The following is a 72,089-nucleotide window of genomic DNA, read 5'->3' as shown; positions in this document are numbered from 1 at the left end:
TTTTAAGAACTGTTTTATTTGGGATTTGTTGCATGAAGTCCTTTCCACTTTTCTGGAGACTTTCTATCGAAGCCTTTTAGTGTGACACTTGTCTGTCCCTAACCTCAAATTTGCGATAGTCTGATTTTGTGTTTGGATTGTGATGGTGCATGGCATTTGGGTCATGGGGGAATTAAGGCTCAAGCGAGGTAGCTTCCTCAAGGACCTGGGTGTTTATGTAGATGGTGTTGCATGGTTTTCGTTGCATCACCATCCACACCTAGATTGCAAATTGATAACAATTGCCCCTTCCTTCATGTCGAGAATTCTCGCAGCACTTGATAGCCTGGATCATGAATTTTTGGGTAAAATCTAAGCCTACTAGTTCAAAAAAAATTCATTCTTGTGGCTCTTTTATTGGTATCAGTCTTAGGCAGTTAGTTGTTGTCTCTAGGGCCTAAATACAAGTCTTGTGGAGCCAAAGCCATCATTTAAATATTTATTAGGCTCGAAGGCCACCTATTGCTTCTTTGTCTTCTAGTTTCTTTTCTCTATCTTGACCTTCTCTGCTCGGGCTTCCCTTCAGTCCCTGGACTAGTCTGTTGCTAAGCCTTCCTTATCTCTAGTCCTTCCTCTTTGATATCTAGTTCTTTGTCCCTTGCACCTACTTCAACTTTCTCTTCAACATCATGCCTCGGCACTTCATGTGTAGTCATTGAGGCAGGGGAGGTTGTGGACCTCAAGGAAGAACTCATGCCCAGGTTGAGGTATAGGAAGTTGCTTCCATATACAATTTGGCTACCCCCTATAAAATTTGTGCTAAAATACACCGTCTTGATTTTATCCGTAGTTGATCATCAATCATTTTTTAATTCTGGTATCCTTGATGAGGTTAGCCAATGGGTTCCTAACCCTAGACACATCAGTGGAAAATGGAAACAATACCTCAATTCTATCACCCTACATTAGCAGCTTAAGACCCTACTGGGCAGAATTCGGAAAGAAAAGAAAGAGGATTAGTACAACATCTTTACTCCCTTGAATGATATTAAGCGCGTACAAAGGTATCAATGTTTGTGCTTAGAGAGCATGGATGCCATAATTTCTCACTTGGAAAGTCACCTTTAGTGTGATGAAAAACCACTAGCTCCTCTAGGCTCTAGTGCCAAAGATCCTGCCCCTTTCACATTGTCAGATTCATAATTTTTATGATGTATGCTTGTAGCCTTTATATATGCAGATATGTAGTAGATAGGCATGCTTATGTCCAACAGTTGATGCATTTTGCTCAAACATTATCGCCATCCCTTGGTAGATTGAGACAGATTATGAGTGTCCTAGTTGAACTACGAACGTCTGGAGTTGTCAGAGTTTTTTACATCTTTAGGAAATACAAAATGAATTTACATAATAATAATAATAATAACAACAACAACAGAGAAATAAGAAAATTGAAAATATTCACCGCAAAAGTGAAATAGGAAAGCCTTTCATTTTCTCTAATTACACAATAAAATATAAAAAAACCCTTTTCTTTTTCATTTAAAAATTAAGCACTCTCCAACCTAGTATGGAATAGATGTTGTAATGTTCTGCCATGTTATGTAAACAAAAATAATAAAAAATAAAGTACAAAATGAAAACAAAAATAACCATAAGTTAAAATAAAAATAATGTATTGAGCCATGGTATTACCGTGCTATTATCATATTATTGACCCATGGTATTCATGGGGAATATAACCTATTGAAAGGCAGAAATACTCTTTAAAGACTAGCCTAAATCCATCTTAACACATATCTACCAAGCACTCAAAAGGATCAAATCTGTTTTCACTCTAAAAGAAGTTTGCACCTTAAGATATTTGATGTCTCTCACCACTTAGAAGATCCATAGTGAAAATGAATTAAATTGTTGTTGGAAATATTCACACCAATTAAAATCATAAAATTTTCGGCTTTCTTTAACCACACTAAATTATTCAAACACGTTTACAAAAATCCTGATGTGATTTCTACCGAAAAGTTATACTTTTTCCTCTCTATTCTCATTATACTTCCCCTTCTAATAATTAAACTCTTCATTTATAATTAAATGTGAAAACATTTATAAACATAAAAATTATAATGAAAATAAATTTATTTTAAAAAATATATTCTTAAAAATAATATACAAATATAATTAAATCAACCTAAAACTTATAATGAAAATAAATTTATTTAAAAAAATATAGCCTTTTAAACAATATACAAATATAATTAAATAGAGGGAAAAACAAAAAAGAAAGAGAAAGAAGCAGCTATTACATGGTTAACATGTGACAGTGTCCAATCACTTGCAAAGGACGTCGGAAAGGTACGTTGCAAGAACCACAACCATCATTTTAAGAGACCACCTACCTTTAAAAATATCGATATTGTGTCCATAAAATCATGTGGAATCTTTGTAAAAACTAAAATATGAATCCAATCTCTAACGACATTAGTCAGAAAACTAAAATATGAAGAGAAACCAGCCAACTCTGTTATGCACATTGAGATCAGGTCGCAATCAAAAGAAACGAATGGTCTATTCAATTGGACGGCTCCACTACCAAATTACATAAAGAATTGGGTCCCAACTAAAGGATTCTTATCAACTCAGTTACGCAGTCTTCCAAACGCTTTTTTCGAACAGGAACGGAGGGATGGGAATGGTCAATAATGCTGTGACTGGAGGAAGAGGAAATTGGCAGGAAACTTCATGCTTCCATGTTCAGATTAAAGTATATTGCCACTTGATTTGCTCAAGGAAATAAGAAGCTCAGTAATCAACCAGATATCAGAGCTGTTTTGCTTTCAATTGTCTGCCCAACTATTGAGGTCTTGATACACAGACAAGAGTAGCAAAGACGTAGCTGGTAAATTCTGTGCATTCCTTAATCATTCAGACGCAAATATTGAGGCTCAGCGCACTTTCTCAATCTCTACAAAATATATTCTATCTTGCTTCTTTTTTATTCTGTATCTAATGGCAGACTTTACCCCATCCTGTGACGGTACATCCTTAGCATCCACCTCCACGGCCCCCTCCCATGGCAATCACAACTATTATATGTATGATGCCTTTCTGAACAGACAGGAGAGGAAGTACTTATGGATTCCATTTTATTTTTCGTTTTGAGAGGACACCGCCATCACTTCCATCATCCACTTCCATCATCCTTATAGCAGGAGTGAGAAGGGATATTTTGCAAAGGAATTCAAGAAATCCAAGCCTCTTATATTTGATGGAGAGATGTAAAGATCAGAAGATGCAAAAGCATGGCTACTTAGAATGAAGATGTTCTTCAGATTATATGATTATTCAAAGAACGTGAAAGCCAAGATAACTACCTTCATTTTAAAAGTAGAAGAAAATATATGGTGGGAAGATGTGAAGAATCTCGGAGGCATTAGAGAAGAGGAGATAATTTGGGATGAGTTCGAGAGACTCTTAAAGAAGAAGTACTTTTCTGAAAGGTATTATGATGATAGGGCCAAGGAGTTCTATGAGTTAAAGATGGGTTCTATGACAGATGATGTGTACAAAATCAGGTTCCTAGAGTTGGTTAGGTATGTGCCTTATCCTAAGGATGAAAAAGTAAAGATTCAAAGGTTCATTAGTGGGCTGCTAGTAGCATTCAAACACTGGATTGAGTTTGATGACCCTCGATCATTGGAGGAAGCCATTAAAAAATTGAATCACTATTATGAGCAGTGAAAGTGCAAGTCAGATCTGAATCGTGATTGGAAATGTAACAAGGAGACTAAAGGAAAATGACTTAAGAAGTGGGGAAGACATAAATATGAAGGTAACAAGGAGATTGTGGTACCTTATAAGAAGTTTAATGTAGTGGATAGAGGAAATGGGTCTTAGCCTGAGGAGAAAAACAAAGGTGATGGTATGAAGACTTTGCGGTGTTGGACTTATGGTGGAGAAAAACACAATACATATTTCCCATCACATCAGGGTGGAAGGCCTCATATTTAGAGTGCTCAGGAGGCACATACAGTTAGAGATGTTGGTAAGAATATTCCTCGGGTTTGTTCAGCATTGAATAATAAGAAGGTAGATCACTGGGCATCCATTATTGAGATGGAAGGTAAGATTAATGATAAATTTGTTTCTGTTATAAAACCAGCTCAAGAAAAGATAGAAAAGATAGATCAACACCTTAGAATTTAGCCTCTTCGAGGGGGCAACCTCCTTTACATTACATAAATGAACAATTCTTGGATCATACAAATGAAAAAACCTCCTTTCTATATATAGAAGTCTAAGGGGTCATAATATAATCAGAGCCGACATAACAATAATAATGTAAGGGCACAATAATAACAATAGTGGGCTTCTATGGGGCACAATAATAATAATATGGGCACTACAGGGTACATCAATATAATAAGGGGGGTGTACTAATAATAATAAGGGGTTACACTAGTAGTATAGGAGCCTAACATGCCCCTCTCCTTCAAAAATTTTTGTCCTCAACGCTTGAGTAGTTCTTGATGCTTCTGTATAAACTTCTTGTCCTCTGATGTGGAATCTTCAGCGGGTAAGTTCTTCCACTTGATGAGATACTCTGAAATTGATTGATTTCGTAGCTGTCGGGTTCTTGTTTCTGTAACTACTCCAGGTTCCAATATGATTTTTCCTTCCTCTTCAATTTCTGACAATATTGTTTGAATTGGGATCTTTTGCAACTTTTGAATAAGTGGCCATACTTCTTCGTCCTTCTTCCATTCATCCCTTGCTTTGTTTATCCAATCTGGTTGGATAATATAAATAGCACAAAACAATGCTTCCACATCCTCATCCTTTCTTGAGAGTGCATCTTGAAGTGTCTGTTGTTTCATTTGATTTTGCACCAAAGTGGCGTTATCCTTTAAAAGTTGGAGAACTTGTTGTTAATGCTGGATGTGATATTGCTTGAACCTTTTTCTTCTTAATATGTCCTTCTATCTTTAGAGTTTGAGGAGTGGTAATTTCTTTGAATCCTTTACAAGATATGGTCGGATTCATTTCTTGATTCTCGATGTGATCTTTCACTTCTTGAACATTTTTCCTCTTGATATGTCCTTCTATCATGATAGTTTGAGGAGTGGTAATTCCTCCCAATGCTTTACAAGATATGGTCTGATTCATTTCTTCTATCTCTGGGGTTGGGTCCTGGCGTATATCCTCTTCTTTTGATGTTTCTTGATCCTTTTCTTCCTCCTCTTCATACTCTATGTAAAATAATTTCTTCTCAGCACACTTATGACCTTTAGTGCATTTGCTATCACAATTGTAACAAAGCCCTTTTTCTCTTTTTTCTTTCAATTGTTGTGGTGTAACCCTTGTAGGTTGTGGAAGGCTAGGAGAAACAACACTTCCATCTTTATAGCTGTGAGGGGTAGACTTCCTTGTTGCCATAATTTTACTTTCCACTATGTCACAAAGCCCTTTTACTCTTTCCAATTGTTGTGGTGTTGCTCTAAAGAAGGTGTCGCTCTTTGTATCCTCATAATGTGCTATCATTTCCTCCGTGGGAATTGACCACGTAACAAGTTGTTTACGAGAACAAAGCCCTTTATACCATAAAAATTGATCTGGTTCTAAATATGAAGATGCAATACATACCTTTTGTAACAGTGGTACACCATGTAGATCAAAATATTGCTCCATCTGAAGTATCCAATTTATTGGATCCTTGCCATCGAACTTCCTCATCTTTCTTTTTCTTGATTTTAGGAGCTCGATCTTGAAACGACTGTAACTCTTTAATTTCAAATCTTTAATTTCTGAAATTGTTACTTGCAGTAGCCCTCTGTTTCCTCTTTCCAGTGCCACCAATCTGATCCCAATTGGATTCTCCAAGGAAGAGTTATGCCAAATCTCCCACAACGACCTGATTATAGACTAGTTCAGTAGAGCGAAATTGTACGACATGCCACGAGTCCCTGTTTCAACCTTTGGCTCTGAAAAATATATACAAGAAACCACCATCCGTCCTCTTTCTGTACCTTCTTACGAAATTTCAATCTGATGCTCAGAGAGAAAGTTATGAAGATTTTCCCCAGGTCACCTGTTTGGAAAGTAATTCAGGAGTCTACAAAAAGACCAAGTTCCTCAGATCATATCTCCACAAATATTGCGCAAAAAGCTCTGCAATTTGGACCCAAGGTTCAGCGCGATTTCTTCTCAAATGGGTTTTTTTTTTAGCTTCTGAAACGTCGTAGAAAAAAGGTTATAGCGAAAATTCCACGATGACCTGTTTGGAGTAGCAAAACCCTAGAATCCAAAGCTCTGATACCAAATGTTATGAAACCAGCTCAAGAAAAAATAGATCAACGCCTTAGAATTTAGCCTCTTCGAGGGGGAAACCTCCTTTACATTACATAAATAAACAATTCTTGGATCATACAAATGAAAAGACCTCATTTCTATATATAGGAGTCTAAGGGGTCATAATATAATCAGAGCCGACATAACAATAATAATGTAAGGGCGCAATAATAACAATAGTGGGCTTCTATGGGGCACAATAATAACAATATGGGCACTACATGGGTACATCAATATAATAAGAGGGGTGTACTAATAATAATAAAGAGTTACACTAGTAGTATAGGGGCCTAACAGTTTCTATGTTGATTGATCCTATATCCAACTATTGTTATATTAGTCCTGAACTAGTGGATAAGTGTTGCTTGAATAAAAAAGTGCATGCAAAATATTGGTTGGTGTAGTTGGATATAAGGGTCAAAATAAGAGTTCATCATTAGGTGAAATCTTGCACATTTGAGCTTAATGGTATGCATACATCAACACATCTAAATGTTCTTGCTTTGGGTGCATATAATATACTTTTTGACATGGACTGGTTATTCATTCAAAGGGCTAAAGTGGAATACTATGACAAGGCTATTGAGTGTCTAGATGAAGACAGGGAAAGAAGAATCTTGTAGGGTGTTGACATTCTTTGGATTTGCATCTGAATGCCGAAATGGATCTTGAATGGTAGTCTTATAGACTTAAGCTTATCGAGGAAGGGATTACTTTAAATGAAAGGATCAATTTTCTTTCATGGGGTGGCCAAGTTGCTAGAGGCAAGATAGAAGTCAAAGAAATTTACTCTTTCATTTCGAGTTCTCCATCTCCCATTTCCTTTGATGAATGGACTGTGTCCATGGAAATGGGATGCTCCCTTGAAGATCAAATTTTTCTCCTCGTTAACCCTTTTTTTACCACATCTTAACTTGGGACAAATTGAAGAAAAGGGGCCTACACAACCCGGGCAGATGCCATTTTTTCTATTCTTCCATCGAATACATTATACGCTTGTTCCTGGACTGTCCCTTTGCAAAGGCCATTTGGGAAAATGTGACAACATTACTGAAGATTAGGGTTGGATTGAACCAGTCTTCCATTATTTAGTGTCTTATGTTTTTGTCCTTGAATCGAAGACCATATAGGGTGCTCCCCATGTATGTTATTTGGGGGATATGGCAGTCTAGGAATGACACAATCTTCGACAATAGGCACCCTAACTGCCTTTCTACCATAGTTAAGATTGTTGGTTACTTTCTTGAGATAGACCCCTAGGTTCCTAGGTCTCCTCAAGGCACTATTTGACTTTTAGATATGGGGACTTACTTCCCTATTGAATTCTTCGATGGTGCTTCTACTGGGGGATGATGTGATTGCATATCTCTCATTGAGCTTTGTCCCAACAAGGTTTTTCGATTCTATTGGAATGGGGATGATGGCACTAACTGGAGGGCATAGATTGTGGCACTATGGAGTTTACTCCAAAGCGTTGTCTGGTTAGCCATTGATTCCATTAGGATTATCGGAGATGCCAAAATGGTCATTGGCTGATTGCATGAGAGGAGCTCTAGATGTTCCTCTACTTCATCACTGGACGGCTAATATTGATGGCCTCCGCTCTTCCTTCTCTTATTTATCTTTCCTCCATGTGTACAAAGAACAAAACATGGAGGTTGATGGCTTATCCAAGCATGAGCTAGAATGTATCCCTTCCTTTATGTTTTACAAACTATGCACTAATGGATCCATTTATTTCTATGGGTCGTTTGAGCTATGAATGTTTTTCTATAATCTGTCTGGTTCCTCGATTATTGTTGTGACTCAGTATGGCCTTTGGTGAGGATTATGTTTTTCATGATCCATTAATTTTCTCAAGGCAATTTGTTTTTTTGTTCCTTTGTTTATTTTGGTAGGCTTTCTCCCCTTCCTTTGGGCGAATTTTGATTTTGATTCCCTGCTGATGAAGTATGTAAGATCTCAAGTTATCAATAAAGTTTCTTTGTTTTTTCATATATATATATATATATATATATAGAGTAGATCAATTTTAACTCTAGATTTATCAATGATTGAGAGGATCAAATTTCCTTAAGTGTGAACATTTTCTCAAATTTTAAGAACTATTTTATTTGGGATTTGTTGCATGAAGTCCTTGCCACTTTTCTGGAGACTTTCTATCGAAGCCTTTCAGCGTGACACTTGTCTGTCCCTAACCTCTGATTTGCGATAGTCTGGTTTTGTGTTTTGACAGTGATGGTGCATGACATCTGGGACATGGGGGAATTAAGGCTCAAGCGAGGTAACTTCCTCATGGACCTAGGTGTTTATGTAAATGTTGTTGCATGGTTGTCGTTGCATTGCCTTCCCTACCTAGATTACAAATTGATAACAATTGCCCCTTTTCCTTCATGTCAGGAATTCTCGCAACACTTGATAGCCTCGACCATGAATTTTGGGGTAAAATCTAAGCCCACTAGTTCAAAAAAAATCATTCTGGCGGCTCTTTTACTGGTATTAGCCTTAGGCGGTTAGTTGTTGCCTCTAGGGCCTAGATACAAGTCTTGTGGAGCCAAAGCCATCATTTAAATATTTATTAGAATCGAAGGCCACCTATTGCTTCTTTATCTTCTAGTTTCTTTTCTCTATCTTGACCTTCTCTGCTCGGGCTTCCCTTTAGTCCCTTGGCTAGTCTATTGCTAAGCCTTCCGTACCTCTAGTCCTTCCTCTTTGATATCCAGTTCTTTGTCCCCTGCACCTACTTCAACTTTCTCCTCGACATCATGCCTCAGCACTACATGTGCAGTCGTTGAGGTAGGGGAGGTTATGGACCTCAAGGAAGAACTCATGCCTAGGTTGAGGTATAGGAAGTTGCTTCCATATACAATTTGGCTACCCCCTATAAAATTTGTGCTAAAATACACCGTCTTGAGTTTATCCGTAGTTGATCATAAATCATTTTTTAATTATGATATCCTTGACGAGGTTAGCCAATGGGTTCCTAACCCTAGACACATCAGTGGAAAATGGAAACAATACCTGAATTCTATCACCCTACATTAGCAGCTTAAGACGTTACTGGGCAGAATTCTGAAAGAAAAGAAAGAGGATTAGTACAACATCTTTACTCCCTTGAATGATATTAAGCGCGTACAAAGGTATCAATTTTCGTGCTTAGAGAGCATGGATGCCATAATTTCTCACTTGGAGAGTCACCTTTAGTGTGATGAAAAACCACTAGCTCCTCTAGGTTCCAGTGCCAAAGATCCTGCCCCTTTCACATTGTCAGATTCATAATTTTTATGATGTATGCTTGTAGCCTTTATATATGCAGATATGTAGTAGACATGCATGCTTATTTCCAACAGTGGATGCATTTTTCTCAAACATTATCACCAATAGGTAGTAAACAAATATGATTTCCCTTGGTAGATTGAGACAAATTATGGGTGTCCTAATTGAACTAAAAACATCTGCATTGTAAGAGTTTTTTACATCTTTAGGAAATACAAAATGAATAATAATAATAATAATAATAATAACAGAGAAATAAGAAAATTGAAAATATTCCCTGCAAAAGTGAAATAGGAAAGCCTTTCATTTTCTCTAATTACACAATAAAATATAAAAATATTTTTTCTTTTTCATTTAAAAATTATGCACTCTCCAACCCAGTATGGAAGAGATGTTGTAATGTTCTTCCACGTTATGTAAACAAAAATAAAGTACAAAATGAAAACAAAAATAACCATAAGTTAAAATAAAAATAATGTATTAAGCCATGGTATTACCGTGCTATTATCATAGTATTGACCCATGGTATTCATGGGGAATATAACCTACTCGAAGGCGGAAATACTCTTTAAAGACTAGCCTAAATCCATCTTAATACATATCTACCAAGCACTCAAAATGATCAAATCTATTTTCACTCTAAAAGAAGTTTGCACCTTAAGAGATTTGATGTCTCTCAACACTTAGAAAATCCATAATTAAAATGAATTAAATTGTTCTTGGAAATATTCACACCAACTAAAATCATAAAATTTTCTACTTTCTTTAACTACATTAAATTATTCAAAACACGTTTACAAAATTCCTGATATGATTTCTAGCAAAAAGTTATACTTTTTCCTCTCTATTTTCATTATACCTTTCCCTCTCTATTCTTAAAAAAATTCCTATTTTTTATAAAACCAATATTTTTTTATAAAACCAACTTCTTTATTATGGTTTTATTAATCATTTTAAAAAAAATTACACAACCACGCTTATTCACTTACATTCTCTATCTCACATACTATAATCGATACTTTTAATACCTTAACAACACCTTCATAAAAAAAATTAGTTACGAAGATAAGAAAATTTCAATTTGAAAATATTCGCAGCAAAAGTGAAATAGGAAAGCCTTCCATTTTCTCTAATTATATAATAAAATATAAACCATCCTTTTCTTAAATATTATTACTTGGAAATATTCACACCAATTAAGATCACAAAGTTTTCATTTTTTAATATATGATAAAATATAAACGTACTTTATATTCTCCATTTAATTTAATATTATTAAACTAGTTTTTTTTAATTGACTCGAAGTCTTTCTTTTACCTTTATGATTTTCATTCTTTCTTGACTTTTATGGTTGTAATTTAATTTTTTAATTTTGACCTCGATATCTTCAATTTATCGACTTTTGTATTTCTAATTTCTTGTTTTTATGGCTTTTAAATTTATGCCCTTTTTGAACGTTTTGATAAGCATTTCTAATTTAAAATTTTGATTTTCAATTATTAAGTTAAAAAATATATAAAATGTAATTATTTAAAATATATTTTTTTTATATTTAGATTTTAGAATATGTTTTAATTTTTTTTGGTTAAGAATTTATTTTCTTTATAAGTGAGGAAACATATTAATGACCCAAGTTTCAGAGTACCTTTTAGGGACCATTAGCAGGTAATTACATGTGGTATAATTTTCTTTGAATAACAATGATGAGTCACCATGTATTAACAAATAGCAATTAAAATGGTTGTCGCCATTGCTGATTTCAAAACTACCTTGAAAAACCACCAGAGCACTCGAATTATATAGGTTAAACAACTTAAATTGAATTTTTTTTAAATCTTTCCCAGATAGGGCACTCAAATTATATAGATTAAACAACTTAAATTCGAGTTTTTAAAAATCTTTGCCGGATAATGATTAAAATAAATCAGAAAAATTCTTTAAAAAAATGTCATTTTGTTTATAAGTTAGACTACACCATAAACTAGCATTTGCACAAGATGTTGCAAAGGAAACGCCGTAAAGCATAAATTGAAGAACACAAATACAACAAAAGAATAATTTGATAAAGAATAAAAATATATTGAACGCTCAAATCAATGCCCCATTAATTGGAACCACTTAGTAGACATATCTATCACATTAGGATTATACACAATGATCAAGAAATTTCCCATATATTAACAACACCTTCCACAACAACCTTTTGTCACATCCACATTTTAAACAATGCCTTGGAACGTGATTGGAATCTCCCATATTGAACTTGAAAGGGATCTGTTTCAACACCATAGTCCATCAAAGGTCTGTCTTCTAGTTGATCATCATGGTCATACACAAAATCAAGAATCTTAATCTGTCCCTTCCTAATGTAATCCCAGATAAATTCTAGACGATTTACATACTTCAGTTTCCAGTATAAACTGCATAACACATCAAAAACTGCATGAGCACATCTGCAACAATTAGTTCTAATGAATTATTTGAATCAAAATGCAAACTCAGCTTAATACTCACCCTGCACTCAAGAAGAAACAGCCAAGGGTTGCAAAAAACAGTCTTGACTGAAGCCCTGGATGTAGGAAATACACCACCTGAAGCCTTTCCTTAAAAGCCGGAGGAAGTTCTTCATAGATCAACCACAAAGTAGACACGCCGGGGCAGTTTTCACTCCTTTGAACAGAGGTATGAATTAGAAAGTGAACTAATATCAAATTGCTTCATATGTTCTCATAACAGTGAGGTCAAATAGTCTTCACATAATCTCTGTAGCATTAGGACTGACATGGTTTGATCAATAGATAAATACCTCTAAAGGCATCCCTACCAAGTTCAAGGGCACAGTCTGCCAAGCATTTTCTGCTGCTCTCTCGTCCTTGCACTGTTGTCAATGCTTCTGGAATAGAAGAAATAATTCAAAATTCATCCTCAAATTTTGAAAAAACCATTATTAATCAAATGCACCTAAAAGACCATAACAAAATACCATTATTAATCAAATGCTCCTAAGAGACCATAACAAAATCCATGTAGCTGATGGTTGAATTTACTTTTGCACCATTTCGAACAGTCATATTGGCAGTCCCTGTTTCTCTCAATTGTTGTGCAATGAGGGATCTAACTTTGCTGCCACCTAACCATGGATGCAGAGGATCTAATCAAGATAAATGCTCAGATTCTTCATTTTACTACCTAATACCCACTACTCACAAATCTACCACCGAATTTTCCAGACTGAGGCCTTCTCTCAAGAACACAGTCTCCTGTCAAGGGAAGTCACTTGGAAAGGGATCACTCACATTTCCATACAGAAGGAAAAGTAATAAAATACAATGTTGTACAACAAATGGCCATAATTGATGAATAAATTTTGCACAGTGCCTAGGAGGTCCATCTCAAGGAGTATTGAGAATCAGACAATCCAATGGAAAGCATGTCATAAACTTGAAAGGGATATGTTTCAACACCATAGTCCATCAAAGGTCTGTCTTCCAGTTGATCATCATGGTCATACACAAAATCAAGAATCTCAATCTGTCCCTTCCTAATGTAATCCCAGATAAATTCTAGACGATTTACATACTTCAGTTTCCAATATAAACTGCATGAACACATCTGCAACAATTAGTTCTAATGAATTATTTGAATCAAAATGCAAACTCAGCTTAATACTCGCCCTGCACTCAAGAAGAAACAGCCAAGGGTTGCAAAAAACAGTCTTGACTGAAGCCCTGGAAGTAGGAAATACACCACCTGAAGCCTTTCCTTAAAATCCGGAGGAAGTTCTTCATAGATCAACCACAAAGTAGACATGTCGGGGCAGTTTTCACTCCTTTGAACAGAGGTATGAATTAGAAAGTGAACTAATATCAAATTGCTTCATATGTTCTCATAACAGTGAGGTCAAATAGTCTTCACATAATCTCTGTAGCATTAGGACTGACATGGTTTGATCAATAGATAAATACCTCTAAAGGCATCCCTGCCAAGTTCAAGGGCACAGTCTGCCAAGCATTTTCTGCTGCTCTCTCGTCCTTGCACTGTTGTCAATGCTTCTGGAATAGAAGAAATAATTCAAAATTCATCCTCAAATTTTGAAAAAACCATTATTAATCAAATGCACCTAAAAGACCATAACAAAATACCATTATTAATCAAATGCTCCTAAGAGACCATAACAAAATCCATGTAGTTGATGGTTGAATTTACTTTTGCACCATTTCGAACAGTGATATTGGCAGGCCCTATTTCTCTCGATTGTTGTGCAATGAGGGATCTAACTTTGCTGCCACCTAACCATGGATGCAGAGGATCTAATCAAGATAAATGCTCAGATTCTTCATTTTACTACCCAATACCCACTACTCACAAATCTACCACCGAATTTTCCAGACTAAGGCCTTCTCTCAAGAACACAGTCTCCTGTCAAGGGAAGTCACTTGGAAAGGGATCACTCACATTTGCATACAGAAGGAAAAGCAAGAAAATACAATGTTGTACAACAAATGGCCATAATTGATGGATAAAGTTTGCACAGTGCCTAGGAGGCCCATCTCAAGGAGTATCGAGAATCAGACGATCCAATGGCAGGCATGTCATAAACTTGAAAGGGATCTGTTTCAACACCATAGTCCATCAAAGGTCTGTCTTCCAGTTGATCATCATGGTCATACACAAAATCAGGAATCTCAATCTGTCCCTTCCTAATGTAATCCCAGATAAATTCTAGACGATTTACATACTTCAGTTTCCAGTATAAACTGCATAACACATCAAAAACTGCATGAGCACATCTGCAACAATTAGTTCTAATGAATTATTTGAATCAAAATGCAAACTCAGCTTAATACTCACCCTGCACTCAAGAAGAAACGGCCAAGGGTTGCAAAAAACAATCTTGACTGAAGCCCTGGATGTAGGAAATACACCACCTGAAGCCTTTCCTTAAAAGCCAAAGGAAGTTCTTCATAGATCAACCATCACACTTGCTAGCAATCATCATTACTTTGCAAGCTTATGTTTCGTGAAAAATTTCAATTTATGTTCCTTGATTTGTTATAAGCCAAGTTATTAGCCTGCTGAATATTGGAGTTGACTCTGCATATTGGGTCAGTAGCCCATGCATTGCTTTCTTTTTACTTATGCAAGAATTCCAATCTGGCATTGAGCATGCTGGATTTTTAGATATTCATGATATTTGAGGTAAAATTCATGGTGCTTGACAGGACCCAATTGATGCATATGAAAGTTGGTTTCTACTTTGATAGCATCTGCATCATGGGTTGCATATGTTGTATGTTCTGTTAGTTGTCTTTCTGCATTTCTCTCATGGATATTTCTTAGGCACTTCCTTGAGGTACTGTAATGGATGTATTTGACTCTATGCATTCTCAGCTTTTTGGGTCATCAATGGGCACTTATTATTTCTTGAATTCATTCTATCCTGAGTTAGGCAGTTTGACACTACATGAGAGGATTATGACTTCTGTGCAGGTACCACATCCGTTGTACAAGGTAAAGAAAGGTTCCCTGGTGCCACACACCGATCCTCTGTGTACTGCTGTGCCGGCAGGGAGTGGCCACAAAAGACCTTCCTCTCAACAGTGTGATTATGATGTTAACTATGCCGATCAAGGATCTTCCTTGGGAGTCCTTGTTAGAGACAGTGTTCGGACCTTGCTCACCAATAGAACTGTGTTGACAACTAATTCCGTTTTTGGGTATGTGTTGCTTCTTTTAATTGATCTGTTTGTGTTAGGTAGAATTCATTTGTTTCAAACAACTTCTAAGACTCTGAAAATTACTAAATTATGGAATCTAATAACATACCTTACTGCTTGTCATGGGCATAAAAATAAATCGAGGTGACCAGTCATGTTAATTTATTTATTTTTTTGTGTAAGAGATAGGTGTGGATATGACCAACAGGGATCTTTGGCAGAGTACCCTGCACGCACGGATGGTGTTTTGGGCCTTAGCAGTGGTATGGCAACTCTTCCATCTCAATGATCAAGAATGTGATAGGTCACTGTATTTCAGTAGAGGGACAAGATGAGGGATATATGTTCTTTGGTGATGATCTCGTACCCACCTCAGCCATGACATGGGTTCCCATGCTTGGCAAGCCATCCATGTAAGATCAAACTAAATCCACTTTTTCTGCTCTCCGTCTTTTCAATTTAAAGTTCAGCATAATCAATTAGAATATTTTTCGACATATTTCCTAAAAATAACCCTCAACACATTAAAATTTCATCAATGTAATAGGCACCAAATCATAGTTCATCACATACCAGAATTCACGTTTAATTTCAGCCTCAAAGAACATAGTATAAATACACTTCTTAGTCTCACTGAGCTGCTAATCTTGAATACTCTGATTCATCAGAGCCTTCTTGTTTTGAATTTATTTGTGCTGATTATTTAATTGACCCAAAATTTGTGTAAATTGTATGAACTCCCGATTTCTCTCCTTTCACGTGATTCAGTACAAGAACGATGGAGAATCTGGATAAGGTTATTCATCTACAGCCTCGAATAACGGATGGGACAAAATTCCTCCAGATCCCCACCATGGTCATTTTAGGTTTCAGAATATTCACAATGTTGTTCTTCATCTTCATTTTGTGTTCCATTTTATAGACAAGCGGTCCTCTAGAGTTTTCAACTTGCTCAGACACATCTGCGGTTAATTCCTGTAATTCTGGTTTCTATACCCTGAAATACAACACCAAAACCATTATCATTCTTCTTCACTTAGGAATTTCGTGTTCCTCCAAATTGACTATACTCTCTGACAAGTATATTTCCCTCATAAAGCTAGTTTGCTATCTACTTACAGTAGCATCCTGCATTTTAGACTTGGTCAAATCAGGAATCTCAATCTGTCCCTTCCTAATGTAATCCCAGATAAATTCTAGATGATTTACATACTTCAATTTCCAGTATAAACTGCATAACACAACAAAAACTGCACGAGCAAATCTGCAGCAATTAGTTCTAATGAATTATTTGAATCAAAATGCAAACTCAGCTTAATACTCACCCTGCACTCAATAAGAAACATCCAAGGGTTGCAAAAACAGTATTGACTGAAGCCCTGGATGTAGGAAATACACCACCTAAAGCCTTTCCTTAAAAGCCGGAGGAAGTTCTTCATAGATCAACTATCACACTTGCTAGCAATCATCATTACTTTGCAAGCTTATGTTCTGTGAATAATTTCAATTTATGTTCCCTAATTTGTTATAAGCCAAGTTATTAGCTTGCTGAATATTGGAGTTGACTCTGCATATTGGGTCAGTAGCCCATGCGTTGCTTTCTTTTTATTTATGCAAGCATTCCAATCTGTCATTGAGCATGCTGGATTTCTAGATATTCATGGTATTTGAGGTAAAATTCATGGTGATTGACAGGACCCAATTGATGCATATGAAAGTTGGTTTCTACTTTGATAGCATCTACATCATGGGTTGCATATGTTGTATGTTCTGGTAGTTGTCTTTCTGCATTTCTCTCTTGGATATTTCTTAGGCACTTCCTTGAGGTACTGTAATGGATGTATTTGACTCTATGCATTCTCAGCTTTTTGGGTCATCAGTGGGCACTTATTATTTCTTGAATTCATTCTATCTTGGGTTCGGCAGTTTGAGACTACATGAGAGGATTATGACTTCTGTGCAGGTACCACATCCGTTGTACAAGCTAAAGAAAGGCTCCCTGGTGCCAGACACCGATCCTCTGTGTGCTGCTGTGCCGGAAGGTAATGGCCACAAAAGACCTTCCTCTCAACAGTGTGATTATGATGTTAACTATGCCGATCAATGATCTTCCTTGTGAGTCCTTGTTAGAGACAGTGTTCGGACCTTGCTCACCAATGGAACTGTGTTGACAACTAATTCCGTTTTTGGGTATGTGTTGCTTCTTTTAATCGGTCTGTTTGTGTCAGGTAGAATTCATTTGTTTCAAACAACTTCTAAGACTCTGAAAATTACTAAATTATGGAATCTAATAACAGACCTTACTGCTTGTCATGGGCATAAAAATAAATCGAGGTGACCAGTCATGTTAATTTATTTATTTTTTTGTGTGAGAGATAGGTGTGGATATGACCAACAGGGATCTTTGGCAGAGTCCCCTGCACGCACGGATGGTGTTTTGGGCCTTGGCAGTGGTATGGCAAGTCTTCCATCTCAATGGGCAAAGCAAGGCCTTATCAAGAATGTGATAGGTCACTGTATTTCAGGAGAGGGACAAGATGGGGGATATATGTTCTTTGGTGATGATCTCGTACCCACCTCAGCCATGACATGGGTTCCCATGCTTGGCAAGCCATCCACGTAACATCAAATTAAATCCACTTTTTCTGCTCTCCGTCTTTTCAATTTAAAGTTCAGCATAATCAATTAGAATATTTTTCAACATATTTCCTAAAAATAACCCTCAACACATAAAAATTTCATCAATGTAATAGGCACCAAATCATAGTTCATCACATACTAGAATTCACGTTTAATTTCAGCCTCAAAGAACATACTATAAATACAATTCTTAGTCTCACTGAGCTGTTATTCTTGAATACTCTAATTCATTAGAGCCTTCTTGTTTTGAATTCATTTGTGTTGATTATTTAATTGACCCAGAATTTGTGTAAATTGTATGAACTCCCGATTTCTCTCCTTTCACATGCTTCAGTACAAGAACGATGGAGAATCTGGATAAGGTTATTCATCTACAGCCTTGAATAACGGATGGGACAAAATTCCTCCAGATCCCCACCATGGTCATTTTAGGTTTCAAAATATTCAAAATGTTGTTCTTCATCTTCATTTTGTGTTCCATTTTACAGACAAACGGTCCTCTAGAGTTTTCAACTTGCTCAGACACATCTGCGGTTAATTCCTGTAATTCTGGTTTCTATACCCTGAAATACAGCACCAAAACCATTATCCTTCTTCTTCGCTTAGGAAGTTCGTGTTCCTCCAAATTGACTATACTCTCTGACAAGTATATTTCCCTCATAAAGCTAGTTTGCTATCTACTTACAGTAGCATCCTGCATTTTAGACTTGGTAAAATCAGGAATCTCAATCTGTCCCTTCCTAATGTAATCCCAGATAAATTCTAGACGATTTACATACTTCAGTTTCCAGTATAAATTGCATAACACATCAAAAACTGCACAAGCACATCTGCAACAATTAGTTCTAATGAATTATTTGAATCAAAATGCAAACTCAGCTTAATACTCACCCTGCACTCAAGAAGAAACGGCCAAGGGTTGCAAAAAACAGTCTTGATTGATGCACTGGATGTAGCAAATACACCACCTGAAGCCTTTCCTTAAAAGCCGGAGGAAGTTCTTCATAGATCAACCATCACACTTGCTAGCAATCATCATTACTTTGCCAAGCTTATGTTCCGTGAATAATTTCAATTTATGTTCCCTGATTTGTTATAAGCCAAGTTATTAGCCTGCTGAATATTGGAGTTGACTCTGCATATTGGGTCAGTAGCCCATGCGTTGCTTTCTTTTTATTTATGCATGCATTCCAATCTGGCATTGAGCATGCTGGATTTCTAGATATTCATGGTATTTGAGGTAGAATTCATGGTGCTTGACAGGACCCAATTGATGCATATGAAAGTTGGTTTCTACTTTGATAGCATCTGCATCATGGGTTGCATATGTTGTATGTTCTGTTAGTTGTCTTTCTGCATTTCTCTCTTGGATATGTCTTAGGTACTTCCTTGAGGTACTGTAATGGATGTATTTGACTCTATGCATTCTCAACTTTTTGGGTCATCAGTGGGCACTTATTATTTCTTGAATTCATTCTATCTTGGGTTCGGCAGTTTGAGACTACATGAGAGGATTATGACTTCTGTGCAGGTACCACATCCGTTGTACAAGCTAAAGAAAGGCTCCCTGGTGCCACACACCGATCCTCTGTGTGCTGCTGTGCAGGCAGGGAGTGGCCACAAAAGACCTTCCTCTCAACAGTGTGATTATGATGTTAACTATGCCGATCAAGGATCTTCCTTGGGAGTCCTTGTTAGAGACAGTGTCCAAACCTTGCTCACCAATGGAACTGTGTTGACAACTAATTCCGTTTTTGGGTATGTATTGCTTCTTTTAATCGGTCTATTTGTGTCAGGTAGAATTCATTTGTTTCAAACAACTTCTAAGACTCTGAAAATTACTAAATTATGGAATCTAATAACAGACCTTACTGCTTGTCATGGGCATAAAAATAAATCAGGGTGACCAATCATGTTAATTTATTTATTTTTTTGTGTGAGAGATAGGTGTGGATATGACCAACAGGGATCTTTGGCAGAGTCCCCTGCACGCACGGATGGTGTTTTGTTGCTTGGCAGTGGTATGGCAAGTCTTCCATCTCAATGATCAAGAATGTGATAGGTCATTGTATTTCAGGAGAGGGACAAGATGGTGGATACATGTTCTTTGGTGATGATCTCGTACCCACCTCAGCCATGACATGGGTTCCCATGCTTGGCAAGCCATCCACGTAAGATCAAATTAAATCCACTTTTTCTGCTCTCCGTCTTTTCAATTTAAAGTTCAGCATAATCAATTAGAATATTTTTCGACATATTTCCTAAAAATAACCCTCAACACATAAAAATTTCATCAATGTAATAGGCACCAAATCATAGTTCATCACATACCAGAATTCACATTTAATTTCAGCCTCAAAGAACATAGTATAAATACACTTCTTAGTCTCACTGAGCTGCTAATCTTGAGTACTTTGATTCATTAGAGCCTTCTTGTTTTGAACTCATTTCCGCTGATTATTTAATTGACCTAGAATTTGTGTAAATTGTATGAACTCCCGATTTCTCTCCTTTCACATGCTTCAGTACAAGAACGATGGAGAATCTGGATAAGGTTATTCATCTACAGCCTTGAATAATGGATGGGACAAAATTCCTCCAGATCCCCACCATGGTCACTTTAGGTTTCAGAATATTCACAATGTTGTTCTTCATCTTCATTTTGTGTTCCATTTCACAGACAAACAGTCCTCTAGAGTTTTCAACTTGCTCAGACACATCTGCGGTTAATTTCTGTAATTCTGGTTTCTATACCCTGAAATACAGCACCAAAACCATTATCCTTCTTCGCTTAGGAAGTTCGTGTTCCTCCAAATTGACTATACTCTCTAACAAGTATATTTCCCTCATAAAGCTAGTTTTCTATCTACTTACAGTAGCATCCTGCATTTTAGACTTGGCCAATAATTCATAGGGACACTGCGTTAACCTCTTTCTCAATGATTACTGGCGCTCCATATTTGTAAGCCGCTTGCTTTCAGATAAAAAAGAAAAAAGAAAAACACTGAACATAAATTTACAGGAATGGAGGATGTATATCACTTCACATCGTTGCATGAAAATTTTAAAATCAAATCAATTCCCCATTTATTGAGCCAATCTTATTTGTAACCAATAATCAGAGGGATAGACACAAAGAATTTTAAGATAAATATACTATGCGTTACTTGTGTTGCCTCATCATTCAATTGCTGGAACTCTGCACTCGCCGTACATTACTTCAACCTATTTAAACCCTCTTCCATATGTCTATATATATATATATATACACAAAAGCTAATATGGATCTACGATTCTATACTATTTTAACTTGCAGAGTTGTAACCTGTAGAATTGAGATAAAAACGAACATCAACAATTCATATAGAGCAACCAACCTAGAGCTGAGGGGTTTGCCATGGCAGAATTAGCACTACCAATTTTGTTGAGTTTACTGAGGCCATTCTCAGGGCGAGGGCCTGTGAGAGTACTGTTACACTGCTTATCCAACAACCCCATTGCTCTTATTTCTCCCTCTATGTAAACAGATAGGGTTATTCAGAGTTAGTGATACGCAAACCCCAGCAACCGAAATGGGAGGTATCGCTTACTTGAAATTTAATAGCATCATGATGGAGGATTACAAAACCTTAGCACTTCTATTGATTCTGGAATTGTCCACTAGGTCAACTGAAACTCCTGCCCCTGCCTCTGCCATTGGCCCTGCTGCATTCTCTGTTACTGGCTGTCTTAATGAAAGTAGCCATGCCGCTAGATCTAATAAATCTTCGTCTGTCACTAGTAGTGCTTAAAGAAGGGCTGCTGCTGGAACCCAGTAAACAGCTCCAAGTCCTGAGTAAACAAGGTCTCAGAATGTGTTGCCTGGTAGTCTCCACCTCTCAGAGAACAAAAACACACCAAACAGATGACAATGGACAAGACAACCATGCAGATTATGGGGAAATAGATTGAATTCGGCGAGAGGATGAGTACAACGTCGGATTTTCTGATGCCAAGGCCGGCTAAACCAGCGGCAAGTGACTTTACGCTCTGCCATAGTTGGGGAAATGTGGTGGTTTCCCCAGTGGCAGAGTCGATGAGGGCTATGCGGCCATTGTGGCGAAGCGAGGAGACGTAGGTGGGGAGATCCAGGAATTCGTCTTGGGAAAAATCCACTGGTTTTCGATTGCTATAGTACGTCTCGTTGGAGCTACAATATCCATTGTGGGGATCGATCTGGACACCCATTGCTCTATGAAATAACTTTGTTCACTTCAGCTTCCTAGTGCAGGCTCATTCCAAACCCTGCAACGGTTGCGGTGACGTGAGGTTATCGTGAATAGTTACAACCACTCAACTACCTTCCCTTAATCGAACGATTAACAATCCTCTAATCGTCTAACACATAATCTAACGGCACACAGGGATGACAGGTAGATTTTAGGGAAGTTCATTTCAAAGATAAACGCCTTACAACGTAATTATCTAGTGGGTAATTACATGTGGTGTGGTTTTCTTTGAATAACATTGATGAGTCAACCTACATTCGTAGAAAATGATTAGTGATGGTTGTCACTACAACTTGTTTGACAACCATATAACATTGATGACTCCGCTTATATTGGTAGATAAAAATTATTCACTGTTGTCCCCACTGATAATGATTAGTGATGGTTGTCCCTACCACTTGTTTGACAACCGAAGTGGAGGATGCGTTGGCCCAACTGAAGGATGGCAAAGCACCGGGACCTGATGGCTTTACAGCCAATTTTTTCCATCCCTTCTGGGAGCACATCAAAACAGATGTTTGGGAACTTATGGAAGAAGCAAGATCGATGCACTGGATCCTCCCCTCCCTCAATACTACCTTCATAGCGCTAGTGCCAAAGGTGGAAGATTCCAGCACTCTAGACAAATACAGGCCCATCGCTCTTTGTAACGTAATCTACAAACTCATTTCAAAAGTCTTGGCAAATAGGCTGAAACCTCTACTCCCTCTCCTCATCTCTCTAGAGCAGACAAGGTATGTAGAAGGGCGCCAGATTCTGGATGGTATCATACTTTCACATGAAGTGATTCATTCTCTCAAGGTTCTAAAAAAGCCAGGTATGATTCTCAAGCTAGATCTTTCTAAAGCATTCGATAAACTTAGTTGGTCCTACATCAATCAAATGCTTTTAGCTTTTGGCTTCAGCGCCACCTGGACGCGTCGGCTCATGAATGTTATTACCTCCCCTGTTATTCTATCCTTCTAAATGGCTCTCCTTCCTCGCCTTTCCGACCTTCCCGAGGTATTCGCCAAGGTGACCCTCTCTCTCCGTTCCTCTTTGTGCTCATGGCCGAAGGTCTCAGTCGTCTCCTTCATTCTGCTATCTCTTCTCACTCTCTAAAGGGCATTTCTCTTCACGGACTTTCTCCCCTCTCTCACCAACAGTTTTTTGACGACACTATGCTTTTTGTCCATCCGTCAATTCAAGGGGCCTCTGCCCTCCTAGCCCTTCTGAATCTCTTCTCTGAAGCTTCAGGCACCTCCATCAATGCTGCCAAATCCCAACTCTTCTTCTTCAATACCCCCAGTCTAACTCAGAAGAATATAGCCAGGATCTTGGGCTATCCTATAGCTGTGCTTCCCTCGAAATACCTTGGGGCTCCCCTGATAGACCCAGCTATCAAACATGCCTCCTGGAGAACTCTCCTTGACAATCTAGAAACCAGGCTCTCTTCCTGGACCTTCCGCTCTCTTAATATCACCAGCAGGCTCATTCTTATCAAATCCGTACTCCAAGCCATGCCTCTGTATTTATTCTCCATATTGGCAACTCCCAAATGGGTTCTTAAGAGTATTCACAATCTTCAAAGAAATTTCTTATGGGGCTCCTCAGGACTCAACAGAAAATGGGCGTTCATCAAATGGACTGAGGTCTGCCTTCCGAAGTCATCTGGTGGGCTGGGTCTAAGGGAACCCATTCACAGCAACAACGCCATGGGTGCCCGAGTCTGGTGGAAATGGGTCTCCAATCCGCACACTCCATGGGCTTGTATCTGGCATGCCAAATACGCTCCAGGAAGCCCCCTAGAGGAGCTCATCCGCATAAGCATCACCAACCCTGTATCATTAATTTGGAATGCTGCCAGAAAGCACAGTGTCTTCATTCAAGCGCACAGTTTTTGGGAAATACACTTAGGCACCACAACAAGATTTTGGGAAGAGTCCTAGCAGCAGCTCCCCAAACTAGTTGCTCTCTTCCACGGACCCAAATGGAAAGCTACCATGCAACACAGTGATCAAACCCAGGTTTGTCAATTCTGGCAACAGCAATCCCCTCAAGGCTTTCAACAATGGAGATCAGCAGACACCTGGCAAGAAAAATGGCAAGAGGAAACCTTTGAAGAGATTGATCAAGAGATCAAACTTAGGAAAATCAAGTTCTCGGATCAGAAGGACAAAATTCGGTGGGGATATTCTCCAAAAGGGACATTCACCACCAAGGAGGCATAGCAAATTCTCTATAATCCAATGCAGATAATTAAGGATGAGCTATGGGATAAGATCTGGCAACCAAGTATCTGGCCAAAAGTCTCCACGTTCCTGTGGCTTTTAAGCAAACAACGGATCCTCACTTGGGATAATCTTAAAAAACGAGGTTTTATTCGGCCTTCCAAATGTCCCAACTGCAACCTCCACTCAGAGACCATCTTGCATCTTTTGGATACCTGCTTGCTAGCTGCATAACTCTGGGAGAGAATTGCTCAATGCAACAGGAGAATAGGAAGACGAGAGGGAGACATCACAAATACAATCACGAACCGGCCTCAGCATCCCTTCCAAAGTCCAGTCCTCAACTCCCTCTGGAACCTTCTTCCGGGCTTTGTCTATTGGATCATATGGAAGGAGAGGAACAACAAGATCTTTAAAAATCTCCATTCACCCCTGGACTCCCTTTGGCTTCTTCTCAAATAGAACCTATAAGAAACTCTTGCTCTGAAACACTGGCAAAATTTGGACCTACCAGCCTCTCCTCAGGAATGCCTCATTCTGGAAAACTGGAATCTAAATCTCACTTTCTCTGCTCATGCCACTCTCAATCCCTCCATTCATTCTAATTCCCCCCAATACTGGTCTCCTCCTGTCTCCCAGACCATAAAGTTAAATTTTGACGGTGTTGCCAAGGGCAATCCGGGGCCAGCTGGATATGGAGTAATTTTCAGAAATGCTGAGGGCTCGGCTCTGCATATTTATCATGGCTTGCTAGGAAGAGATACCAATAATGCAGCCGAACTTGAAGGTTTATGGAAGGGCATCTGCACAGCTGTAACTGAAAATTTCTTCCCTCTGGTGATAGAAGGGGACTCACAAATCTTAATTGAGGCAGTTACTCGGATCCAATCAGGCACATCAGCTGGAAAGATCGCTTCTAGCTGGCGGCTCCTAAGTAGACTGGAGCAAATTGAAGAATGGCTCACATCTTCCCGCAGCGTTACCTTCCAGCATGTTCGGCGATCTGCCAACAAAGTAGCGGATAGATTGGCTAATCAAGGGTCTGATCAGCAGCTCCCTTTCTTCTCTGGTCCTCTCAGCAGTTCTAATGATGAGCAACTTAAACAAGACTGCACTCTTCTGGTGCAACAAGATCTATCCCTCCCAGATGCGGGTGAACGGTACAGGTAGAGGTATGAAGTCAGTGGGAGGGTCAGGCGCGTGGAGCACTTTCAACGACACCTGGCTTCACTTGCTGCCACACTTCAATCTCCTGGCAAGCTCATTCATGGCTGCGTTAATGGGGCATGACATTCTACATAGGATCCCTGGCTCTAATCCCATGGCGCTCCTCCAATTCTGTTCTGTTCCTCTTTTGTGAATGTCTGACCTCCTCGCAGTTGTAGTGCTCTGCTCTTAGGATAATCCAGGAATCCATGGCGCTCAAGCACGCGGAGTAGTTTTTCTGCTGGATCTTCTGGTTCTCCAAAGTCCCTTCAGCATTTTCTTCTGTCGTTTGTCCTCCAGCTTTCTCAGATCACCGGCGAGTGGGATAACTCTCCCCCTTCCAGTCTCCCCTAGTTTGCAAAGACTTGCTGCTTGTCCTGCTCTTTTGGCTCTGAGCAGCATGCCTATCCTATGCCAAAGAATGGGCTGCCAAAGGGGCAGCGCCCATGGTCGTCCCATTCGCCAGGCTTCTTCCTCTTCCTCGGATACCTTCTCTGGCTCTTCAGGAGGTAGCACTGAAAGCCATCCTGCTACTAGGCGAGGTTGTGGTTGTGGCCGGGGGAACCAAGCTGCAATGTTGAACCCACACCATACTCATGCGCATTCAGCTCGCTTTCAAATCCCCTGCACTCTCAACAATCACTCTTTCATTGCTTCTGTTATGATTCAGCTAAGTGAAGGCGCAGTTGTCTTGGTTCTGGCAATTCCAAATGCGACTTCGATGCCGAGGGCAGAAGAATTGCCAGGCACCTCTCAGAATCCGAGACAGCAGGGCGATGTCCCAAGGAGTTCTGCTTCCCAGGATAAGCAAGCTCTGGCGTGTTCGAATGTTCCGAGTGAAGTTGGTCCGCCAAAAGAAGAGGGCCATCCCTCAGACGATGATGACTCCTCCAGCTTCGGTTGTCGGATTGTGGAAGAAGTGCCTTCCACCGCTCAAGATGCATAATCAGGTTGTCATTCTCTTTTGCAGTCTCCGTGTCTGTTCAAGGGGAAATGTTCAGTTGTTTTTGTCTATGTTTACAGTTCGGGTTAAATGTATCAACTCAGTCAAGCAGTTTCGGCACTCCGGTTAGTCTACATTTTTGACAATGTGGTTCCTGTTTCAATGTACCGGTCATAGTCCGAGTTCTAGTCGGTCTTCTGCTAGTTTTTTTGGGTCAATTTTCAGATTTGTAATGTGTGTAAGCCATCTTCAAGGCTAGACCTCTTGAGGTGGCTGCCTCGTTGTAAAAATATTTTGTATCAATATAGGACTAGACTTATCCAGAATACAAATAAAAATATAGATAGTCAGTTTCATTTTAAAGGGTTATAAATATGAGTTATAAATACAAGACTTAAAAGGTTGTAAATATTTAAAGGGTTGTAAATTTGAGTTATTGATTGTTTTTACTCAAAACCTGATAAATAGCAATTTAGCAATTTCTTTTTAATTGAGTGACTCAAATTCATGTTTCTTTAGGTTGAAGGTAAACCCACTAAAGTGGAAAAAACTGTGATGCCAATAATTAGAGGGATTGTCATCTTGGGGTGATAAGAAATTTAATATTCCAAGAAGAGGAGGTAGTAGTAGATTCTAAATAAATTATAAATGCAACAACATAAATGTTTGCAACGAATTTAGAGAGATCCACCTTGAATAATGCACACACTACGTGGATAAAGGATTTCCGCACTTTATGCCTTATGGCGTTTTCTGTGCAATATCTGGTGCAAATGCTAGTTACGCCGTAAGGCGTTTCCCTCTGAAATGAACTTCCCTAAAATCCACGTGTCATCCCAATGTGCCGTTAGATTATGTGTTAGACGATTAGAAGATTGTTAATCGTTCGATCAAGGGAAGGTAGAAGATTGTAAACCCTCGCCTGAATGCTGCTAGATCGGAGCCTGAAAGATTTGCCTGGGGTACCCTTTTCGTCTTCTCCACTCTTGCTTCCCTGTCGCAAGAGCTTGAAATGGTTTTTTCGATGTCCTCCAATGCAGAGCAGATTGTGTCCTCAGCTGCTCCTAGAGCACAGCGCCTTCTTCAACCTGTGCCTGACTCTGGATTTGTAGGGGTGGGCATTAAATCTGCCCGGGAGAAGCTGCAGGGTTGGTTGGAGGGAGCTCGTCGCGAAGCTCGTGTAATCGGTGTATATGGTAAAGGGGGTGTGGGTAAGACATCCTTGCTCAAAATCATCTACAATACCTACAAGAAAGAGGTCAGTCGTTTCTTTGATCTCGTCATTTGGTTTACAGTTTGTGGGAACTTTGAAATTGAACAGTTGCAGGCTTCCATTGCGGAGGCTCTGAATATAAGTATGGAGGAAAATGATAATCCTGAGACGAAAAAGATGAAATTGAGTGCATCTCTAGACAAAAAGAAATTGCTTCTTATATTGGACAACATTGGGAAGGAAATAGATCTTAGTGAAGTGGGCGTCAAAATTGGGGATAATACTGGTAGCAAACTCTTAGTCTCCAGCCGCAGCACACAAGTGATTGAAAAGATGGGAGCAAAGGATTACTCCCTGGAGATAGAACCCTTGTCCTCAGATGAAGGATGAGACTTATTTAGAAAAGGAGCTTTTGAAAATGGACCTGAGAATGATATTGTAGAGGCTAGAGCGAGAGAAATTGCCTCGGATTGCAGAGGCTAGAGCGAGAGAAATTGCCTCGGATTGCAGAGGCCTACCGTTGGACATAAATGCAGTTGCTGGAGTGATGAGGTTTAAAAAGAATGAGTATGAGTGGAGCCATGCTTTAAATTCGATGAGAAAGAGAGATGCTTCTGTCCCAACAAATCTCAGGGCCATTGACGCAGAGCTTTATCAGGTGTTAAGATGGACTTGCAATGAATTGTCAGAATTCCATCTAAAGATTTTTTTTTCTAAATTGTGCAGCATTTCTAGAAGATGAAGAAATTGTTGTGGAGACACTGGTGTAGATGTGGGACATGGAAGGCTTCCTCAACAAGCCAGGGACACCTTATTTTATGGATGCTGGGTGGCAATGCATTGATGAACTGGTAAGAAGGTGCTTGGTGGAGGGTGTGGAGTATATTGTTGATGATGACTATCACAGTGTCAAGTATTTAAAGATTCATGAAGGTTTTCATGACATGGCAATTGACATAGGCCAAAAGGAGGGAACATGCTTATTTGCAGCAGGTCAACAGTTGCAGAGCTTTCCGACTGACAAAGTTTCCAGGGATTGCAGACGAATATCGGTGGGCTATAATGTTATTCGTGATCTGCCAAATGATTTGAGATGTTTAGAACTGAGGAGTTTGGTTTTAGCCTCCAATATTTGTTTGGAAAAGATTCCAGAAGAATTGTTCAACAATAACCCGTCTCTTCAGGTTTTGGATTTGTCATCCACTCCAATAAAAGGATTGCCAACCTTGAAGCAACTTCAATAGCTTTAGTTTCTCAACTTGTCTAACTGCTCCAAGCTTGTTGATTTTCCTGACAGCCTCTGTAGTATCTTGTCACTTAAAGGTTTGGATTTGTCATACACTCCAATAAAATCATTGCCTGAGAACTTTTGTAATCTATCTAGTCTTCAAGTTTTGAATCTTAATTCTTGTATAGAATTGGATGCACTGTCAAATAAAGTAGGAGGTCTTCAAAATCTAAAGCATCTCAAGCTGGATGCATGCTTTAGTCTCAAGAAGATTCCAGAAAATCTTTCTCAGCTCACTTCCTCTCATTTTGCCATTAATGGAGTCTACTTGTGCAATGAGTGTGGAAGATCTCTCAAAGCTCTCCAGTCTCATGGAGCTGACAACAGTGGTGAAATCAGAAACTGCACTGGGTATAATGGATGAGATGAGAAGCTTAACATTAGAATGTGACAACGATGCTGATGCAGGTGCAAATAGAGATGGTGCAGCCCCTGAGCGTGGTATTCTCCAAAACATAGGGAATATGAAGAAATTGCAGGATTTTCATCTCATTAATTATCAGCAGGCAACTCTACCCAACAGTATTTGTAAGTTACAAAATATCAGAGTGTTACTTTTGCGCTCATGTTACCAATTGGAGGCTCTTCCTACCTTGGAGGAGACCAAAAGTGAAATTGCAGGTAAGTCTTTTCCCATGTTAGAAAAATTAGTTTTAAGAAACTTGCTCAAGTTAAAATCCCTAGTTGCAGGGTCATCTGGTGAGTGGAATGAAGGAACAATGTCCCGACTTCAATTATTGGTAATTATCAATTGTCCATCATTGCAAAGGTTTCCAAAGGGAATGAAGCTACCTAAATTAAAAGAACTACAAATTACTATGTGCAATCAGTTGATGGAGCTGGACATTGGCAGTGGCAGTTATCCAATGTTAGAGTCTTTAACATTGGATGAACTAAACAAGTTAGAGAATATAGTTGGATCTGATGGGTGGAATGAAAGTACATTATCTAAACTCCAAATCGTGGAATTCATCGATTGCCCTTTGTTGTTGTTATTAAAGAGTCAGAATGCCCTTAATGCAGAAGGTTGTTTTGTGCTCAATGTGGTGTGCCATGGCATGTGGGTTTGGATTGCTCTGACCTGGAGAAATTGTCTATTCCCGAGAGAGACAAAGATGATTTGTTGCTCTTAAAGCTCGCCAAAAAAAAAGATTGGCAACTGTGTGGAAAATGTGGACAAATTGTTGAAAAAACATCTGGATGCTGTCACATGATTTGCAGGTCAGTAAACTGGTAAAATGCATTTTGTTGAATATTTTTTTTGATAATACCCTATTCATCTTTGATAAAGATAACTGGTTCCAATCTGAAAATTAGATTTTCTAATGATAGCTGTAGGTTATGATATCTTTACTGTGTGCATATGGATGCCTAAGTATTTTCAGTTGAAAAGCAAAGCTACATACTAATTGTCCATGGCTTAACAAAGATGTTTCTTCAAATGTATCTAGGTTAGGGCCATGAACTCCAGTGCAAAAATGAGAACTACAAGCGTAGCGGCAAGGCAACCTCACATGGAAGAGAACTTGAGAAGGTATTTTTCCAATAATGTGTCAGGGTGTTAGAGCGAGACAGATCAAAATTAAAGAAAATTTCCTTTGATTTGCATGATCTCATGTATAAGTAACAAAACAAACTAAGTTTTTTTTATCATAACTTATAAGGGTGCCTAACCAGCTTCATAGCAGGTTAAACAGTAAACAACTTACTTAGTTACCTGATATAACCAAACAACATTTGCAGCTATCAAATAAAACCTAGTATATCATAAGCAAATCATCTGAATACAATCATACTTGCTTGATCTCGGGTGGGGCAGGAAGTTCAGGAGCTAAATCTTCTCTCTCAACAGGATCATATCCAACTGCTTCATCATCATCTGTAAATACTTCTTCGTGCTCCCAATCATCTCCTGCAAGTTAATTGACCATTCTCAGAGAAAAGCAAGCACTATTTAGTATTGAGTAGTTAGGTATAGTCTATAGTTGGGCCCCAAAAATTTTTAGGAGATTGAAATGCATCACAATGTGATGTTGAATTCTTGTCTGTGAAAAGAATATGTATACATAGTTTTTAGAATAAAGATACTCGAGAACTATACCCTACTTTTATGTTGAGCCATTTTAGTTTATATTTGTATTAATCATCATACCTCTGGCGTAGCTTGTGTCAAACCGTTATACTTGTTTCCAATGATCCATAACAAATTACAAATTACAAATCCTAAACAAAGATATTCAATTGGTACAAATGATGTGTAGGCATTGCAAAGTTCCATCTTCCAAATGGCTGTTTGATTATTTTTCCAAACAAAAGTATCTTATGCACTGCAGTGTCCACCTTCATAAGAGTAGATAAATAATTCCATTTTGCAATCACAAAGGATGATCCAGTTTTATGTTGCCTTCCCATGTCATGACTGGCTGCTTTATCATCCCTGAGAATTTTTAGCAGATGGCAATGCATCTCAATGTGCTCTGGAAATCTTGTCTGTGGAACGAATATACATACATAGTTTTTAGACTAGATCAAGAACCTATTACAGAACAATACCCTACTTTTACGTTGAATCATTTTAGTTTACACACGCATTAATCATAATAACTATGGTGTAGCTTGCGTCAAACTCTTATACTTGTTTCCATCTTCCAAATGGCTATTTGATTATTTAATTCCAAACAAAAGTGTCTTTTGAACTGCAATGTCCATCTTCACAAAAGCACATACAGTAAATCATAGCTGTAGGTTATGATATCTTTACTGTGTGCATATGGATGCCTAAGTATTTTCAGTTGAAAAGAAAATCTACATACTAATTCTCCATGGCTTAACAAAGATGTTTCTTCAAATGTATCTAGCTTAGGGAAACCTAGTATTTGAAAACTACTTAACTAAAATCTTTCCCTCGCCTCTGGTGAAACTGTCATTGAAATTTGTTGTTCAATACTAGAAAACTAAGAGGCATTGCTTGGTTATTTAAACCACAAGGAGAACTGACACATATGGTGGAAATGCGGATCAAAGTGGAAGAATGATACACTGCCTTGCAAATGCTTTCAGCATTAACTACTTGTGTGCTGATTAATTCTTTAAAGTTTCTTCAATTTTTCAGCTCAGAGTTCATGTTTGCTCTGCTTTACCAATTTTTTTATCTTTGGGATTTTGAAAAGTTGCACCTCGGGATCTATGTTTGCTCATTACCAATCCATTAGCTTTGTTACTGATTTCTGTAAGGAGATGCTAACTTTTGTCACCTGTTACAACCGAGATCTACCTCTAAGCCACAGGCCAAAGTGGCCCATCATTTTCTTTTCTACGTTAATATAAGCTGGGGTTTTGATGATTGTAATAACTTTTGTTTCTCTTCTGTGGGACATTTTGTGCAGGAGTTCAAACGGTGTATATAAATAGAAAGATGCAGAAAGTGACAGTCACGGGATATGTGAAGCCGAACAAGGTACTGAAGAAAGTGAAATGCACTGGGAAGCATGCAGAACTGTGGCCATACGTGCCATACAGCTCGGTTACCCAACCTTTCTCTACTCAGAATTATGACAAGAAAGCCCCTGCTGGGTTTGTGAGGAAAGAGAGCTTCAACACCAGTTCTGTCTCCAACAGCCAAGATGATCAGTACGCTACTAACATGTTTAGTGAAGAATTTCTGCTATTCTCTTGTAATCTATAGGCCCCCAAAGCTCCTCATAGATGAGAATATTTGCGGGATGTTAATATTGTCGTAAGTTTGTAGTAGATGTGGAATGACTAACTTTTGTGCTGCTTCTCATCTTCAACAACAAGAGTTTCTGTGGTGAATGAAGGGCTTATATCCTATAAGTAGAATCCATGTCCTGCCTTGTGAAGCAGCTCTCCACTGTGATAGCGATCTTTGTAATGTTTCTGGTAAATCCTTTAGAATGCTATTTCATTCTGTAATATGATGGGATTCACTCTACAAGATTAGGCAATTCACTCTACAGAGTCCATGTCATGCCTTGTGAATCAGCTCTCCACTTATGTTTATTTTCTCTGTAATGACCCTAGTAAATCCTATAGAATGAGATTTCATTCTGTAATATGATGGGATTTCACTCTACAATATTGGTTTCAGTTTTACTTGTATTGTGGTATATGAAACTTCTCAGTTTTACTTGTAATAGGATGTGATTTCATTCTATAATATGATGGGATTTCCCTCTGCAATATTAGCTACTAAATTTTACTTGTATGGAAAGATTACTACTTTCTTTGTTCAATATTTTATTTTAATTTTGTTCATTTCAGTCCATTATATTATATTTTATTGTAATTTTGTTCATTTCAGTGTATGATATTTTATGATATTTTATTCAATTCTATCACATTGTTTTTCAAAATTATAAAAGTAAAGGCAACTTCCTGTTTTTTGAAGTTAGAAATTATAAAAGCAAGGCAGCTTCCCTTTTCTGTCATTAAAGGTATCTTTTGATGCAGAATAAATATACCATTTTTAAATATTTAAAATTCAAAAATATTATTTAAATGCTCGATTATCACCAAGCTTCTTGACTTTAAACTTTTATATGGCCACAAGTGTCATCCAGCTCATGGATCCACATTAATAAAGTGGATATAGTTAAGACAGGTATATGGTATATGATTTCATATTGATAAAGTATTTCCAGTTAATAGACGAGTATAATTTGAATTTAAAGTGGGTGTTTTTCCATTTTCAAATAGGTATGTAGATACAAAACAATATGCACGAAGATACAACGTTCTTTTATGATAAAGTAAATTTAATTGGAACAACTTTTACTTTGGGATTTTATATTTTTTAATCCTTTATCACATAATATCATAATTATAATTATGCAAAATTAATTCAATTTCAACCTTTACTTTCTCACCCACCACATACGTCCAAAATGATTATATATTTTCAATCTCAACCTCTCCTTAGCAACTTTTTGCATATGTCCAAAACTGTTCATCAACTTTTTGCATAGGTCAAAAAAGGTTTGAGATGATCAAATCAATTTCAACTTTCTTTCAAAGTTATGCTTATTTTTAAAATGCCTTTACTATTAAGATGTGCAATTGTCAATTTACAGATTGGGTTGTTTTGGTCATTCCTATGAATCTTTATATTTTATCATTTCAATTATATTATTATTAATTATTATTTTAATTATATTATTATTATTAATTTTTAAATAAAAATAGTTAAAAAAATTAATTATACATCACAAATTTAATTGTATTTTATTAAACAAAAAAGGTTTGACATGATCAAATCAATTTCAACTTTCTTTCAAAGTCATGCTTATTTTTAAAATGCCTTTACTATTAAGATGTCCAATTGTCAATTTGCAGATTGGGTTGTTTTGGTCATTCCTATGAATCTTTATATTTTATCATTTCAATTATATTATTATTAATTATTATTTTAATTATATTATTATTATTATTATTATTAATTTTTAAATAAAAATAGTTAAAAAATTAATTATACATCACAAATTTAATTGTATTTTATTAAACATCACATATGAATACAATAAGTATTGGTTTAAGAATATTATATTTTGACTTTCTAATCGCACTATACAATTATGGCTTTCAATGTAGTATCATTCTATATATGTATATTATTCTTTATAAAATATAATAATAATATCATGGTTTGTAATGGAATTAACTTTTTAATAGCAATATATCAACATGTTTTCTAATATTATGTTTTGACTTCCTAAATGCAATATACAATTATGGTTTTCAATGAAATATATTGGCACTGGATAGTCATGGTGGTTATTGCCTCGGTCACTAGCAAGCTTTCTACATGCTTGGCCATCTATAGAGGTTTCTTGATTTTGGGTAATTAATTTAACCTCTTGATTTTGGGTAATTAACTTACTCTAAAATGAAATAAGACATTCAATGTGTTCTTTGTAATATAGATATAAACAAAATATGTAAAGAAAAGTAATTGCACAATGATCCAGTCCAAGAAAACAAGGTTTTTGACAAACCAATTAACTCTTCTATAAAAATTCAACAATTCCAATTTAATAATCCTATCGGCCTCTCTTTGTACCTTTTGGGACAATTGCTAGTTTACTTGTTTAGACTTTTTGGTTGAAAAATGGTAAAATATAATTTTATATTTTTATTTAAAGCTTAATATCCAAAATTTTATGATATTTGAAAATAATTTTACTTATTTATAATTTTGGTGTAATTCTAATGGGGTGATTTTTTTGTTTGTTTAGATTAAATTTGAATGATATGAGTTTTATTACATTGTAATGTTTCATTTTTGCGAAGGCTTCTTATTTCAACGTAAGGTGGATGAGGATCTGTTGATTTTTTTATTTTTATTTTTTTTTTAATTGAGGGCATAGATTGAGAGAATATGCTCAGCATAAGTTTGTTAGGTTGCATTGACTTTTAATAAATTTAAAAAAATATATTTGTGTCACACTTCCCCGACCACCAATTTCCTAGGGATTTGAGATTATTCCAATTCTAATAAGTTCCTCATTATTATTTATAACATTCATTACACCGTAAGGCATTTCCCTCTGAAATGAACTTCCCTAAAATCCACGTGTCATCCCTGTGTGCCGTTAGATTATGTGTTAGACGATTAGAACATTGTTAATTGTTCGATCAAGGGAAGGTAGTTGAGTGGTTGCAACTGTTCACGATTTTTGAAACAGTTGCAAACCCTTGCCTGAATGCTGCTAGATCAGAGCCTGATCGGAGCCTGAAAGATTTGCCTGGGGTACCCTTTTTGTCTTCTCTGCTCTTGCTTCCCGTGCTGCCCTGACAGACCTCTGAAACGGGCTCCATCCATCGAATCTCTGGGGCAAATTTCATCCATGGCTTTCCTGAATGTAGAAATGAGATCCGGATCAAATAAGGTCAGAGATGAATCGTCTGACGATGACTGCTGCATCCAAATGGTTTTTGTGATTGAATCTGCAAGAGTTGAGGGCGAATCCGCCCCAGAGGAAGAAAAACCATTGAGAAATCCATTGTCGTTGTCGAAATTTTTCTTCAGATTCGTGTTGGGTGTTGTTGAAGACGCCTACGAATTTTTGTCTGCAATTTTTACACTAGGATAACCTTGTGCCTTTGACTGGACCCATTCCATAGTTTGGAGCTCTTTTGCATCAGAAAAATGATGCTTTTGCTGGTAATCCAGGTCTTTGTGGTCACCCATTGACAAATTTATGTTCAATTCCTTCAACACTCTCGGATCCTCCAAAAATCAGCTCACCTTCAGCAATTGCAGCCATGCCTGTTATCAACAAGGGAAAAGGTCTAAGTAAAGGCACCATAGTTGCCATTGTAGTTGGCGATTTTGCAGGGATAAGCCTCCTTTGCGCAGTTTTTATGTACCGTTACTGGGGAACAAGAAGAAAGAAGGAGTCAGAGGATGGGCCTAATACCAGGAATATTCAGTTGGACGACAATGGAGACTGTTCTTCCAGTTTGGGTAGAGTTGGATGGCTCTGCCTTAAAAAAGTTGATGAGAGCTCAGATGGAAGTGTCTCGGACAATGGAGATCAACATCAAGGAGCTTTTGTGACATTAAATGGAGATCTTGACATGGAATTGGATAAGCTACTCAGAGCCTCTGCATATATATTGGGTGCCAGTGGTTATACTATATTGTATAAGGTAGTTCTGGAAGATGGGCTGACTTTTGCAGAAAGGCGACTTGGTGATGGTGGTTTGGAAAGGTACAAGGATTTTGAAGCAGAAGCTAAAGCAATCGGTAGGGTTAAACATCCCAACATTGTTCGCCTCCGAGCTTTCTATTGGGGTATAGAGGAAAAACTGTTGGTTTATGACTACATTCCACATGGAAGCTTGGCAAATGCCTATTATGGTGGGTTCTCTTGTTCTCTTTTTTCCATTTCATGTATATCTGCAGGAAATCTCATTCAATTCATTTCTGCATGGTTGTTTTTTATTTTTTTTACAAAGATAGCCCTTCAATCGCTTGCATATTATGAGTTTCTTATGGATTCCACAATCTCCCCTGTTTAGCTACTATTGGTAATCACAAGCCTGCATATTATGAGTTCCTTATGGATTCCACACTTTCCCCCTGTTTAGCTACTGCTGGTAACCACTAGATATTCAATGACATTTGATCCTGAGACCTCCTTGATATATGCCTATGGATGTGCCATTAATATTTTGTTAGCTGCATGTCTTGTATATCTTTACTAGTGGTGCTTCCTACCCTTCTCGTTCTGATATCTTTTGGTTTTACCAGAACAAACATCGGGAACCACTGTTACTTTTGTGATAATAGATGGCTGGACAGTCACGGTAACATCTGTAGGTGATTCTCGCTGCATTCTTGAATCGCCTGGAGGGTTGGTTTCTTTTTTAACTGCTGATCACAAGCTTGAGGCCATTCTTGAAGAGTAAGATTCTTGCCATGATGCAAAAAAAACCATGACCCTTTGTGTTATACAAGTGTTTGTATTCCTTTGGTCGGTTGATTATGGAATACAGTCTTTGTTTAGCCAGTTTATTGTTTCAAGCTCTTGATTTGTATTGATATATGATATTGTAGGAGAGAGTGCATAATGGCCAGTGGTGGTGAGATTGGTAGATTGAATACTGTTGGTGGAGCCGAGGTAGGAATCTGCACAATCTTTTGTGGGATATATAGACATAAATCCTTGCTTTTCCATGTGATGTACTGAAATAAAAACTAGCTGTAGAGAATATTGTAGAATGCATCTTGTTGCAAGTCTGTCATGCTAATAATTGAGTATTTGACATTGCAGGCTGGGCTCAGAATATACGGTGCAGACAGTATGAGGATTGTTCGCTTGTGCTATCTGTCAAACTAACATCACACCTATTGAGGGCATTTCTGTGCATGCTGGCCTTCAGATAAGGATTTTGCAGCATGGGGTCAAAACTTTGTAGATGACAAGCATCGCCTTTTGCACATCATAGATCCTACTCTTCGACCAGATGTTGAAGGAAGGGAAGAAATCTCAGTGTCTGTGGGGATTGCATTGAATTGTGCTTCTGCTTCCCCTCAAAAGAGACCATCAATGATGGAGGTATTGCATTTTCTAGAAAAAATGCCATCATCCACAACCGATTAACCAATTCTTTCTTCCTATGTAGCATCCTTGCTTTGACATAAGTTGGACAGAGATGAGGACTTACACCCACATTCCATATTCAACAACTCTACTTAGACATTGACATAACTCATATAGACATCTCTATGATTGGGACTTAGCAACAGACAAACACTGCTGTCAACTCAGCTGCTTATGAAATGGCCAGAGTCTTCTTAAAAATTTCAATATTTCTACAGTTGAGGATTGTAGCAAAGCTCAGGGATCAAACTTAACTCCATGCTTATGAGGCATCCGCATTCTCACAGTTTACTTGCAGCTCATTCTCAGTTTTAATGGGAAGGTGATATATGGTGTATTATTGTTGCAGTGGCAGAGGATGGACTTTATCCATTTACTGGAGGAAAAAAAATACCTAGTCACAATGTGTCTGTTTGATTTAGACTAGTAATTTTTTGTTCCAATAGCTATCGAATGCTGGAGGAAGGCTTATCATTGCAACTGATGGTGTTTGGGATGCATTGAGCTTTGAGAAGGCTGCAAATTGCTACCGAGGCTTGCCAGTAGAACTTGCTACAAAACAAATTGTTAAGGTACAAATATTGTTGACAAGGATAAGCGATCAATGTCACCATCTTTAAGTTTATTTTCTATCATAGCCTAACCGTTTTAGCTGTAGGAGGCTTTGAGGATAAGAGGACTTAGGGACGACACTACATGCATTGTAGTGGATTTGATCCCACCTAAGAAATCCGCACCACCAGCTCCAGTTAAGAAGGAAGGCAAATTTAAGAATTTTTTTAGAAGGAAATCCACTGATTCATCGTCTAAGTCAGTTGAAAAGTAGCAAAATATAGACATTGTCCAGGAAATCTTTGAGGAGGGGTCAGCAATGCTCGCTGAAAGGTAGATAGCCATTTCCAGCTTAGCATCCTTGCAGTAGATTATGTTTTGTAAACACAGACTTATCATTTAAAATTGCAAAGGGAGTAGCCAGAGGCCTGGCTTATTTACATGAAAGGAAGTTTGTTCATGGAAATATTAAGCCAAGCAACATCCTTCTAGGCTTTGACATGGAGCCATACATAGCAGATTTTGGGCTAGAAAAGCTACTGGACACTGCCAATGTCAAGTATAGTAGCTCTGCTATCCACCTAAGGAACCTTGAAGGTATATTTTCAGGGAGCAAACGATGAGAGGTTGTATCCTCCATGGTCAGTCTAGAAATCCTTATAAACCCATGTAAATATGGTCTTTGATTAATATAAAACCTTAAGTTACAAACTCTCTCTCTCTCTCTCTCTCTCTCTCTCTCTCTCTATATATATATATATATATATATATGTATGTCTTATTGATAACCAAATATGTATATATTATTTAGACGTATCTTTCTCTCAATTATAAAATCTCTTAGATTTTCAGCCAATCTTGCTTTAAATTATAAAAAATTGTGAAATATTGGCCAATCTTTTGTTAAAATATTAGACCTTATAAATAATAGGAAAATATTTTCTACTAAAATATAATTTACTCATTTTCCACACTAGGGAAAATATGCCTAGATGCCTACTTTTCATCATCTAATAGGTTTTTATGATGCACTCCTGCAAATCTATTTGTTTGTTTTGATCCCTTTTACAACAAAGGTCATGTATGTGTTAATCTAACCTCCACTTCCCTCAATCTTGGGAGATATTAATGTGTGCACTCTCACTTCATGAATATCAACTCTAGTAATTAAATTACATCCATATCCTTGAGAGCTTGTCTTATCCATGTTGATGTAATTAGATGTAGCCTTAAACCTATTTATTTAAGGAGAAGCACCATTAGGAAATTTTAGGAAGCTTCTCTCAAGAGTAGTAAGTTCCCACAAATTCGTTTTTGTATTATTTTCGAATAAGAATTGATGTTTATCTTCTTTTTTTATTTAGTGACCTTATCTTCTTTAGCACATCTCTAAACATACTTAACTACTCTCTAAAATATCTTAATATGTTGTTAACAGGAAATCTATATAGGATTCTTTATAAAAGCTGTTACTACACTTTTCCCAAGCTACCTTATCCTGTTCATTAGCAAGCATCTCTTTTGTAACATTGAATCATTTGTGGACATTAAAAGCATTTTCCTCTGTCTTTCTTTCTTTGATATTAAGTTTTTTCTACTAATTGGAGATCATATTACATGGTGCATGATTAACAAATGCTTCTTATTTGTACGAAAAATACACTGGAGATATAAAAGAGTTAAGACACATGATAAATGAAGAGTTTGGTTTTATTTATCTAGATCACAATATCACGCATATGAAAATTATTTCACCATTTGAAAAACTTATCATTTCTTTATCCACTCACTATATGAGTTCCATTGGGAATGTAGAGCCTTACAACAATAATATATTAGTGCAATTTTCAAAATTTCATATAATCTACTAATTAGCAGCACTAAACTCTTTATAAATGAAGTTGAAACACTAAAAAAAGGTGCTTGCCTTTTAATTTAAAAGAGAATTATCATGGTAAATTGGTATAAGAATATTAGTAGAAAAAATCACCTAGTCATAAGCCTAAATATTGGCAAAGGCTAATTCTTCATGTGGCATAATCAATTAACCATGTGATCTTGCTACATGATGCAAAAAAAATGACCCATGGATCCTAATACTTTTTAGGGTTCTTTTTCAATTCAATAGGCTTTTCTTCTTCTTCTTCTTCCTGAGATGGTAAAGATAATGACTCAAGAATGACTCTAAGCTTACTAGATAACAAAATTCTCAGCATACCATGCAATTTTCACACTAGCCACTTACGGATTTTCAAACATCAATGTTTAGATAATAAATAATGAATGGGCATAAAAAAGACATAAACATTAACACCAAAAATAATAATAATCACATGAACCTACTGAGAAAGTGGAAACACATAAGATATCATCTTCACATTGGATACTTTGGAGAAAGGCAATCTTGAGTACCATGATCAAATAAAGAAACACGGAAACACATAATATATCATATTCACATTGGATACTTCGGAGAAAGGCAATCTTGAGTACCACGATCAAATAAAGAAACACCAGACTACGGGAGAAGTGAGTGTTAATTTTTAAAATTTTGATATAAACATTGGTTTTCAAGAGAAATTGCAATTAACAATGTACAAATTACTGAATAAATAATTACCAATTAAACTTTTAAGTCACATTTTAAAGGTGCAATTAAGTTGAGCTTTCATCTTGTCATTCAGTTAATGGACATTGAATATTAAATATAACATAAATATATAGGAGTAGCATGTGAGTGTCAGTTTTATAAAGAAGATTCTTTTTATTATTAATAAAAATATAGATAGATCTATCTATCAAGATGAGAACCAAGAAGGATGGCGCTCAGGGCCGACCGACATAGCTAGGGTTCCTGCGTTTCCTGGTATTCTCCCCAAAGGTGCTCTCTATCTCCAGACTCTGGCGTCTCTGCTGACGCCGCCTCCATGAATCCGCTCTCCGGAGGGGCGGGCATGACCCCCTCTCCCCCCTCCGATCCCATTCCTGACAAGTCGACTAGCGTAGGAAAAAAGGCCTGTTCCGGTTCTGATCCCCTGGCAGAGAAAGTAACTAATCAAGCCATAAATAATTATGGTGACTTTGCTACCAACCCATTGACTGCCAAAGATAAAGGTTCTGACCAGAATAACGCGACGTCAAGACCCAAAGCGTCCTCTACAACATGCATCCCCAAATCTGCTGAAAGAATCAAAATAGATCTCCCCAGTCAGCGCATCAACAACCAGATTCAATATATGAGGGATCATGCCCTCATAGGCAAGTTTCTTGGATTTTGGCCTACTGAAAAAGCCCTGCAAGGTTGGATTGCCTCCAAGTGGAAGCCAAAAGGTCAAGTCACCCTGCAGCTTGGACCTAAAGGCTTCTTCACCGCTACCTTTAACTGTCTGGAGGACAAAATGCGTATCTTTGAGGGTGGCCCATATTTCTTCAACTCAGCCGGCCTGTACCTGCGTGATTGGGTTGAGAGGTTCAATCCAGATAAGGAAGACTTCAACTGGGCTCTAGTATGGATCCGAATGTACTCTCTTCCCTTGGAATACTGGAACGAGGAAACCCTAAAGGACATAGGTAACAGCCTGGGGGTCTTCATCAAGGTCGCTGAGGAAACAAAATGCCGAAGATACACCTCATATGCTTGGATCTGTGTTCACATGCATCTCGCCAAAGCTCTAACTGACTCGGTAAGCTTATTTCATGATGATTATGAATGGGTTCAAACAATAGACTACAAGCATGTTCCCTTTCGCTGTAGGAAGTGCCATGAACATGGCCATCTCTTCAGGGATTTCCCTCTGAATCTGCAGTCCAAAGCCCCTGTCACAGAGGCAAGCAAAGATGTTGAGGGGTTCACAAAAGTTCCAAGTAGAAGAAGGCATGCTAAGAAACACTCAGTGGAGCCTGAAAATCTCAAGAAACCCATAACTCAAAACAGTTTTGAAATCCTGACTTCCAAGAACAGCATGGAGGACAACCTCTCAATCCCCCCCTCAGATCCATCTCCTTCGTCTCCCCCTCATTCGCCCAAGTCTACAGATCCCCTCCAAGTCTCCGAATCCATCATCACCCCCGCCTCCACCTCCAATGCAAATAAAGACAAAGACTCAGCTCTACAATCTTCCAACATGGAGACAAATGCAGCTCTGGCACTAAGCATGCAACAACATTCGAAGGAGGAAGAACATAATACACCGATACAGTGCATGGAGGAGGAACCAGAAAGTGTGGATCTGGCAGGTCTGGATATACTCAAGCTGGAAGTAGCTTGCAGACAGAAGGAATTCAACGCTATACACTCCCTGGAAATTGAAAGACTATAAGAAGTTTTAACCAGAGCACAACACAACAAATATCTTAGTATTCAGGCTGGCAGTCCTTGGGACGGGAAAAAAATCTTGAAGGAGACGAAGAAACGTGGATGCAAAATGGATCTGCAGAGGACTATCATTATCGGAGAAATGCTGGTGGATTCTGGTAGATTCCCCAAGCTGACCAAGTTTTACAAAACTCTTCCCCATTGTTCCCCATGAAGCTCGTCTCATGGAATGTGCAAGGGCTCAATGGCTCTGCAAAACACAGGATGATTAAAAAAATGATCCAGCAAGACAAGCCTTCAATAATTTACCTTCAAGAAACAAAATGCAATAGTACAGTTCTGGAAAAAATACTAAATAAAGCCTGGCTGGGGTGCCATTCAGTCTCAGTGGATGCTTCTGGAGCTTCTGGAGGGCTCGCAATCATATGGAATCCTCAAGAGCTCTACCTTCATGACTTCCATGCCTCTCACTTCTTCATTCAGACTACCTTCCACCTAATCGGAACCAATATCCACGGTCATCTATCCAATGTGTATTTTCCGCAAGAATTACAAAAAAAAATGGATCTGCTTGATACTATTTCAGAGCTCAACTCTGACAGGTGCTTTCCCCTCTGGATCTGTGGGGGTGATTTCAATATCATCACCTCTTTGGAGGAAAAGTCTGGTGGACGATCGAGGCTGGATGAAGATAGTCACGGCTTCAAAGACTTCATCCACAGAAATCAATTAATGGACCTACAGACTTCCAATGGCACTTATACATGGACCAATAAAAGAAGGGGTTCACAGCAGATAGCCTCCAGACTGGATCGATTTCTCATGTCGGACAACGCTATTCACATGGGGGGGGACTTTCATGCCTCCATCTTGCCTCAAGTAGGTTCTGATCACTGGCCCATAATGTTACAATGGTCGCGTCCGGGTGCCAGGAGCAACAGACCCTTTCGCTTCGAATCTTTTTGGTTCTCACATCCTAATTTCAAAGATGTTGTGATCGATGCTTGGAAATCTTTCAATCCCCCAGAAGGAGCTAAAATTTTCCACTTTGAGCAAAAGTTAAAATATCTCAAACAAGCGCTCAAATCCTGGAATCGCTCTCAGTTTGGAAATATTTTCGACCATCAGAAAATGCCGGAGGAGCAAATGAACACATTGCAACAACGCATCATCTATGAAGGCAGAACTGAAGACTATGTGCAATAGGAGAAGTCACTCTTAACCAAGATTGAAACACGTCGGAAACAAGAGGAAACACTGTGGCGTCAAAAATCCAGGGTCAGATGGCTCAAGGATGGAGAGAAAAATACCAAATTCTTTCACAGAACCACAATTCAAAGGAGAATGCACAATTACATCACCTTCATCAACAATAAGCAAGGAGAACGTCTGGAAGCGCATGAAGAAATGGAACAAGAATTCAAAGAGCACTTTCAGGACACTCTTAGAGAGCCTCCAGGCAGCAGAACTTAGGCAATACATTCTATCACGTAGCATATTCCAAAGATCATCACGGAGGACCACAACAATATGTTACTCCAGCCAATATCCATGCAGGAAGTGGAGGATGCGTTAGCCCAACTGAAGGATGGCAAAGCGCCGGGACCTGATGGCTTTACAGCCAATTTTTTCCACGCCTTCTGGGAGCACATCAAAACAGAGGTTTGGGAACTTGTGGAAGAAGCAAGATCGATGCACTGGATCCTCCCCTCCCTCAATACTACCTTCATAGTGCTAGTGCCAAAGGTGGAAGATTCCAGCACTCCAGACAAATACAGGCCCATCGCTCTTTGTAACGTAATCTACAAACTCATTTCAAAAGTCTTGGAAAATAGGCTCAAACCTCTACTCCCTCTCCTCATCTCTCCAGAGCAAACAGGGTATGTAGAAGGGCGCCAAATTATGGATGGTATCATACTTTCAAATGAAGTGATTCATTCTCTCAAGGTTCTAAAAAAGCCAGGTATGATTCTCAAGCTAGATCTTTCTAAAGCATTCGATAAACTCAGTTGGTCCTACATCAATCAAATGCTTTTAGCTTTTGGCTTCAGTGCCACCTGGATGCGTTGGCTCATGAATCTTATTACCTCCCCCTGTTATTCTATCCTTCTGAATGGCTCTCCTTCCTCGCCTTTCCGACCTTCCTGAGGTATTCGCCAAGGTGACCCTCTCTCTCCGTTCCTCTTTGTGCTCATGGCCGAAGGTCTCAGTCGTCTCCTTCATTCTGCTATCTCTTCTCACTCTCTAAAGGGCATTTCTCTTCATGGACTTTCTCCCCTCTCTCACCAACAGTTTGTTGACGACACTATGCTTTTTGGCCATCCGTCAGTTCAAGAGGCCTCTGCCCTCCTAGCCCTTCTGAATCTCTTCTCTGAAGCTTCAGGCACCTCCATCAATGCTGCCAAATCCCAGCTCTTCTTCTTCAATACCCCCAGTCTAACTCAGAAGAATATAGCCAGGATCTTGGGCTATCCTATAGCTGTGCTTCCCTCGAAATACCTTGGGGCTCCCCTGATAGACTCAGCTATCAAACATGCCTCCTGGAGAACCCTCCTTGACAATCTAGAAACCAGGCTCTCCTCCTAGACCTTCCGCTCTCTTAATATCGCCAGCAGGCTCATTCTTATCAAATCCGTTCTCCAAGCCATGCCTCTGTATTTATTCTCCATATTGGCAGCTCCCAAATGGGTTCTTAAGAGTATTCGCAATCTTCAGAGAAATTTCTTATGGGGCTCCTCAGGACTCAACAGAAAATGGGCGCTCGTCAAATGGACTGAGGTCTGCCTTCCGAAGTCAGCGGCGGGCTGGGTCTAAGGGATCCCCTTCACAGCAACAACACCATGGGTGCCCGAATCTGGTGGAAATGGGTCTCCAATCCGCACACTCCATGGGCTCATATCTGGCATGCCAAATACGCTCCAGGAAGCCCCCTAGAGGAGCTCATCCGCATAAGCATCACCAACCCTGGATCGTTAATTTGGAATGCTGCCAGAAAGCACAATGTCTTCATTCAAGCGCACAGTTTTTGGGAAATACACTCAGGCACCACAACAAGATTTTGGGAAGACTCCTGGCAGCAGCTCCCCAAACTAGCTGCTCTCTTCCACAGACCCAAATGGCAAGCTACCATGCAACACAGTGATCAAACCCAGGTTTGTCAATTCTGGCAGCAGCAATCCCCTCAAGGCTTTCAACAATGGAGATCAGCAGACACCTGGCAAGCCAATTGGCAAGAGGAAACCTTTGAAGAGATTGATCAAGAGCTCAAACTTAGGAAAATCAAGTTCTCGGATCAGAAGGAAATTCGGTGGGGATATTCTCCAAAAGGGACATTCACCACCAAGGAGGCATACCAAATTCTCTATCATCCAGTGCAGATAATTAAGGATCAGCTATGGGATAAGATCTGGCAACCAAGTATCTGGCCAAAAGTCTCCATGTTCCTGTGGCTTTTAAGCAAACAACGGATCCTCACTTGGGATAATCTTCAAAAACGAGGTTTTATTGGGCCTTCCAGATGTCCCAACTGCAACCTCCACTCAGAGACCATCTTGCATCTTTTGGATACCTGCCCGCTAGCTGCAGAACTCTGGGAGAGAATTGCTCAGTGCAACAGGAGAATGGGAAGACGAGAGGGAGACATCACAAATACAATCAGGAACTGGCCTCAGCATCCCTTCCAAAGTCCAGTCCTCAACTCCCTCTGGAACCTTCTTCCGGGCTTTGTCTATTGGATCATATGGAAGGAGAGGAACAACAGGATCTTTAAAAATCTCCATTCGCCCCTGGACTCCCTTTGGCTTCTTCTCAAACAGAACCTACAAGAAACTCTTGCTCTGAAACACTGGCAAAATTCGGACCTGCCAGCCTCTCCTCAGGAATGCCTCATTCTGAAAAACTGGAATCTGAATCTCACTTTCTCTGCTCATGCCACTCTCAATCCCTCCATTCATTCTGATTCCCCCCAATACTGGTCTCCTCCTGTCTCCCAGACCATAAAGTTAAATTTCGACGGTGCTGCCAAGGGCAATCCAGGGCCGGCTGGATATGGAGGCATTTTCAGAAATGCTGAGGGCTCGGCTCTGCATATATATCATGGCTCGCTAGGAAGAGATACCAACAATGCAGCCGAACTTGAAGGTTTATGGAAGGGCATCTGCACAACTGTAACTGAAAATTTCTTCCCTCTGGTGATAGAAGGGGACTCACAAATCCTAATTGAGGCAGTCACTCAGATCCAATCAGGCACATCAGCTGGAAAGATCGCTTCTAGCTAGCGGCTCCTAAGTAGACTGGAGCAAATTGAAGAATGGCTCACATCTTCTCGCAGCGTTACCTTCCAGCATGTTCAGCGATCTGCCAACAAAGTAGCAGATAGATTGGCTAATCAAGGGTCTGATCAGCAGCTCCCTTTCTTCTCTGGTCCTCTCAGCAGTTCTAATGATGAGCAACTTAAACAAGACTGCACTCTTCTGGTGCAACAAGATCTATCCCTCCCAGATGCGGGTGAACGGTACAGGTAGAGGTACGAAGTCGGCGGGAGGGGCAGGGGCGTGGAGCACTTTCAACGACACCTGGCCTCACTTGTTGCCACACTTCAATCTCCTGGCAAGCTCATTCATGGCTGCGTTAATGCGGCACGACATTCTTCACAGGCTCCCTCGCTCTAATCCCATGGCGCTCCTCTAATTCTGTTATGTTCCTCTTTTGCGAATGTCTGGCCTCCTCGTAGTTGTAGTGCTTTGCTCTTGGGATAATGTTGGAATCCATGGCGCTCAAGCACGCGGAGTAGTTTCTCTGCTGGATCTTCTGGTTCTCCAAAGTCCCTTCAGCATTTTCTTCTGTCGTTTGTCGTCCAGCTTTGTCAGATCATTGGCGAGTGGGATAACTCTCCCCCTTCCAGTCTCCCCTGGTCTGTAAAGACTTGCTGCTTGTCCTGCTCTTTTTGCTCTGAGCAACATGCCTATCCTGCGCCAAAGAATGGGCTGCCGAAGGGGCAGCGCCCGTGGTCGTCCCATTCGCCAGGCTTCTTCCTCTTCCTCAGATACCTTCTTTGGCTCTTCAGGAGGCGGCACTGAAAGCCATCCTACTACCAGGCGAGGTCGTGGTCGTGGCCAGGGGAACCAAGCTGCAATGTCGAACCCACACCATACTCATGCGCATTCAGCCCGCTTTCAAATCCCCTGCACTCTCAGCAATCACTCTTTCATTGCTTCTGTTACGATTCAGCTGAGTGAAGGCGCAGTTGGCTTGGTTCCGGCAATTCCAAATGCGACTTCGATGCCGAGGGCGGAAGAATTGCCAGGCACCTCTCAGAATCCGAGACAGCAGGGCGATGTCCCAAGGAGTTCTGCTTCCCAGGATAAGCAAGCTCTGGCGTGTTCGAATGTTCCGAGTGAAGTTGGTCCGCCAAAAGAAGAGGGCCATCCCTCAGACGATGATGACTCCTCCAGCTTCGGTTGTCGGATTGTGGAAGAAGTGCCTTCCACCGCTCAAGATGCATAATCAGGTTGTCGTTCTCTTTTGTAGTCTCCGTCTCTATTCAAGGGGAAATGTTCAATTGTTTTGTCTATGTTTACAGTTCGGGTTAAATGTATCAACTCAGTCAAGCAGTTTCGGCACTCCGGTTAGTCTACATTTTTGACAATGTGGTTTTTGTTTCAATGTACCGGTCATAGTCCGAGTTCTAGTTGGTCTTTTGCTAGTTTTTTTTGGTCAATTTTCAGATTTGTAATGTGTGTAAGCCATCTTCAAGGCTAGACCTCTTGAGGCGGCTGCCTCGTTGTAAAAATATTTTGTATCAATATAGGAGTAGACTTATTCAGAAAAAAAATAAAAATATAGATATTGAGTTTCATTTTAAAGGGTTATAAATATGAGTTATAAATACAAGACTTAAAAGGTTGTAAATATTTAAAGGGTTGTAAATATGAGTTATTAATTGTTTTTACTCAAAACCTGATAAATAGCAATTTAGCAATTTCTTTTTAATTAAGTGACTCAAATTCATGTTTTTTTAGGTTGAAGGTAAACCCACTAAAGTGGAAATAATTGTGATGCCAATAATTAGAGGGATTGTCATCATGGGGTGATAAGAAATTTAATATTCCAAGAAGAGGAGGTAGTAGTAGATTCTAAATAAATTAGAAATGCAACAACATAAATGTTTGCAACGAATTTAGAGAGATCCACCTTGTTGAATAATGCACACACTACATGGATAATGGATTTTTTATGTCTTACAGCGTTTTCTTTGCAGCATCTGGTGCAAATGCTAATATACCTTCAGTTGTGAATCGTGATTATTGATCGACGCAATTGTCAATGGTGCAGGAGAAAGTATTGATCAACCCCCACACGGCACGACGTATTATGCGAGACCGTGGGATGGTTACTGATTGCGATAAACGCGCTTTTAATTGTGAATCCTTGTTATGATCAGAAACCGTGGAAAACACGCCTCTAGTTGTGAATGATTAGTCAAACTAGAACTATTCAAAATTCGTTGTCATTGTGGAGGCGTTATATAGCTTTTGCCAGGGAAATGTTTGAGTCACAGCATTTGCAATGGCGAGAGCAAAGGGAGTTTCTCTGGCATTCATGGCGGTGTTGTCCTGTTGCGTTGTACAAGGTAATGACTGCAAAAGCGCAAAGAGAGTTTCGCTGGCATTCATGGAAACTTTATGCAGTTGGATTATACAAGGTAATAACTGCAAATTGGATATTTATGTATGTTGAAGAGTCTAACTTTATTACTGAATTTGTTATCCTCGGGAGTCGCAGGAGCAGGAGGTGGGACCATTGAGTTCCTGAATAAGTGCCAATTCTCTGTTTGGGTAGACGGGACACACAATATGAGAGAGCTGGATAGAGGATACTCGTGGACGGTTCCACTCACTGCCGGTTCGATAAGATTTTGGGGGAGAACTGGGTGTGTCTTCGGATATCCCTGCACAACCGGGGAATGCAAGAACACGAGTGGGAGTGTACAAAATTGTGCAGTGACTATGGTCGAGTACAGTCTCAATGAAGCCTAGAACGTCGACTTCTATCGCATCTCTCTCGTTGGCGGATTCAACATTCCAATTTCGATCAAACCCTCTAACTCTAAGTGCCAAACGATCGCTTGCAGCAGCAACATAACTGCCAATTGTCCAGCAGAATTGAAGGTGCTGGGCGCATGCATGAGCGCCTGCACTATTTACAATACATCCCAATATTGCTGCACTGGGGATTACGGTGGGAATAATTGCCGTCCCACTAATTATTCGCGTTTCTTCAACACACAATGCCCCCAGGCCTACAGCTATCCACTTGATAGCGCCACAGCCACGTTCAATTGCCCCGCAGGCAGTAACTATACGGTCGTCTTCTGCGGCGCTGCCAATTCTTCCCCCCTTTCTGGTATTGAATCTCACTAACTAAAAGCTAAGTAGACGCACTGTCTCCTCAATACACCTCTTTTGACATTCAAGGTTTTGTAGCCATGAAATTATGAACAGTTTTGCAATCATTTATTTATAATGCTGTGTCAGCCAGCAATTTGTTAAATGATGTTTAAAAAGTAACTGCAAATTGGGTAATAACTGCAAATTGGATATTTGTGTATGTTCAAGAGTCCAACTTTATTACTGTATTTGTTATTCTCGCAGGAGCAGGAGGTGTGACCATAGAGATCCTGAATGAGTGCGAATTCACCGTTTGGCCAATCGGGAAACAAATAGTCGACGTAGGGATGCGGCTGGACAGAGGACAGTCGTGGACTGTTCCACTCACTGCCTGTCAGACAACTGGCAGAATTTGGGGGCGCACTGGGTGTGCGTACTGCACAACAGCGGAGTGCTGGGGTACACTGTTTTGCACAACCGGGCAATGCGAGGGTGTACTAAACTGTGAAGGACTTACACCCCCAGCGACTAGGCAGTTCCTATTTCCACCTCTATAGCAAAGTTAATGCTATGTCCTTACACCCTCTGACAGCGGCAGACAACCCCCTTGACGTCATGGCACACTTACATGCTTGATCATGGATCATGGCAGTTACATGCATCCCTCTCCGGTGATTACAGGTCACGCAGCTCCGGCGGCAGCTGCCATGCTCCTGCCCATTGACTCTGCCCGCCTCCACTTTGGCCTCCACTTTGGCGTATTAATGAGGCACATTTACGAACCTTACCAACCATCCTCGATAATGTATTATCTGCTCAAATCCCGACAATTCAAACTCCCGACAATTCAACCATTGAACTCTGGCGAACAGAGGAGAGGTTACAACCATTGAACTCCGGCGAACAGAGGAGAGGTTACAGAAGGTGATTCAGTGCATGCAGCGCTTCGAGGACGGAAGATTTCAAATGCTCTTTCGACCTCTGTCTTGCGCGTATACAGGTATTATCGTATACCCTTGCATACCTTTCTTTTTCAGCACGGTCTAGCAGTGGCAGTAGCAACCGAGCCGGCCCGAAATTCCTCACACATAACTATGGTAGAGCTGTTGATGCAGGGCTAGCCTGCAAACCCCAGAATCTTCAGTAATTTCTGCGCATATACAAATGCTTTGCAATCATTACCCAATTGACATTCCAAGACAGGGCAATTTCATATATTTCCCAAATGCTTCATTAAATTTTACTTCTGCAATTGTAATTCCTATCAGATGATTCTCAGTGTCTGCATCTCTGTAATTATATTGCAATTTCCATTTTTCTATACAGTCTTAAATGCCAGCGTTCAATCTTTAACTTGTTCATACAGCCTTTCCAGCGCCAAGACAGTGTGTTTAGATACAAAAAGAGTCGTTAATCAGAGTCGGTTTCAATCAGAACTCAACCTACAAATTCAGTTTACTACCCACAATTTCTTCAGCGCTAATAAAACTCAAATCACTCTGCATTTGCATTATAAAATGACACGGGAATCAACCCACAACTTTACCATAACACTGTCTGCGTTTTAACTTGATTTATTTACTGTAATTAAGACTGGAATCGATCTCCATCGATTTGGATTCATAGCACAAACTCAATAGGTGAAACGATCCTAGCAATTAAGCATTCTGCAATTCAACGCAATCAGCGTCGATCCAGCACATAAAATCTCCATTTAATCAGCGCACAACACATAAAATTCAGAATGGTAGTCGATTCAATTGGACCTGACTAATTCATACCTGTGAACTTATAACGCAGATCCCAGAACTCATTATTTATCTGAAACGTTGTTTTATATTCCCAAACCCAACTCGTCATTTACCCAGATTGGAAACGTTGTCTGTAATGTGAACTATGAGTCGATTTTGTTCCTTTTTCAACAATTTATACTTATGCCTTCACTGTAGTTTCCCACAAGCATATCAATGTTAGTTCTGGACTTTAACCTCTGCATCAGCACAACTTGTCATCTACCAATTTGAATACTTCATTCAATTGGGAATTCAACCAGATTTCTAACCATAACATCGATTCTCAGAAATAGATTTAAATTCTTGTATTAAAACAGAAATTCATAAAACCCAATCATCTTTCATCATTGCATTCCATCAACACTACAATATTGATATTAATAATACCAATTTTATTGCGGTGCAGAGTCACAATACAACCCAATTACAACATCAATTATTTAGATTGATTTCCTATCATATTGCAAATTAACCATTCACACAGGATTTAATGTTCGATTCAATGTCTTCTGTCTTCAATAGTTTTGCAATGAACTCATAAACAACGATTTCTCAATCAAATTGTATAAAATGGGCATTCTTCATTTAAACCCAATTGCAAAAGATATATTCCACTCCAGAAATCGAACTACGCAATTCTGAAACCACTTTTTACATTAACAATGAAAGCACTTACAGACTTTGTCCTTGCCGGATGTGCAACAGTAATGGCCTTACAATTGCCGGAGGCTTACAAGCCTTGGCTGTCCAAGCTTTTCTTCTCCTTTCTAATTTTAAGTGGAATGATGATGCTGGGATAAGCCAGATGAGACTCTTTCCATGGCAGTGTAACCCAATTAGGCAATTTTCATAACCAGGTCTAAAAAGGCCGCAATCAACTCCTCTTTGCTTCAATTTACCCCAATCAATTTTGTGTGTCTGCTTGGCCATTTTAAATTGGCCTTGTATTTTATCTTCCGTCCTCGAAAGTCCTGGATTGTTGATCTTAGTCCTCACTAATAAGGTGACATATAAGAGCAGATGCGAGATTATTTTTGGGACCCCATTTGCATAATTCACAATTGAGATCTTACTCATTGAAATTGTTTGCTGTTAACAGTCCTTGGAAACATGCTTTATCTAGTTATGGTTGGCACTATAAGGTAAAGTTTATGCGAGAACATGACGAAAGATTAAGCTACAAAACTAGGGGTTTGGACTCTACAGTCTGAAAGAATTAAATAAGACGCCAAACTTTTGACCAGATCACTGCCCTGGAAATTGATAATGCTGGTACAAGCTATAAAAACTGCGAAGTTTTACAAGCATGTTAAGATGTGAAGCAATTGCATACTTCATATTCACTGGTATTGCTGATGGCAAGCTTCAATTTTTTGGATGTGAAGTCAGGTTGGATTGTAGGACTCATTTATTTCAAATGATTGGATCAATTAAACGTTGTCCATATTATTGGGTCTTTAACATTGTGGGTAGCTTCAGTGCTGCTATGATTTGGGCTATCTCTGGCTTCTTGTTGGCAGTTGCAGTGGTTATGTTTTGTTATATGTATTGGCAGTTTCCTTGTCCTACCTTGTTTGTGTTCTGTTTTTGTCTTAGGCTTGTTGAATTTCCAGTAATTTCAATACTTCAAATTCAAAATTATAAAATTACATTGAAGACCATGAGATTTATATCATAATCCTGTAAATCATAAAAGTAAGTACACTGAAGGCCTTGAGATTTAAATCAGTTTGTAGAATCACTTTGTAGCTTGGTATTATTGAACAAAGCTTGTTTCCATCTCTTGAGCTTATGTCTACTGTATATTAAGGTATCCAGCAGGTATATTGGATGTGGGGAATTCCATTTAACACAAGGATAGCAGTCAATTAGAGAGGGCAACATTTTCCTCTAAAAAATATTTATTGGACTGTAAAGAAGGTTTATTAATCAGGGGTTGGCTTTGTTGGGAACCATGTAGTCCCAATGAGACCACTTATCCCAACCTGTGTTCACCTAAGACTGTCAGATTTACAAAGCATGTAAATTGATCTAACAAGAACTTAAAACTGTAACATTTACAAATCATGCAAATTGATATAACAAGAATCTTGAAGAGTTGTTTTAAATATTTTGGCCTATATTTTATAAAAGTTGATAGTTATGGTAACCACAAAAAAATAGATATGAATATTGTTTTTTACTTTAAAGTGTTTTTATGATGTTTTTAACAACATTGTTGTTTACATATTCATTTATAAGGGCGTAAGAAAATGGAGGAAATTAGACATGAATGGGAGGTAACTATCAAAGGCACCAAGCAAGTGTTCACTTGTCTTGTTGGTGGCTGTGCGGGGAACTTGAGTCGATCTAAGCTATCTGGCCTTAATCATCATCGGGCTACCACCCACAATCTCCCACCAATTCCTCCACGTCAAAGAGGTCGAGTAAGAGATGCAAATGCTACATGGGCGGTCAAATCAACAAGTGCAGTTAAAAGGCAAAATGCCAAAATATTATGTCGTGCACGACAACAAGCATATAAAAGATTTGTCAATGAAGAAATTCTTTCAGCTGTAAGTATTTATTAGTATTTATTTGTATATGATTTTTTATTAATATTGTCATTGAAGAAATTCTTTCAGCTGTAAGTATTTATTAGTATTTATCTGTATATGTTTTTTATTAATATTAATTTATTGTTGTGGACTAAATTCATTGAAACTTGTTTTCACAGTCAGTTGTTACATTTGATCAGCTTAATGATACTTCAAAGCAAAGGATTTGTGAAAAAATTCAACGTTGGGATCAGAGTCTACCTCGTAGACGTATGGAGACAATGAAGCGCATAGATATTGCTTTAAAAGAGAAAGTAAGCACTGAGGTTCCCGATGATGTGGGGGAAGAAGGATTAGATGGGCACAACCATATATTAAACTTTGATGAAACTAATCAGGACAATGACAACACAGTTGAGTCCATTTTTTTGCATATATTAATTTTTTAGACATTTTAACATTAAATAATATTTATATTTATTATAATTGTATACTAATTTCTCATTGTTATTGATATGCATAGCCTAATCAACAAAATTCCCCAAATTCAAGCCACCAACTATTACGACGCTCACCTAGATTTCAAGGTTTTCAAGGGGTTATTGGGCTAGTAAGTTTTTAATCCATATAACCTATTCCACTAAAAACATTAATATATAAATTGTTATGTTTTACCATAATGATGGGATGAGAAATGGATGTTCTGTATTATATATCGTTATCCTTGATTTTTTTTGATTATGTGTGTGTGTGTTATTTCTTATTTATGGTGCAGGTGTTCCCTTTGGAACCATCACAATCAATGAAAACCCCTTGTCGAAGCCTTAAGAAGAATGGAAATGAAATGGTTCAAATGCTACAACCATCTTCACGTCCAATGTCACAATGCAAGGTAAGATTATATTTATTTATACTCTTATAATTTTATCATATTTTTACATTTAATTCTATTTGAGTCACATACTTATATCTATGTATAATCTAATGTTCAGAGTAATGAATATACATCTCCTAAAACACCTTTGCACATGTATGATGGTGGACATGATACTCAGCAAAAATCACATTCTCCTCAACCATTGCGACATTCACCTAGACTTCAAGATAAATTAAGAGAGGTAAGTTATATACTACATATCTTAGCTCATAATAACATTGACATATTTTTTATGACTAGTTAATGCATTTTCTTTTCATATTCATTACATGTTCACCATATTCTCATTATATCTATATAGATTTTGATATTTATTGATAGCTAGTCAATGAATTGTCTTTTCATATTTGTTACATGGTCCGCATATTTTCATTATATCTATGTGGATTTTGATATTTATTGATAATGTTTTAATTTTCACAGAAAACAAAAAAGATAAATGTTGATGCTATGGTTAAAAGGACCAAAATCACGCCAAAGGACTTGAAAGCATGTGGGTTCAAGTCACGCAAACAATACATAGAGCATATATGCTCAACTACCATTGCTCTCACTAAACCCACTAGGTTTGCTACTTTGAAGGCTAAACATTCCAGCAAGTTTAAATGACTTAGGCTACAATAATATAACTTTAGCCATTGTTTTGTCTATAAAGGGGCTACAAGGACAGTTTCAATATATTAACTTTCTTTTATTAGATTGTTGATCACAGTTTTACTTCACAATAAGGTACAACAATACACAGAAAGCTTTTATCCGTTGTACATAAGTATTTTAAGATATTCTGATTTTGTCTAGTTGAAGGCATCTGTTATGTTGAGTCATACCACAATATCAAAACCCCCTTGGGTGATGAAAACATTGTTTGAATAGAAAATGTTGAAGGAGCCAGACAAGTAGAACACACTAGGCACAGAACAATGCTTCACAATATAAGTTATATCATCTTATGTATTCATAGGTGCCGATCTGTGGCATCAATTCCCTGTTTTTTTAATAAGAACTTTATCTTATTCTCTTGAATAAATGTTTAATAAAATAATAAAGAATTACTGGAATGAGGAATCCCTGCTTTACGGATCATTATGTTTGTGATTCTTTCTGTGTGCTGAAAGGCTGGATTTATGATTTGTAATGCGACATGAATTTTTATTAGTCATACTGTATTTACCGAAATGGCAATTTTGTTGAAAGTGCTTGGATGATTTTGGTAGTGAGATATGTAGGTGTGAAATTTGTATTTTCTATATATAGTGGAAACCATTTCCTTTTGGTAGTGCTTATTTCTTGGATAGTTTGGCTAGAGTTGAGCATGTTCAGTGGCAGAGCGAACATGACGCTTTTGTTACAGGAGTTGGTCTAGAAAGGACTTTATTGACATGGGTTTTGGTTGGTTTTCATCAATGTCTCTCACATGTAATCTCTGTATTCTTTAGACTTTTCAATACATCATTTTTTTTTCCAAAAATTGTTTCCAGGTGCTAAGTATGTCTTTAAAGTGCCAACATCATAAAGATTTTAAATATATTTGCATGATATTCCTCTGAAGTACTGCCCCTCACTAGCTACGTTTGCCCTTATCTGTCCAACTTTATCCCAGCTGCTATCACATCAATCCAAGAAATAGTGAATCCGTGACTTTAAAGGCGAAATAATGCACACAAATATATACAAAGGAATAAAAACAGGATAATATATTCCTGAATGATTCAGTGCTCAGTCTCCTGCCATCCTTATCTAAGCATAATTAACAAAATCTAATGTTATTAATTATTAATGCAGTAAACCGCTCCAAGACGTCATTATCTCCATATGTGACCGCATTTCTGAGCACCCATTTCAATCATCCCTCTGCTCACGTAGATAGTTTCTGGTTATGTTAATAGGTGTGATAGGTCTTCATAATTTTAGTTTTAAAAAAGGAAAATAATAATGTTGTAGATTTCAACTATATATCTGTTAATTTTTAGTGGTTTATTTTAGAATAAGTTTTTCCAGAATTTTCATTCTTTAAAGAAAAATTATGAATGTTATAGATTTCAACTATATCTCTGTTCACATTATCTCTGTTCACATTAATCTAGTTATATGAATAGGTGTAATTTATTTCCACCTCAAATTTCTAGTGGTTTATTTCAGAATAAGTCTTCTACAATTTAGATTTTAACTATATCTTTGTCTACGTTAATCTAGTTATATGAATAGGTGTGGTTTAATCTAGTTATATGAATAGGTGTGATTTATTTCTACTTTAAATTTTTAGTGTTTTATTTGGTTTATTTTAGAATACATCTTTCAAAATTTTTATTTTTTAAAGAAAAAATATAAATACTTTATAAAAATGTTGCAGATTTCAATCTTATCTTTCTTTTTCTTTTTCTTTTTTTCCCTTTTTTTTTTAGAGTTGGTTTTAGTGCAATTTTTTGGATTTTCTAGTGTGAAATCCGGTGGAAAAATTTGAGGTGAAATCTTGATTTGTGCTATTTAAACTAGTTTTTTTCACTGTATATAGGGACTCAGCACCCTGGAAAACCCCTAGGGCACTTCGTTTGCACAAGATTACCCATCTAGCTTGTGATTTCAATAAATTTCTGCTAGATTTTAGAGAAATTTGACGGAAAAAACCCTAGGGCACTTCGATTGCACAGGATTAACCATCAAGCTTGTGATTTCAATAAATTCCTCCTAGATTTTAGAGACATTTGATTAGAAAAACCCACCATAAAAGCTTCCAAAAAGTAGCACTAAAGACAACTCTTTTTTTTTCTACCGAAAATAGACCATTTTTTTTAGTTATTCAAGTAAAAATAATAATAAAAAATACATACTATATCATTTATATAGCTCAGTGATGCAACTGGTAAGGAAAAAACATATAGCTATCAAATGGCAAAAAACTTCATAATACCATAGCAAATCAAATACAGTGCTATACATATAATTTTTGGTTATGTCAATAGGTGTGGTTTATTTCAGAGTAATCTTTGGTTATGTCAATAGGTGTGGTTTATTTCAGAGTAATTTCTAGTTATGTCAATAAGTATTATTTATCTCAGAATCAGCGTTTCAAAATTTCCATATGAATAGTATAAATTTCATAATATAAAAATATACTTTTTCTCATATAAAATTCTATGGCCAGGTTTCTAAAAGTTTTTACCTCCATTCTTTAAATCAAGGGTTTCTAGAAAGTTGTTTCTTATCTCTTAAGGGTTTGCAGGAAGTTTTTTAGTGTCTTACCTCTAAGGGTTTCTAGGAAGATTTTCAGTTTCTTACCTCCAAAATTCCACGGGTTAGTTAAATCACTCCATTTCCAATGTTTAAAATATGTTTCAATTTCTAACCTCCATTCTGATTTAAATTAAGGGTTTGTACAAAATTTTTCAATTTCTTACTTTCTAAATTTGGAATATTACTTACTCCCAATATTAAATGACATTGATATTTTAAAAGCTATGTTACATGGGAACCACTCCTAAGAGTTGGGAAACCCATTCCAATGGTTCCCGCGTTCCGTGGAGCTTTGGAGCTTTGGTGTTGTATGGGAATGTTCCCTTTTCAGGGGGAGCTGCAATGGGAGCTTGGGAAAGTTCTGAGCTTTGGTGTTGTATGGGAATGTTCCCTTTTCAGGGGGAGCTGCAATGGGAGCTTGGGAAAGTTCTGAGCTTTGGTGTTGTATGGGAACGTTCCCTTTTCAGGGGGAGCTGCAATGGGAGCTTGGGAATGTTCCGAGAGCTTTGAAGACTGTTTTTTTTAGTTCCCGCCTTCCTTGGGGTTGGGGAAGACAAAGCCTGTAGAGAAATACGTTGAATTGTCCACAAAACATGAACCTAAGTTGAAAAGGTCAAAGACCCTTAACACCCATATCCTTAATTGAGAAACTGGAGCAATCTCTTGATGGGTTAAGGAAGTGTGTGACACCTCGATGTAAGGGCGATATCTGGGATGTCATGGTGACGAGTATTACTTTTGTTGTTTATGTATATATATGGCAGAAGATTGTGTATGCATATTGTATGTGGCAGTGAATGCTTAAACATTAGAGTTTCTTTACTTTTTTCTTAAGAATAACCAGAAAAAATATGTAAAATTGTCCCTTTGTATTTTGAAGTATTGTTTCAAAGACTCATCATATGTCATAATGAACTTAACATTTTAATATTTTATATATATAAAAGGGAGACACTCAGAGACACCTAAAGAATATATTTATATATAAGAGAGATTATATATTTATTATTTATATATTTAAATTGATTTGAATATTTGAATATTTTGATTCAATATTAATTTGATTATTATATAAATTATATAATTAAAAATTATTTTTTATTTTTATATTTTTTATATTTTTATCATATAATATTACCACTCCTGATTAACTGTTTCCTGTAAATTTTGGGGAAACCTCTAGCCCTTCCCGACACCCATACCTAAGCCTCTAGCCCTTCTCGACACCCGTACCTAAGTTCCCAATGTTCCCATGCTCGAGAAACTCATGCAACATAGTTTAAAAGCTATTCACATACATACAGATAAGTTAACAAGGTCATAATTTTGCCTCGAAAATAATGGAAATTCTTGCAAGATTTTAACAAAATCAGGTTGAAATTTTGGAAATCCTAGGTACAATTGTCAAGCTTCAAGACTTTGGGTACTTTAGGATTCTTGATGGTGCTGAATTCATTTCCACCATAAAAAATGATTCAAACACTTTAACAGTCAGATTTTTCGAAAATTTTCTCAATAAATTCTCTAACAGTGAAATTTTTCGAAAATTTTCTCAATAAATTTAGACAAAAAATTTGTGATCCAAACAAAATTGTAAACTCATAAACAACTTCATTCATATTAATTCACCATTTAATTTATATAACTATTTTTGCACTCAGATATATTCATATAACGTATATATGAATATATATTATGTATATATCCATATATACCATGTATATATCCTGACACGTTCAGAATTTGAACGCCGAACACGCCCTATGTCTTGTCTAGTTTGGTCTATTTTCAACTATGGTCGGATTTTATTTGGCAGTTCCTATTTCCACCTCTATAACATTATAAATGCTCTCTAAGGACAGTCTTGGGACATGGGTTCTGACATCGGCTCTGGCTGTCAACCCGTGTGCATCATTTCCCGGCTAACAGTTTCCGATTAATAGGAGAATGTGTATAGGCGTTGTTGTTCATGATATGATCATCCATCTGGCTATTTGTATGGACGGTCATTGAAATGCAGAGGCATGCTCATGTGCATCATACATATCTTACTCGTGCCCATATATGACATGCCCATCATACCATGGCGTCATGCGTTCTGGCTATCATTTATCGTCTCCCACTTCCCTCTCATTTAAATTTCAAAATTTGAAAACCCCAAGTGGCGTACTCCCTCCCATTTCCTTCTCATTTCAATTTCGAATTTTGGAATCACCGCGCAACGTACTTCTTAAATACATGGGAAACCTATTTTGTTTCTTCATTATCCACTACCCGAGCAAATTCAAATTCGAAATTTGAACTGGTGAACCCGCCCCGCCCAAATTCAAGCCCAAATTCAAAATTTGAACATCGATAATTGCTATATCTCGCATTTCAAGTCGTCTGGCATCATGGTTCAGGGTGGGCACGAGACATACATCCGGAATTCCTTCCTGGGGCAGTGCATTACCGCCGGCAGAAGCCCCGACGAGAGGAAATTCAGTGGCGTGGGCATAAGCCTCATGGGTAACGATAATGCTGTAACGGATGTTGTCATATTTTCGGCTGCTGTGGGGATTGCAGTGACAGGTCAAGCCAATATCCTCACAGGAGTTCACTGTTATAACAAGGCCACGGGCTTCGGAGGAGTTGGAATCAAACTAAAGCTCGGTGGATTGACTCAGACGAGGAGCATCGGTTGTTATTTGGATTATACCGCCATTGTTGCAGAGATTCTTCAAACTTTTCTCCATTGGCGTCTGTGGCACAAGTCTTTTCTCATCATTGTTGATGCCTATTACTCACTTTGTCTTCCTTGAAAATTCCCAAACTTTCTCTGCAATTATTTCAGATCTTGATACCTTCCCTGGTGATTAGGGTATATGGTGTCATTTCCAATCCTAATTGACTCATCAGAGGCAACAAAGGAGCAGTGATGGAGTCAGAATCAGTGACCGTGGCAGATTCTTCAATTTTTGGAGCAGAGGGAGTGATTATCAAGCCAGGATCTGAAACATTTGTACCTGGTTTTCCCTTTTTCTCAGACTTGCAGTCAAATCAGATGCTTGTTTCTCATTCAAATGAAATGGACCTTTACAACAACTCGGTAATCCCAATCAGTCCAGCACAATTTAGCAGAGAAATATATGATATGGGGCGTACCCAATATGGAAATATGTTGTTTTCTGCCAATCTGAATACTCTTGGATCTATATCTGAAGTGCCCACTAAGAGATCAGTGCCTGTGTCGGTGAACGAGGGGTACCCAACAGAGGATTCATTGAATTCTCCTGGGCGCAATGGGGAGGCCATGTCACACATTTGGGGCCACTCAGCCTCTGACAAAACAGAGGAGCAGCAAGTTAGAGAGGAGAGGAAGCAGAGAAGGATGTTGTCTAACAGAGAGTCTGCAAGGAGGTCTAGGCTCCGGAAACAACATCTTGTGGACCAGCTGAGGGCTGAGGTGGATCATTTGAGAGCAGAGAATGGGGAGATATTGAAGAAACTCAACATTACTTCAGCGCATTATGCTCATATAAGAGAAGAGAATTCCCTGTTGAGATCAGAGGCCATGGAGCTGAGTCACAAGCTCCAAAGATTGCAATACACATTAAACGCTCAACCTCATGGTGTCTTTGAAAGTATGGGTGTTGAAACTCGAAATTGCAGTGCTGCGCATATGATCTCAGCGTATGGCACCATTGCTCACTCCTTGGTTTCTCCCCATCTCTGGTTTTGAGGTCCAGAAGCAATTTACATTGTTAAATACTTAGAAATATTACCAGAACCATGCCCTATATTGTTTTCTCATTCATGCAGGAACTTGATATCGATTTGAATGGTGTAAAGAGTTGTAATTTTTGATAAAATTTGAATTTTGGAAAAAATTGTTAATTTTTGCTATGAAATTATGTAGTGAGATTTTTCAATCCTGTATAATAATAAATCAAAGGAAAAACTAAATTTAGATATTCATTAACTCAAAAACCCTTTAAGGATAACGTTGAAGTGTCATTGGAAGCACCTCTTATAAAATAATATTAAAAAACAAAACGTTTGGCTACTCTATTGACTAATTTTTATTTTAGTTAAGTGGGGAAAAATACAAAATCTATTTCCTAAACCTTTAAATTATTACTTCTTAATTAATTTATCTATATAATTATATTTACAACTAAAAATTTAAAATAATAATGAACTTTAATACAATCCAAACTCATGTATATTCGATTCCGTATATTATAATAATAACAATTATCTAAAGCATTTTGTGTATCTGTCATTTATTTACATATGCACTTTTCACCAATTTTAACAAAATTGAAATCAAATACTTTAGTTAACATTAAGGTAAATTTGATAATTGTGAAAACGTAATTATTATTAAAATGTAAGTTTACAACAATTTCAATTTAGATTTAAATAATGTTTTGTTTCAAATTTAATAGATAATTTATTCAAAAAATATTAAATATTAATTTTAAAATGTTTTAATAAAATTAGTTTATTTATATTATATTTTTAATAAATAAATTTAGGTAAAAGTTTTACAAAATATATTTTTGTTAGTGCTTATTCATGTTAATATCAACAATTTTTTTTAATAAATTATTTTCAATGTGTTAAATAGAGTTATATTAATGTAGATTGTTCTATGGTATGTTGTAAAGGTTTCAAAAAATTTGGCCAATGCTATATATGAAAGATACCATCATAGCCATGTATTACCCTCCTATGTGCACTAAGGTAGGTTAAGTTATTTTATAAAATAATATTTATTGTACCTTCAATATAATAAGTGGGGCACCATGGTAGGGTTTAAAAAAATATATCGCATTGAACTTTTCATTTTAAATTGTATATAATGCACCACACACATACAAGCACCGATGCTTTATATTCTAGTATGAGCACTTCTTTGTCTTGTGTTATTGAATTGTTATATTTCATTATTCCTTCTATTCCATAATATATTTGATTTATTTTTAGAATTTTGGCAAACATATAAATCTATAGTTTTCATCTACATAGATACCATATATTGATAATTGTTTTAACTAGCTAACCATTTAAAATTAGCCTACATTTCTATTTTCTTTCTTTTTCTTTTAAAAAGTTCTTAATAGTGTCACCTTGGAATTCAAACCATGCTAACTCTAAGCATGTACACAGGTCACATCAATTAACAAAACTCACTATCATTTGAAGTGCATCAAATAGTCATATATGAAATGTGCATAAATTTACTATGCTCTTTGGTACATTAACAAATGTATGGGAGCACTTATTGCAATACTCCCATATGATAATGTGTATCATACATCTTTGATAACTACACTAAGTGAATGAGAAGTGCATATTGATGGACATGGGATAATTAGGGTATAACACAGTAGGTGTTGCTACTTTACTAGAGAAACACACCACCATCCCATTTTTTTCTTTTTGTAAGTCATGTAATGCATTGTCATGTAATAGTAGCACCTCTTTTAGTGTTACTATGGATGGCTAAGTGTGTCATTAATGGTGCTTCTCATTCACATAGATACATTGAAGAACTAACAAACAACATTAAAATGAAAGTTAGCATATATATATATATATATATATATATAAAACAAACAAATCAAAATACAAAGAAACTTTTCTTGGGAAAGTCCGGGGTGGTTGATAGAGAATGATCCCTAGTTTATTAGAGTCAAGTTAATGACAAAGAAAATAAGAAGACTCATTACTCAACTTTTAAGATTAAGTTATTATGCCAAAGATATAAATAATGGACAGGGAAGAATACCTTTCACCAATTAGTTGGTCCCTTGGTTGGATTTGTAATTGTATAGATAAAGTCTTGCATATACGGAAATTGGGCATATACGGAAATTGGGCATATCTTCCGTATATCCCTAACTTTCTTGTATATCCATATCTTCCGTATATGCACGTCGTTTATGTATCTTCATCGTATATGCACAAATTCAATATACATAAATTGTGCATATACGGAAGATATGCGCATATACAGAAATTGCGCATATATGGAAGATATGCGCATGTCTTCTGTATATCCCTAAATTTCCTGTATGTACATATCTTCTGTATATGCACGTCGTTCATGTATCTGCATCGCAGATACGCAAATTCCATATACAGAAATTGCGCATATACGGAAACTGTGCATATACGGAAGATATGCGCATATCTTCCGTACATGAACAATTTCCGTATATGCGCAATTTCTGTATCTTCCACACATGCACAGTTTCCGTATATGCGCAATTTCTGTATATAGAATCTGCACATATACGATGTAGATACATGAACGACGTGCATATACGAAAGATATGCACATACAGAAAAGTTAGGGATATACGGAAGATATGCGCATATCTTCCGTATATGCCCAATTTCTGTATATGCGCAATTTCTATATATGGAATTTAAGTATATACGATGTAGATACATGAACGATGTGCATATATAGAAGATATGCACATACAGGAAATTTAGAGATATACAGAAGACATGCGCATATCTTCCGTATATGAGCAATTTCCGTATATACGCATATCTTCCGTATATGCACAGTTTCCGTATATTGAATTTGCGCATATACGATGCACATACATAAACGACGTGCATATACGGAAGATATGCATATACAAGAAAGTTAGGGATATACGGAAGATATGCGCATATCTTCCGTATATGCCCAATTTCCATATATGCACATATCTTCCGTATATGACCAATTTCCGTATATGCGCATATCTTCCGTATATGCCCAATTTCCGTATATGCGCATATCGTCCGTATATGCACAGTTTCCGTATATGCGCAATTTCTGTATATGGAATTTGCGCATCTGCGATGTAGATACATGAACAACGTGCATATATGGAAGATATACACATACACGAAAGTTAGGGATATACGGAAGACATGCACATATTTTCCGTATATGCCCAATTTCCGTATATGCGCACATCCTCTGTATATGCACAGTTTCCGTATATGCGCAATTTCTGTATATGAAATTTGTACATATCTTTGTTTATGTATCTGCATCATATACGCGCAAATTCCATATACAGAAATTGCGCATATATGGAAGATATGCGCATATACGGAAGATATGCGCATATACGGAAATTGGGCATATGCGGAAGATATGCGCATATCTTCTGTATATCTCTAACTTTCGTGTATGTGCATATCTTTCGTATATGCACGTCGTTCATGTATCTGCATCGTATATGCACATATTCCATATACAGAAATTGTGCATATACGGAAATTGGGCATATACAGAAGATATGCACATATCTTCCGTATATGCGCAATTTCCATATATGCACAGTTTCCGTATATGCACATACAGGAAAGTTAGGGATATATGGAAAATATGCGCATATTTTCCGTATATGCCCAATTTCCGTATATGCGCAATTTCTGTATATAAAATTTGCGTGTATACAATGCAGATACATAAACGAAGATATGTACAAATTTCATATACAGAAATTGCGCATATACGAAAACTGTGCATATACAGAAGATGTGCGCATATACGGAAATTGGGCATATACGGAAGATATGCGCATGTCTTCCGTATATCCCTAACTTTCCTGTATGTGCATATCTTCTATATATGCACGTCGTTCATGTATCTCCATCGCAGATGCGCAAATTCCATATATAGAAATTGCGCATATACGGAAACTGTGCATATACGGAAGATATGCGCATATCGTCCGTATATGCACAGTTTCCAGATATGCACAATTTTTGTATATGGAATTTGCGCATCTGCGATGTAGATACATGAACGAGGTGCATATACGGAAGATATGCACATACACGAAAGTTAGGGATATACGGAATACATGCGCATATCTTCCGTATAAGCCCAATTTCCGTATATGCGCACATCCTCTGTATATGCACAGTTTCCGTATATGCGCAATTTCGGTATATGGAATTTGTACATATCTTCGTTTATGTATCTGTATCGTATACGCGCAAATTCCAAATACAGAAATTGTGCATATACGGAAGATATGCGCATATATGGAAGATATGCGCATATCTTCCATAACTTTCCTGTATGTGCATATCTTCCGTATATGCACGTCATTCATGTATCTGCATCGTATATGCACAGATTTCATATACAGAAATTGTGCATATACGGAAATTGGGCATATACGGAAGATATGCACATATCTTCTGTATATGCCCAATTTCCGTATATGCGTATATCTTCCGTATATGCACAGTTTTCGTATATGCACATACAGGAAAGTTAGGGATATACGGAAGATATGCGCATATACGGAAATTGGGCATATACGGAAGATATGTGCATATCTTCCGTATATGCCCAATTTTCGTATATGCGCATATCTTCCGTATATGCACAATTTCCATATATGCGCAAATTCTGTATATGGAATTTGCATGTATACGATGGAAATACATAAACGAAGATATGTACAAATTCCATATACAGAAATTGCGCATATACAGAAACTGTGTATATACAGAAGATGTGGGCATATATGGAAATTGGGCATATACGGAAGATATGCGCATGTCTTCCGTATATCCCTAATTTATGTATATGTGCAATTTCTATATATGGAATTTGTACATATCTTCGTTTATGTATCTGCATCGTATACGCGCAAATTCCATATACAGAAATTGCGCATATATTCCATATATGCGCATATACGGAAATTGGGCATATACGGAAGATATGCGGATATCTTCCGTATATCCCTGACTTTCCTGTATGTGCATATCTTCTGTATATGCACGTCATTCATGTACCTGCATCATATATGCGCAGATTCCATACACAGAAATTGCGCATATACGAAAATTGGGCATATACGGAAGATATGCGCATATCTTCCGTATATGCACAATTTCCGTATATGCGCATATCTTCCGTATATGCACAGTTTCCGTATATGCACATACAGGAAAGTTCGAGATATACGGAAGATATGCACATATCTTCCATATATGCCAGTTTCCGTATATGTGCATATCTTCCGTATGTGCGCAATTTCTGTATATGGAATTTGCGTGTATACGATGCAGATACATAAACGAAGATATGTATAAATTCAATATACAGAAATTACGCATATACGGAAACTATGCATATACAAAAGATGTGCGCATATACGGAAATTGGGCATATACGGAAGATATGCGCATGTCTTCCGTATATCCCTAACTTTCCTGTATGTGCATATCTTTCGTATATGCACGTCGTTCATGTATCAGCATCGCAGATGCGCAAATTCCATATACAGAAATTGCACATATACGGAAACTGTGCATATAGGAAAGATATGCGCATATCGTCCGTATATGCACAGTTTCCGTATATGCGTAATTTCTGTATATGGAATTTGCGCATCTGCGATACAGATACATGAACGACGTGCATATACGGAAGATATGCACATACACGAAAGTTAGGGATATACTTAAGACATGCGCATATCTTCCGTATATGCCCAATTTCCGTATATGCATACATCCTCTGTATATGCACAGTTTCCGTATATGCGCAATTTCTGTATATGGAATTTGTACATATCTTCGTTTATGTATCTGCATCGTATACGCGCAAATTCCATATATAGAAATTGCGCATATACGGAAGATATGCACATATACGGAAGATATGTGCATATATGGAAATTGAGTATATATACGGAAGATATGCGCATATCTTCCGTATATCCCTAACTTTCTTGTATGTGCATATCTTCCGTATATGCACGTCGTTCATGTATCTGCATCGTATATGCGCAGATTCCATATACAGAAATTGTGCATATACAGAAATTGGGCGCATATCTTCCGTATATGTCAAATTTCTGTATATGCGTATATCTTCCGTATATGCACAGTTTCCGTATATGCACATACAGGAAAGTTAGGAATATACGGAAGATATGCGCATATACGGAAATTGGGCATATACGGAAGATATGCGCATATCTTCCGTATATGCCCAATTTCCGTATATGCGCATATCTTCCGTATATGCACAATTTCCGTATATGCGCAATTTCTGCATATGGAATTTGCACGTATAGGATGCAGATACATAAACGAAGATATGTACAAATTCCATATAAAGAAATTGCACATATACGGAAATTGTGCATATACAGAAGATGTGCGCATATACGGAAATTGGGCATATACGGAAGATATGCGCATGTCTTTCGTATATCCCTAGCTTTCCTCTATGTGCATATCTTCCATATATGCACGTCGTTCATGTATCTGCATTGCAGATGTGCAAATTTCATATACAGAAATTGTGCATATACGAAAACTGTGCATATACGGAAGATATGCACAGTTTCCGTATATGCGCATATCTTCTGTATACGCACAGTTTCCGTATATGCACATACAGGAAAGTTAGGGATATACGGAAGATATGCGCATATCTTCCGTATATGCCCAATTTCCGTATATGCGCACATCTTCTGTATATGCACAGTTTCCGTATATGCGCAATTTCTGTATATGGAATTTGCGCATCTACGATGCAGATACATGAACGATGTGCATATATTGAAGATATGCACATACAGGAAAGTTAGGGATATACGGAAGACATGCGCATATCTTCCGTATATGCCCAATTTTTGTATATGCGCACATCTTTTGTATATGCACAGTTTCCGTATATGCACAATTTTTGTATATGGAATTTGCGTATATACGATGCAGATACATAAACGACGTGCATATACGGAAGATATGCACATACAGGAAAGTTAGGGATATACGGAAGATATGCGCATATCTTCCGTATATGCCTAATTTCCGTATATGCGTATATATTCCGTATATGCACAATTTCCGTATATGCGCAATTTCTGTATATGAAATTTGCGTGTATATGATGCAGATACATTAACAAAGATATATTGCAATATGTTGCGTATATGCACAGTTTCCGTATATCCGCAATTTCTGTATATGTAATTTGCGCATTTACGGCGCAGATACATAAACGACTTGCATATACGGGAGATATGCACATACAGGAAAGTTAGGGATATACGGAAGACATGCGCATATCTTTCGTATATGCCCAATTTCCGTATATGCGCATATCTTCTGTATATGCACAATTTTTGTATATGCGCAATTCTTGTATATGGAATTTGCGCGTATACGATGCAAATACATGAACGACGTGCATATACGGAAGATATGCACATACAGGAAAGTTAGGGATATACGAAAGACATGCGCATATCTTCCGTATATGCGCAATTTCCGTATATGCGCATATCTTTCGTATATGCACAATTTCTGTATATGCACAATTTCTGTATATGGAATTATTTTAAAAATTAGCATTTTGAAAACCAATATCACTACTTTGAAAATCCAAATTTACACTTCAAAATAGCTAATATTAACATTTAAAATAAAAACTCATAATGTTTTACTTTAGATTTTAATTATTATTTCAAATTTAATAAAATTAAAGTTTTAAAATTAATAAATATTTTTGAAATCGAAATTCACAACTTCATAATTAAATTTTTGAAATTAATATATATTTTTAAATCAAAATTCACAACTTCTTAATTACCATGGACACTTTTGCAATTGAAAAACTTATTTTTGAAAGTGAAATTCACTATTTTTTAATTTAAATTAACAACTTTGAAATCAAAATTTATATTTTTGAAACAAAACATGACACTTAACGCTTTAGAAATCAAAATTCACAGTTTGGAGGTTTGAAATTAATGGAATTCACAATTTTGGATTCCAAATACATACTTCTATCCATCGATATTTCCACTCTTAAAAATCAACATTTCACTTTAGAATATTAACCATTTCAAAATTTAAATTTACAACTTTTAACTTTATACTTCCTTACTATTTCAATTGTAATTTTATTTTGGTAATCTTAATATTTCCTCTTCTCCAATCACACCCTTAACCCCATAAAACAAAAAAAAATCAATAAAGGTTAAAGAGGTTAAATAACAAGTACTTGTTTATTAAATGGGTTGATTCTCACATGTAAAATCTATGGAATATGAACATAAACTATAAACTATAATTCATATGTAAAGAAATAAATGAATATTCTAGGGTTGAGGATGTGAAAATATATTTAAGCTTTCATATTTTTTTCGATATATATTTTGTTTAAACTTAAGAGTTGTTATTGTATGGTAGCTTATGATAAAAATATCTACGGTTACATATTTGTTAAGAGACTTGGTAAGAATATTTTTAAAGTGATATTGGATTGTAATGTGTGGTTATTGTTTTTTTATCTAGTATCAAGTTTGAAAGGCATATGTATTTTTAGACAGATTAATCTTGAGGTGCGAGGTATAAGTCTTAAGATTACATTTTAAACATCAAATAAGATATAAATATAAAAGTAACTTAACTTATAAACTTGATAATTTGTAAATAATAAAAGCAAAATCCGTTACAACTATTCATCAAAAGTAATGTAACATTGATAGAATATAACATCGCATCCACATAAGGATTTAAAATTCAATGAAGATGTTGTCATAAACACAAGTATAAATTTATGTATTTTTATTCAAAATAGGTCCAACTATACATGTTTCTTTTTTACAAAATAGAACTTCATTTCCAACATAAATAATGGAATCTCATGCCCATAAATGACATAATGGAAAAACAACATCATGATCGATCTAAAGTATGGGTCTATAAGTCACCCTCGTCCCTCTTGGCACTCCCAGGTGGATTTCCAAATTGATATCTCTGCAAAAAATTACATAATCAATTAGTTGTAAAAATTGAAAGGCATATAATCAATTTCATTAATTCATGATGATATTTTGATCAAATACTCATTCTCACCGTGAGGATTTGAGGCAATGGAGAAGACAACCCTTCCTGGGTAGATGGCGGAGCACTTGGTGACGGATATAGGCATGGTTCAGGGGTGTTGGATAAAGGCATGGTGGATGTGAAATAGGGAAAAGGTAGTGGGTGCGGGCGATGATACACCCCCACCGGTTGTACGATAGTGGGAATCACTGTAGGCCGGGGGATTAACCTAGGGGGGGAAATTGGAATGTTA

General features: G+C 37.6%; 6 protein-coding genes and 1 pseudogene across 7 annotated transcripts; all 7 read left to right on the top strand.

Annotated features, from left to right (window-relative positions):
- Nucleotides 1-27,611: 27,611 nt before the first annotated feature.
- On the top strand, nucleotides 27,612-28,190 carry LOC149249159 (putative disease resistance protein At5g43730). The gene has a single exon (XM_089452170.1). The coding sequence runs from the start codon at nucleotides 27,612-27,614 to the stop codon at nucleotides 28,188-28,190; it is 579 nt and encodes a 192-aa protein (XP_089308296.1).
- A 15,451-nt stretch (nucleotides 28,191-43,641) lies between these two features.
- On the top strand, nucleotides 43,642-44,286 carry LOC149249158 (uncharacterized). The gene has a single exon (XM_089452168.1). It carries the CDS (start codon nucleotides 43,642-43,644, stop codon nucleotides 44,284-44,286), a length of 645 nt encoding a protein of 214 aa, XP_089308294.1.
- Nucleotides 44,287-49,647: 5,361 nt separating this feature from the next.
- On the top strand, nucleotides 49,648-50,117 carry LOC149249157 (pathogenesis-related protein-like). Its single transcript, XM_089452156.1, has 2 exons — nucleotides 49,648-49,711; nucleotides 49,864-50,117. Exons 1-2 carry the CDS (start codon nucleotides 49,648-49,650, stop codon nucleotides 50,115-50,117), a joined length of 318 nt encoding a protein of 105 aa, XP_089308282.1.
- Nucleotides 49,998-51,615, top strand: LOC149249156 (uncharacterized). Its single transcript, XM_089452149.1, has 4 exons — nucleotides 49,998-50,484; nucleotides 50,733-51,000; nucleotides 51,121-51,226; nucleotides 51,469-51,615. The coding sequence occupies exons 1-4, from the start codon at nucleotides 50,265-50,267 to the stop codon at nucleotides 51,613-51,615; spliced, it is 741 nt and encodes a 246-aa protein (XP_089308275.1). The 5' UTR covers nucleotides 49,998-50,264.
- Nucleotides 51,616-54,513: 2,898 nt separating this feature from the next.
- On the top strand, nucleotides 54,514-55,420 carry LOC149249155 (uncharacterized). The gene is made up of 3 exons (XM_089452143.1): nucleotides 54,514-54,816; nucleotides 54,978-55,211; nucleotides 55,322-55,420. The coding sequence occupies exons 1-3, from the start codon at nucleotides 54,514-54,516 to the stop codon at nucleotides 55,418-55,420; spliced, it is 636 nt and encodes a 211-aa protein (XP_089308269.1).
- Nucleotides 55,421-55,568: 148 nt separating this feature from the next.
- LOC149249154 (uncharacterized) lies at nucleotides 55,569-56,432 on the top strand. 2 transcript variants are annotated; one of them, XR_016266732.1, is made up of 3 exons: nucleotides 55,569-55,690; nucleotides 55,854-55,916; nucleotides 56,159-56,432. XR_016266732.1 is itself a non-coding variant. In XM_089458639.1 (3 exons), exons 1-3 carry the CDS (start codon nucleotides 55,601-55,603, stop codon nucleotides 56,342-56,344), a joined length of 402 nt encoding a protein of 133 aa, XP_089314765.1. In that variant the 5' UTR covers nucleotides 55,569-55,600; the 3' UTR covers nucleotides 56,345-56,432. The 2 variants fall into 2 exon arrangements, 1 of the variants encoding a protein (XP_089314765.1); XM_089458639.1 differs by having other exon boundaries at nucleotides 55,791-55,916.
- Nucleotides 56,433-61,359: 4,927 nt separating this feature from the next.
- Nucleotides 61,360-61,767, top strand: LOC149249153 (polygalacturonase QRT3 pseudogene; annotated as a pseudogene).
- The last annotated feature ends 10,322 nt before the right edge of the window (nucleotides 61,768-72,089 follow it).

Source organism: Pinus tabuliformis, chromosome 7, assembly GCF_031772625.1.
Source record: "Pinus tabuliformis cultivar Carrire ecotype Pingquan chromosome 7, CPIR1, whole genome shotgun sequence".
Taxonomy (NCBI): Eukaryota; Viridiplantae; Streptophyta; class Pinopsida; order Pinales; family Pinaceae; genus Pinus; species Pinus tabuliformis.
Note: the sequence above shows the minus strand (reverse complement) of the source record. Positions and strands in the feature narration are given on the sequence as shown.

Bases quoted from the DNA above. Each gene is read 5' to 3' on its own strand.
- LOC149249159 (XM_089452170.1), top strand. From the start codon at position 27,612: ATGTCCTCCAATGCAGAGCAGATTGTGTCCTCAGCTGCTCCTAGAGCA.
- LOC149249158 (XM_089452168.1), top strand. From the start codon at position 43,642: ATGGATCTGCTTGATACTATTTCAGAGCTCAACTCTGACAGGTGCTTT.
- LOC149249157 (XM_089452156.1), top strand. From the start codon at position 49,648: ATGGCGAGAGCAAAGGGAGTTTCTCTGGCATTCATGGCGGTGTTGTCC. The intron at 49,712-49,863 runs GTAATGACTGCA...CGGGAGTCGCAG, and splicing joins GTCCTGTTGCGTTGTACAAG to GAGCAGGAGGTGGGACCATT.
- LOC149249156 (XM_089452149.1), top strand. From the start codon at position 50,265: ATGAGCGCCTGCACTATTTACAATACATCCCAATATTGCTGCACTGGG. The intron at 50,485-50,732 runs GTATTGAATCTC...TTATTCTCGCAG, and splicing joins CAATTCTTCCCCCCTTTCTG to GAGCAGGAGGTGTGACCATA. The intron at 51,001-51,120 runs GCAGTTCCTATT...GGATCATGGCAG, and splicing joins CTTACACCCCCAGCGACTAG to TTACATGCATCCCTCTCCGG.
- LOC149249155 (XM_089452143.1), top strand. From the start codon at position 54,514: ATGGAGGAAATTAGACATGAATGGGAGGTAACTATCAAAGGCACCAAG. The intron at 54,817-54,977 runs GTAAGTATTTAT...TTGTTTTCACAG, and splicing joins ATGAAGAAATTCTTTCAGCT to TCAGTTGTTACATTTGATCA. The intron at 55,212-55,321 runs GTTGAGTCCATT...TGATATGCATAG, and splicing joins ATCAGGACAATGACAACACA to CCTAATCAACAAAATTCCCC.
- LOC149249154 (XM_089458639.1), top strand. From the start codon at position 55,601: ATGAAAACCCCTTGTCGAAGCCTTAAGAAGAATGGAAATGAAATGGTT. The intron at 55,691-55,790 runs GTAAGATTATAT...TCTAATGTTCAG, and splicing joins GTCCAATGTCACAATGCAAG to AGTAATGAATATACATCTCC. The intron at 55,917-56,158 runs GTAAGTTATATA...TAATTTTCACAG, and splicing joins TTCAAGATAAATTAAGAGAG to AAAACAAAAAAGATAAATGT.